The sequence below is a fragment of the Nannospalax galili genome, unplaced genomic scaffold, assembly GCF_000622305.1.
Source record: "Nannospalax galili isolate Female #2095 unplaced genomic scaffold, S.galili_v1.0 scaffold337, whole genome shotgun sequence".
In the NCBI taxonomy this organism is placed as follows: Eukaryota; Metazoa; Chordata; class Mammalia; order Rodentia; family Spalacidae; genus Nannospalax; species Nannospalax galili.
In genome coordinates, this window is record NW_008340932.1 from 2,493,542 (window position 1) to 2,560,847 (window position 67,306).

The window sequence follows — 67,306 nt, forward strand, 5'->3', positions numbered from 1 at the left end:
CTGGAACTTGTAATGCTAATTACTCTTGCCTTTACTTCTCCTTCACATCTCCTATTCATGATTCAAGGACTTTCTTCTTCCCTTTGAGACAAGAGTTATGAATTTGGGAGCCTTTTAGATAGGCCCACTGAAGGGGTACCCCAATTGCCTCACCCTGTGTCCCTGTTCAGCATGGAAGAAGCCAGAGCAGTCTGTGTCCCTATTCCCTGTTGGCAATTTGGGTAACCACTTTGGAGTATGGTGTGATAAGAATAGGAGGTAGGAATTAGTTAGGCAGTTAGGGTAAAAAGACCCCAAAGAAATGTAGCCATCTTTTTGGCTAAAAGTCAAAATATCCGTGGGCCTCTTAGCAACATACTCTGTTCCAAAGGCCAAAAATATTAAAAGTATTTGGGAGCTTGTATCTAACGCTTAAAAGATTTTAGGGTTACCTCTTCGGAGGGGGGTGTTGGAGGGGAGGGAGTGGGCATGGATTTGATCAAAACACCTTATATACATGTATGAAATTCTCAATAAAGTTTTTGTAGGAATTAAAAAGAATTGCAAAGTTACAAAAAAAGATAAATCTAGAAATGCAATCTGTTCATTAGTACCAGATACCTTTAACAATCATTGGTCATTGCCCTAGAAAAAGTCCTTGAAAGTGTCTTTATGCTTCAGTCTGCAGCACATTTCACTTTAGAAAGGTTTTTCTTTCCATTTACTATGCCTTCGCAGATCTTATTACCACAAGGACCATCAAGTTAGAAATAATGAACAGACAGGGGCATGCTAATTTACATCTGCCAGCTAAGTCTGTCAGTGAGGAAATCTACAGAAATACTTTAGTATGTTGAGTTTTACTGTTTCCAAGTCATGTATCTTGTGCTTGGTAAGTTTTCAGATAAGTGAAGGTTGACTATTACAAAACTAAAGTTTTAGAAGACCTAGTCTAATATATATATATACACACACAGATAAATGTATGTCTTTAACAATAATAATTACAGAGGAATAGATCATGAATTTGAGAGTGAGCTGGGAGAATGGGATGGTTCACAAAAAGGAGGAGTGATGGAAATGATGATTTCGTACCCATGTATGAAATTTTCAAAAATATAAAAAAGAACATTGGATATGCTGAACTGATATGCCCACTTGAGAACATCTTGATATTTTAAATATTAGTCAATAGTAATATGCTCTGATTTATTCATCAATTAGACTATTCTGATGACAGCACTGTAACTAAGCCCCTGGTTTATCAGCTGCATAGCTCCTTCAGAACATATACTCAAAGCCTAATAGAAGTAAAATGTTTTACTTGACTGAAGTTGCCTAGTAAATAAAGTAATTAAGAACCAAAAAAAAAAAAAATAAAAATTAAAGTGGTTACAATTTTTTCAATGAATTTTGTGTATTTCATATAATAGATATCAATTACATTTGGGCACCCAGACCCCTCCCCAGCACATCCACAGGATTACATGAATTCTGTCATATGTGTTAAAGCCTGTGGAATCAAGTTTATGTACCCAGATGTCCCTCATGTGTATCCTTATATTTACAGATAAATATACCAGTCACCACTCATCAGAGAAGCCTTTTTTTGTAATAAATTTTTGCTAAAATTCCTTCTGGGAGGTGCGAGCAGCATCTAGCTCCCTCCTCCCACCATCCTTACAACAAAACAAGGTATAACTTCTCCAAACTACAGTTTGGGGAACTAAAGAGTTTATAGGACTTCTATACAGATCAGTGGGTGAGGAGGTTACTTACAGAAGGACGGGCACGAGTGGGATTTCTTCTACATTGTGGCAGGGACCCGGTGACCCTCGGGCTGCTGCCCAAGATGACGAAGGCTTCCCCTGTCCCTATCCTTAGTCCCGCCCCCATGTACCACTCAGGCCAGCTGGTTGGATGGAAGGCATGACTGACTCTCTCTGCCCCTCTCCTCCTATGGAAAGTTTGTTTGTGGTGATTGAAGCAAGCAGATGAAGCCCAGCTGGAGAAGAAGGCATCTGTCCACAGTTTGTCAGCCTAGCTTTCCAGGCGGAGGACAAGTCCATACAACATAGTTGAAGACTATTATAGAATTCTACAACTAGTCACACACAGAATAAGTGTCTGTGAGATGCCCATCCCTAAGTGACACATCTACAATGGAACCTCTATATCTAAGACTCACAGAACATAATGGAACAGAGGGTAGAGAAAATACTAGTGCATCCCTCAACTCTCACCAGCAGTTTCCTAAATATTATTTTTTATTAAAATTGGATTTTTGTGATTTTCATACAATATAGTTTGATGGTATTTAGATTCTCTCCCATAGCTGTACCTCGCCCCACTGCTCCGTGCCCAATTTAATGTATGTTCATATATATACATGACCTATAGAGTCTGATTTGTGTCCCCAAATGTCTTTCAGTGTGGATCTATCTTCTGGGCTCACCAAGAGTCCCATGCCTTAAGACAACATCTTTAATTTGCGTTTCCCCGATGGTTAAGAATGTTGAACATTTAAAAACATTTATTGGCCTTTTGTGTTTCTTCTTTTGAGAGTCATCTCTTCAGTTCACTAGCCTATTTGTTGCTTGGGAGTTATGTGTTTTTGGTGTTTGACTTTTTTTTTTCAGTTCTTTTTATATTGAAGATATCAACACCCTGTTTGAGGTATAGTTGCTCAAGATCTCTCACTCCGTATGCTCTGTTGATAGTTTCCCTCACTGCACAGAGACTTAAATTTCATGTAGTCCATTTGTTGATTCTTGGAACTATTTCCTGTGCTATAAGTATTTCCTCTAAAATCTGGAACAAGATACAGCTGCACACCCCCTCCACTCTTATTAAATGTTTTAGCTAAATCAATAAGAAAAATGAGAGAAATAAAAATGAATACAAACAGGAAAGAAAGAAGTCACATTATGTCTATTTGTAGTTTTCTTAAAATCCAAACAAAAGTTCTAGCATGATGTTTAATTTTAATATCTACAAGCGTAATAATAAATATATAATATGCCAAAGTACTTGAGATGTCTCAGTCTTTCTAAAAAGTAAAAGGGCATAATAAATACTATATAATCACTGACTTCTACTCTGTTCCCTGGTGGTATTGAATGAAATATTCTAATTACTCCTGTAATGGCCAGAGTAACTCCATTTTGTATGAAGCAGCTGCCTTAGACTTTAGCAGCCAGAGAAGCAGCCAGCTCAAGGGCTGAACTTAGTTCTAGTAAGTTACTTTCCCTTAGAAGTGTGCTTTCTTTTTTTTTAAAGATCGCTGACCGCATAGGAGAGTGTCACCACCCAGATACTGTAGCTATGCTTCTGGCCTACTCAAGAGAAACTAACCAAAACAATATTCTGTTTTTCTTAACAAGTATGCTAAAATAACAATAAGCCCAAAAAGTCCCTTCCCAGAAATATTTAGCTACATAGACAAAGAATATCATGATGTGACTAACCTGATGATTCTAGCTTCTGTAACTTTCCTATTCTGCTGACTTGGGGGTGCCCTGACCTTGCTCAGGACCACCTTGTTATCACTCATGTGTGCAGAAATTCCTGTGGTTTTTGCTTTTAAAAGATTGTTTTTCCTTCCCAGTTGGGTGGCAGTCTCCCTTTTCTGGCCTCTGGAGACTGTCAGCCAGCTGCAATTTTAATAATAAAATTTGACTAATTAAAATCTGAATTGGGTCTGGTGGTCTTTTCCCAGTGGTCTCAAACTCCGTCATACTCCATATTTTCCCTCTTTTTCCTTCACTCTGGCCCAGATTTCCACCCTGCTCTGTAAACACTCCAGGATACAAACAGTCATTTCAAAAGAGCTTAGCTTCAGGAAATGAAAACAAATAATGTCAAAATTCATCAAAAGGTAGAATTCCTCTTGCTGCCATGATTCTTTTTTTTTTTTTCAACTAAAAAACACCTTCTTCTTTTTTTTTTTTTTTTAGCATTTTCCCATGAGTTTATTTAGAAACATAGCCAGGCATCCCTTGATGATGGAGATACATTCTGAAAAGTGTGTCACTAGGTGATTTTGTCAGCTCTTGAAAGTGTACTTACATAAACACTGACTACCATGATGTGATTAACTGATAAAACCTTATGTAATCAGTATCACCCAAGCAGCTAACAGTTAAGTGGAGTGTTATTATTAGGTCCGTAACCGCACTCTTCTCCAGCAAATTTTCTATCAGATATATTGCTCCTTATTAGGCTAGTTTTCTCATTTCAGCTCTGTCATGATTCTTGGTCTGTAGTCCCTCTTGTCTTTGTAATTTATGTTAGCACCATCTGGCACCTGCATTTTAGAAACATGGCCTGAATTCTTGCTAATCATTAAAAAGTTTATCCAAGTCTTATGACTTAGAAGCGACTGAGTACATGTTGTCTTTGAGATTCCTTCTGCTGGAAGAGCTCTGGTTCTAAAATCATGAGTTAAAGTGAACAGGACAGGAGGTGAAACAAGACACAGCTGTCGGTGGGAAGCAAGGACTCTCTAGGAATCTTCTGTGCAGACCAGAGAAGGCTGATTACTGAGGAGTGAGTATGAAGATGTAAGACAAGCGGCATTCAGGGAAAACTGTACAGTTCTAGCCAAGAGATTATGGGTTTCAGAGACAGGGAAAAGATGAGAAGTGGAACAAAGAGAGGTGAATATAGAGAGCCTGGGAATCTCTCTACCTAATACATCTTAGGTGAGCTAACAACGTACTCACTGCAGAAGCAAATGAAGCCTGCTTAATTCACCTACTTCTGAGCCAATAATCAGGCTTCCTTATGAACTTCTGAGCAGACAACACAGCTGGGCTTTTGAACCCTGAGATATGACTGGAAAGCTGAAGGTTGGTATAAAGAGACTTTCTTTAAAAGTCCTCACGTCTGCGTTTCAGTCCACTGAATGACTAGTTGAGCAGAAATGAGGGTCAGGGACAATGAACAAATTCCTTCCTTGTGGGAGCTGCTGCTGAGTGTCCACTCATCTGTAAATAAACCACTACCCTACGTGCTGTTAAAAAAAAATCTAAAAAAAAACCTCAAAAAAAAAAAAAAAAAAAAAGACTTAGAAGGCTTAGCACTTGCCATGCGATCCCTGAAGGTTCACTATTATTCCCTAAGATGTGTGCTGAGCAGATTAATGAGTCTCTTATGAAACGAATTCTCCCTGTAGGGCTGACTTCCCAAGAAGTCATTAAAAAATATGGTTTCTTGGGGCTGGGGGATGATACTAGACTTTAGTATTTAGACAAAAATTTCTCTATATATTACTGTTTTTACTATATTTATGCTGAGAGGGAAATTAATCATATGTATTAGAGTACTTCATAGGAATAAGATACACCTAGGTGAGACTGCAAACTGTTTCACTGACTAGTATTGTGACCTTGAACAACTTGCTTAACTCTTAACTCACTGCCTGAGTCTCCTTAAGGATGAGATAATGCCTTTCTCATAGTATCATAAGGGTTGTATAAAATAATGAAGAATGTGTAACATAATGGTTCTCTCAGAGCAGGTGTTCAATAAATGACTACCAGTGTTTGTAAAAGCAACACAGACTCTTAACTCTGTGTTTGGTCCTGAATAAGGGACCAAAGTATACTCTATTTTTGCTTCTAGTTGTGAAATCTCAGGCAAAATACATAACATTTTTAAGTCTTTCTTTTTTCCATTTTAAACATTTTATTGAATTTTTGTGCATTTCATATAATACATCTTAATTAAATTTAGACTCCCATTCCCCAGAGCCCACCCGACTCCCCACCCCACCAGATTCCAGGTACTCTATCATATATGTTAAGTCTTATCCAGTCAAGCATTTCTCTCCAGATGTCCCTCGGTGCAAGTTCATTCACTGGAGTCTAGTCAGCCTATCTAAGTCACTCCCTCAAAGAAGATCTACTCTACTCTCCTTCATCCCACAGTAATCATTTGCCAATAGTTCCTCCTCTAGGGTTTGGGTCTGCTGCCCATTTCTCATGTTCTATGCTGGGTTTTTGTCTGATTGAGTCAGGATGGCTTTGTGCATGTTGTCAACCTTGCTTCAAATTCATATGATCATTTGAACAGCTTTGACCTGAAAGCCTGTTTCCTTATGTTCACACACCATCCCTGGCTCTTACAATCTTTCTGCCCTCTTTTCTGCAATGGTCCCTGAGCCGTGGGTGGGGGAGTCTTATCCAGGGACACATACTCTGAAGTCTCTTATTCTCTAAAACTTAGCCGGTTGTGACTTTCTGTATACATCACTCTGCGTTGTATGAGGAAGCTTCACTGATGACAGTTGAGGGATGTATTAATATTCTCTCTACCCCTCTATGTCCAATGAACCTTAGGTGTAGAGATTCTATTGTAGATGTGTCACTTAGATGCTGGGCAGCTCTCAGACATATAGTCTCTGTGTGTGAACAGCTGTGTAACTCTGTAATAGCCTCCATCTGCTGCAAAAAGAAGCTTCTTTGATTAGTGGTGTATAGTACATTTGTCTGTAAATATGAGGATCCATATGTAGCATATGGTAAGAAATTTCATTTGTCTAGAGATATGACAGAGAAAGGGTTTTCTCTAGGCTCTATGACCTCTCCCGCCATGTGTATTTGGATATATTTACAGTGCCATCCGTGAGCTCCCTCCCATTGAGAGGACTTTAAGTTCAATTAGATGGCTGTTGGTTATCCCCTAGATAACAGTGCCACTACTGTATCAATAGAGGCACTTTGCCGTGCCAGTCATTGTGGTTGTTAGACTTTAGAGCTGTATTTTAGAGACTAACCATTGACTGATTTTTCTCCCTTAGTAGTTTTTGTAGTATCCTCTAGAACTATGAGAATTAGTCTTCAGGAAGAAGGTTTTCAGGTCAGTTCCAGCTCCATTGGTCCAAGTTCTATGTTCAAAGTGTGTCCTGTCTTCAGTAGTAGGGTCTTAACCTTCAAGTTCTGGGAGGTAATCAAGGCAGTGGCAATAGCCTGGGTTATTTTGGGAGTCTCTTGGACTACTCTAACAACTCAAAGGAAAGTTTTTCCTGTTGGGCATGGTGCTTTTTGTTATGTAGCCTTCAGTAGACACATGTACTCATGTTCCGATATTGTATGTGTATTTTTCAGGGAGTTTTTGAGATAATACATTTCCCTCTGGCATTTTACTTCACCCAAGCTTTATTTATCCTCTCTCTCTCTCTCTCTCTCTCTCTCTCTCTCTCTCTCCATCTAACCGCCCTCCTCCCTCTGCAATTTAAGTGCCCCCATTTTCCCCTTGATAATACCTGTCTCCTGTTATCACCCCTGAGTTCCTTCTTCCCCCTTATCCTCAAGGTTAATCTGTAAAATAAAGATAATATTCCTATCTCATCATGGTATTGTCAAGTTGAAAAGTTGAATAGAAGTGATGCTTTTAAGTGTTTAGTTTTTATTTAATGTTGTGAGATATATCTGATTCCAGTAAAGTGGGGAGAGTTAATATTGTTGAACTCCTTCAATGCTTTTTAAGAGAATCAGCTTTTGGAAAAGAATGGTTGCATGTTAAAGTAAGTACAAGGTTTGGATGCCATCTCTTTTCTGTAAGGTTCTTCTTAGATAGGACATCTCTACATCCTCAGAGATCTCATACTTCTCTGTTGCGTATTATAATCAAAATGCATTATAGACGATAATGTCAACCTGTGAGAGTTCTAGCTTTCATAAAATGTTCACTAGTCATAAACCTACTATTTCTTTCTCTTCAATTTTTTATTTTAATTTTTATTGAATTCTTGTGATTTTCATATAATATAGTTTGATAGTATTTAGATCCCCTCCCCTATCTGCACCTTCTCCCACTGACCCGGTCCAATTTAATGTACTCTCTTATACATACATAATATGGCCTAGAGAGTCTGATCTGTGTCCCCAAATGTCCTTCAATGTGGTCTATCCATTGGGCCCATCTAGAGTCCCATCTCTGTAAGACGCAGCCACCAATTGCCAAAAGTTCTTTAGGTTGGGTTGGGATTTTTCAGTGTGTGTCTGGTGTGGATATGTGTACATGAGTATAGGTACCCATGGAGACCAGAGATATTGGATCTTCTTGAGTCACAGATGGCTGTGAGCTCTGATTGATGTTAGTACTGGGAACTGAACTTGGGTCCTCTGCAAGAGCAGTATGTTCTTAACCACCATGTCCTCTCTCACCATGTCCTCTTTCTTCCTCTTTAAAGAGGCCATTGATTCCCTCTACTCTGGACTCAATTCCAAGGCATTGGTGGCCCAACCTTCTTAAGTAACATCATATAGGTCTCAGAAGCCCAGTCCTGAAAATTTTTCTTCCATAAACTATTTTGGAAACTGTTCTGTGAATTAAGCAAACCATGCTAGGTAAAAACTAAAAAAATTATTATTCTCATTTGATTCTTGGGAAAATGGAGGTTCTTATTTGCTAAGTAATTTCTATAAAACTCACCATAGAAAGATATGGTCCAACTAAGTCTGTGTTAACTAATAAGCAGGACAGAAGAAAGAAGAAAAGTACCCTACAAAGTCTAAAATCAACCTTAATCTTCTCCTACAGAAGCTATTAAGATCCTAGAGAGGTACTTTCATTTTTTAAAAATTTGGACTCGGGTATGCAGAAAACTCCATTCTAAAGAGAGAAATGTGATGTTATAGAAAGAGTACAGGTACAGCAGGTTGGGCAAGTTCCTTAACCTCTCGAGGCTTCTCTTTGTTCATCCATAAAACAGTCCTGTCTAGTCCTAGCTTGCAACAGTGCAGGAAGTGGAAGAGTTGATAGACACAGAGCTGGTACGTGTTTCATACAGTCCTGTATCGCTTCATCTGCACTCAACCAACTACCACTTAGAGTCTGTCATGGAACTTCGAACAGTGTTCTAAGGGGTTCACAGGAATTCCAGGAATCAGTGATGAGACAGAAAATGGACTTTGGAAATGCCACAGTTAGATGCTGAGACAGGTGCTGAAATTAGCCAGGTTCTTTCATGGTTTAGAAGTAAGAAACTTATGACTAACTGCAAGGAGATTGCTTTACTTCTGTAAATCATAGAATCATAAAGATAGGTAGAGATAAAGCTGGGGAGAGAGAGAGAGAGAGAGAGAGAGAGAGAGAGAGAGAGAGAGGAGAGAGAGAGAGGGAGAGAGAGAGAATAGCATTTACCATCAACCTACTTACCTCTACTGGATAATCTTAGACACATTAATCTCACAGAAGTTTAAAAATAGGTAACTGTTTAAAGGGCTATTTATAAGCCTCATAAAGTAATATATGAAAGGTATTAAACATTTTTAGCAGAACTAATAAGTTAACATGCTATAAGCATACCAAGGAAGACTACAATAAAACCAGAAATAACATATTTTCCTGCATTACACAGACAAAAAATGTAATTGTTTTAGGAAATTAAATAAAATGGTAATTATATCACAATATCATGTATGTAGGTATAAAGATATATTCAAACAATCACACTTTTTTCTTCTTCAGATATTTAATTGAATGTTTTTGATTTTCATACAAAATAATTTGATAGTATTTAGATCACCTTTCCTATTCACATTTTCCCTTATTACTCCATGCTCAATTTAAGGAATTCTAATTATCTAATCTATCTATCTATCTATCTATCTATCTATCTATCTATCTATCTTTACTTCTAGTATACATGTATGTGTTCCTAAACAGCATACAATCTTGCTATATCTCACAATCCAATATGAATGGCCCGGTACCATATTTAGTCTTTGAACCTATTTTTCCTTGTAACATTTATGTTTATTTATTATCTATCTATCTATCTATCTATCTATCTATCTATCTATCTATCTATAAATAAGGCATATAGAGTCTAATTTGTGTCTCCAAGTGTCCTTCAGTGTGGGTCCATCCACTGGAGCCTGGTTAACTTATCAAGAGTTCCATGTTTGAAAGAGACCACAGTTGCCCCTTCCAAACATCCATCTGTTGCTACAATTTCCTTTATACATATTTCTAAATAAATATGAAGGGAACATACATAGAAAGATGAATAGTTTGAATATACTTTAGTGATACTCATGAGGGTAGAGACAGGATGGGCAAGGGTGGGAGGACTAGGATCAAACAGTAAAATAAAGATCCTACTTTGATCAGCGATGACTGTTATCAGGATTATGAGTCATTCAATTTTGTATATAAGTTCTCATACTATGTTTAAATCACTATAAATCTTTGAGATAGTGCCTTTATGCTTTTTACACTCAATAACTATGAGCTATAGTGTGCCAATTTCCAATAGTATAGAATTTTGGAAAAACCCTTTCAAGAGTTCCAGTTAGCCTACATTCCAAGCCATAAATCATGGGTTGTGGGACTTTACTGATTGCACAATCTACCTTTGTTCTTTTCCAAAGTGGAAAGTGAAGTTCAAGGAAGGGAAGTAAAGTTTTGAAGTTTACTTGATTACTTAGTGCCTGCTGTAGAGATGGCAACCATGAAGCCTAAACAAGACTAAGAGAACCCTCCAAAGAAGCTGACTGATCGCTGGTCCCCGTTATTGAAGTAGAGGGAATTGGCCAGAATGTCATGCTTTCTGTTGTGTCAGTGTCTTCCTCTCACTAACTCGAGGAGGCTCTGAATTCAGGAAGAACTTCCATGAGCCTTTCCTTGAAAGTGTTTATTGCTTGCATCTCAATCTTTGTGGTCAATAAAGCCACCATGATTTTATGCATGTCCAGTTTTTGCTGGGGCTGCATGTCCAGTTCAGAGCCTGTTGCTCATCTGAATGTGAAATGAGGAAACAAAAATGGATTATCTTGAAGCCACAGGACCTGCTGCTCTACTGAGGTCTGCAAACAACTAGCTCTTTGACTTTTGAATTACCTTTAATCTTTTTGTGTGTCAAAAACTATTATAAAGTAATAGTTGTATCATCCATGTATCCTTCACAGGGGTGTGGAGGCAAACACAGATGTTTATGGATATAAAAAGATGCATGAAGGGGATAAAGGCATTATTGTGATGAATGTAAATCATTTTTATTACCATGGGTTTTTAAAAAATATTTATTTGTTATTTTTATTTTGTGTGTATGCATGTATTGCCTGCATGTAGGTAAGTGCACTTGTGTCTTGTAATGCCTGTGGAGGACAGAAGAGGCTGTCAGACACCCTGGAACTGGAGGTATGGGCAGTTGTTAGCTGCCATGTGGGTGCTGGAATTTGAACCTGGGTCCATCTCTCCAGCCCCTACCATGGGTTTAAAAAATAAAATATGGCCATTCTTTGTTGTTAGTTGCACTAATTGAAAACAATCTTTCAACGATCTGATCTGTTGTAATTTCAAGGACTTCCAATCAGCAAGTTCCAACATGAAATGGTTAAGGATATGGTATTAGGATACTGGGGATATAGTTCAAGAGCAGCAGTGTAGGGTAATGGAGCCAGGGGTCTTGAAGTGGACCCTGAATCCTCTACATGTGAAGTCAACAGGCAAGTTTCATGTCTGGTCTCAGGTTCTCATTCATAAATGAGAATGATATCGTCTCTTCAGTGGCAATAAAGCCAATTTTATAAATTGGCAGCAATTTATAAAATATTAAAAGTAGAAAATTCTAAGACTAAACAAAGTACAGAACAAGAGCCGTGCATTTCACTTGATGATTGGAAGCTTCTCTTTGAAGCAACAGAAGTTAATTACCATGTCTCCCTCTCTTCCAGTTGTATTGTTTAGTCTTTAAGTATATGATATGTGTGCAAACATAATTGGGAACACAATTATTATTTTCATAAAAATCAGTAAATAAAATACGAAAGGTTTAACCAGAAGAATAAGCATTGATACATGAATGGCAAGAAAACAGCATGGAAAGAATGTGTGGTAAGGGATTTATCTTCTTTAGTTAGAGTACAAATTTAGCCCATTGTTTATTATAGCAAAGTTATAAACACACATGAATTGCTCTATCTATCATCTATCTATCTGTCTATCTATCTATCTATCTATCTATCTTCATCTATCATCTATCAATGAATCATCTATCACCTATTTCATCATCACCATCATTTATCTTTTCACATTTAATGAAGGTGATATTGATATGTACTCTCATCTGTCTACTTAGTCCCATTGTGTCTACAGTCTATCAAGTACCTATGTACGTACCTTTTCTTTCTTTCTTTCTATCTATCTATCCATCCATTAATCCATCCATCCATCCATCATCCATCTATGTATCTATCTATCACCTATCTATCTATCTATCTATCTATCTTTCTATCTATCTATCTATCTATGTATTCTGTCATCTATGTATCTATCTATCGTCTATCTATCTATATATCACCTATATCTATCATCTATCTATGTATCTATCTGTCATCTATCTATCTATCTATCTATCTATCTATCTATCTATCTATCTATCTATCATCTATCTATCATCTATCTATCTATCTATCTATCTATCTATCTATCATCTATCATTTATCTATCTTCTATCTTCTATTTCCTATCCATCTGTTATCTATTGCCAAGAAATATTTTATTCAATGGGAAACAAACAGCAATATGGCCAAATTTATATGCAGGAAATGCATTATTTTTCATCAGTGGAAATCAATACATGCGTTCTAAAATTTATAATAATATCAGCAGTCAATAATAGATAACATTATTTAGCTCCTTCTATCCTGGATGTTGCTATATTCTGTCTATAGACATTAGATTATTTAATACTCAAACTAATCCGATAATAAAAACATACTTTCTTCCATATTATGTATAAGAAATTGAAGCTCAAAGGGACCTGAAAGTTTACCCAAATCCATACAACAAAAAGATGTTGAGATTGTGACTGTGAACATATTTATAATCATAATTCTATAAACAGAGTTTAGAAACTTTAAAATGTTGATGATGATAAATAACCTCTGAACTGGAGTGGTAAAGACTGAAGTGGGGAGACAAAATGAGATTATCACTTAGAACTAACTGAATAGGCATCTCTCTTTGCTTGAATAATCATATACTAATCATGTATGAATATGTACTATAGGGTCAATATGAAGAACGGATTCCTCATCTTCCAACCTCTGTACACCTATCTGTACACCTCTGTACAGATTCTTTTTTTATTTTTAAAAGTTTCTTTCTTATTGAATTTTTGTGAATTTCATGATATATTTTCATTAAATTTAGACCCCTTCCCCATCACTTCTATCCCTTATAGCTACCCACCCCCCAGATTTCATGTATTCTGTCATATATATTGTCAAGTTTGTGTCCTCAAATGTACTTTGGTGTGTGTCCATTCACTGAAGACTGGTTAACCTATCTAGCATCACACCCCTAAGGAAAACCCACTGTCTCTCTTCCAGCAGCTATCTGTTGCCAATAGCTCCTCAGCTAAGGGTGGGGTTTCTTACCTAATTCGCCACTTCTATGCTGGAATTTTGTGTGGGTTGAACTTGCTCTGTAAATATTCTATGAGAATAAGGTATTGAATTGACTTGATTGTCAAGAAAGGCTAAAACTGAGCTCAGTGTATAGAAGGCACAGAGAAACCTTAACATATATGACAGAATGCATGTAAAACAGTGGGGGAGTATTTTGGATATGGATAGGGGAAGGGATCCAAATATGATTGACATGTATTACATGAAATGAACAAGAATTCAATAAAAATATATATTGAGAAAAAAGAAGTGAATTAATAGGTGTAACTGTTCATGGATAGAGGCTTACTGAGCAATCATATGACCACATGGTGGGTGTATGATACAGGAGATGAGGTTTGGATACATGCTGCCTTGGTCGCTTCCAAACCTGAGTGCCATGTTTCTCTTCCCTTCAGAGAAATTTTCAAGAATAAACCCAGGACTAATTGGAATCTGAAAAACAGTTCAAAGCTCAGCTCCATCAAAATCAGGAAATGCTCAAGAAGAGTCAACCAGGTTCAGAACTGCAAACTCAACTTTTACCAAAGAGGTTTTGTTCTTTTTAAAAATTCATTCTCATCTTCATCTCAACAGTCCACATTGACTCCATGGCCAAGAATAACCTCACCACAGTAACCAGGTTCATTCTCGTGGGCTTTACTGACCATCCGAGCTGGGAGATCCCCCTCTTCCTGGTGTTTCTCAGCTTCTATCTTGTCACCATTCTGGGGAACTTGGGCATGATCATTCTCATCCAGGTGGATGTCCAACTCCACACCCCAATGTACTTCTTCCTGAGCCACCTCTCTGTGTTGGATGCCTGTTATGTCTCGGTCATCACCCCTCAGATCCTGGTCACGCTGAGCACGGGCAGAACAGTCATCTCCTATGGTCAGTGTGCTGCTCAGTTCTTCTTCACCTTCTGTGCAAGTACAGAGTGTTTCCTGCTGGCTGTGATGGCCTATGATCGCTATGTTGCTATTAGCAACCCATTGCTCTACACTGTGGTCATGAGTCCTGGAAGATGCTGGAGTTTGGTGGCTGGAGCCTATGTCTGTGGGGTGTCTGGGGCCATCCTGCGAACCACATGCACCTTCTCCCTCTTCTTCTGTGAGGACAATAGAATCAACTTCTTCTTCTGTGACCTCCCACCCCTGTTGAAGCTTGCCTGCAGTGACATAGCAAACATCGAGATAATCATTCTCTTCTTTGCGAACTTTGTGATTTCAGCCAATGCCTTGGTCATCCTGATTTCCTACCTGTTCATCATCAAGGCTGTCATGGGGATGAAGTCTTCAGGTGGCAGGGCTAAAACATTCTCGACATGTGTCTCCCACCTGCTGATGTGGCTCTTTTCTTTGGGAGCCTCATTTTCATGTATATACAGAGAGGCTCAGCCAAATCTCTGGAGGAAGACAAGATTGTATCTGTCTTCTATACTGTGGTCATCCCCATGCCTAACCCTCTGATCTACAGCCTGGAAACAAGGATGTGAAGGCTGCCTGCCTTCAGAAAGGTCACTGATAGATTCCAAGTTTCCCACAGAATGTGGACTTAGATAAGCTTGTCATTACTTCCTATAGACACCAGTATTAGATGCATCCTGTGTCCATTGGAGACAAGGCAGATAAGTACCACCAGGAGAGGAGAGCTAGGAATCTGGTGAACATTTTATTTAGCAGTTTAATAATACTTTTTCCGTATCCCCATCTCATTAGAGAATATACAAGTTAATGGATTTTAAGCTTCTTCATTTGACCTCAATTCTTGGTACCTTTTTGCCATGCCTACACGACACTAAGCTGATCTCTGAGCTGAGGATGTCAGGATTGAAGAGACAATCACGCTTTTAATGTAGCAGAAGAAGCCTTTATTTCTCAGCCCCAGGTTGCTTTTATACCCTAGCCCAGAAGGCAGCTGACCCAACAGGGCGGGGGAGCCGTAGCATGACCGCAGGGTCAGTGCCAGGTCATGGTGTTCTCAGGACCTGATACAGGAAGATGAGCTGGTAAACAACTCTGAGACGGAGGAACCAGGAGGCCAAAAGGTCACTGCCGGGGAGGTGCAGATGGAGGCCAGGACAGCATGTCCCAACACCTTTTTCCTTCTGTCGTTTCTGTTATCAGTATTACTGTGTCTCATGTTTCAGACTACATCTGAGGATCCCTGTGGATTGCTTTTTACACAATCCCTTTCAATACATAAGTGACTATTCACCAGAAATTTCAGGGATTGTTGTATGACTCACACATCCCTATTCAACATTGTAGTGTCTTCTTTCTTAGGCTAGGATAAAAGAACTTGTAAATTGTCTTTATAACTTTCTTCCTTTCTAGTCCCTTATTTCTTAATATGTTGATATCTTCAAGATGAAGCAAGCTACATTACCTGTATGATGGTTTCCACAAAAAGGCCAACTCTAGCTTCAGAAGGACAGTGTATTATTACTCCTTCTTACCTCATTGCCTACATTATGGGATGTTCCCATTCAAGTATCCTGTTTCTAGGGACAGCAGTGTCAGAAAACATAGGCAAATACAGCCACTTAAACCACATATTACCTTCTCTAGTGAAGAATTCCTGCATCCTACTGTAAAACAATTCAGAGCCGTTTATTGTAAATAAAGGTATTTCAGTTTCAGGCCAGTTTGAGAAACGTGGCTTACACACACACACACACACACACACACACACACATACACACACACACACACGAGCACAGACAAGAGAGAGAGAGAGAGAGAGAAAAAAAAAAAAAAACATAGTGAAACATCCATAAAATAATTTAAATACTAAAAACTCCTTGAAGAATTTAAGAGAATGAAAAACACAGCTGAGATTTTTAGGGGGACACATAACAGGATTAGTCTCTAGAGTCTGTGAAGAATTCAGATAAAATCATGAAAAATTCCAAATAAAATACAAGTGTGACCTCTTATTTGGAGGTATAAAATTTAAAATATTAAACTTTTTCCAGGAATGTAAAAAAAAAAAAAAAAACACTCAGAGTTGAGTGTATTTCCCTAATTTCTACATTCAAATCCTACATTAGAGGCGCTTTCAGTAATTGATTACAAATATATTTGTCAATCCCTTGAGAATTCCACACATTGTATTTTGATCATATTCACCTCTACCCCAACTCCTTCTAGATCCACCTTCTTCCTTACCCACCCAACTTTGTGTCTTTAGTTTTCTTTTTGAAACCACCGACAATCAATAATTGCTTTTGGAAAAAAATTTTGGTCCCATGCATGGCCCCATTTGCATTTCATGATTCCTCTATAGGGCAAATGAGGAAGACACTGTTATGTGTGAAATTTCCGTTTTGCAATTAAGAAAACATTTCTTTAAGACTCAGAGTACTCAGCATATATAATAGTAAACAAGGCCTGGAGTGTGGTTTGAATCTCAGTCCTGCTTTGAGACTTTCGGTAAATGATTTAATTTCTCAGATCTAAAATAAGTATTGCAATTCTTAATTCAAGATATACTGTAGTAATTGAAGAAGATGATAAATAAGAAAGCTCCTAACATATATCACCTGTTACTACAGATTACTCTCTCTCTTTCCCTTTCCTTCATTGTCTGATGTCAGTCCTGATCCTCTGCTACAACTCCATAGCCACTGACAAAGTAAAAATGGATAGAAACCAATGATGGTAAAAGGCAAGGAACTGAAGAAGACGACTCAGCCATATCCATGTGCCAGGAGTTAAAGCACACCTTTTGTTTACTGGGGGAAATACTCTTATTTGCAAGTCACACAGTCAAAGGTCACTGAAGGCTGTCTTACTTAATGAACATATTATAATGAGCCCTATAGCTCACTGTCATTTTTAGGAAGTTAATCCTTCTTGTTCCTCTTTGTGAAAAACAACCATTTAATTAGAACAAGCTGCCACTTGCAGCTGATTAATTCAGGGGTAAGCACCTGGTCCATGTTAGTCTAGTAAAACTTTACTTATGTATTGTGAAGGTGAAAATGTGAAAGAGATTCAGAATAGAAAAACAGGTTGACAATTGTAACAGAGTATCCAAGTAGTTACTAAACTTACGAAGAAATGCTTAAGTTCAGTAGTACTAAGCAAATCTCACATTTAAAACCACAATATCCTGATGGAATTTACAAAAATTAGAAAAGTACCATGCCCATATATTGACAGGGCTATAAATAATAGGCACTATACATTTGTTTAACAAATTTATACAACTGTTTGGCATTTTCTTTTAAAAATTAAATATACACATGAGTAACCTGGATATCCCAGTGACCTGGCTATGCACACTATAATTCTGGAAACCCAAAATAGGACCAAGAACAGAAGTCAAAATGGTGGTAACAAATGGTTCTTTCAACAAGAACTTTAAATATTAGTGATCTCAGCTCCTCAGTCAAAAGACACAGGCTAGTTGAATGGAATAAGAAATAAAATCCATCTTTTTGTTGTCTGTAAGAAATTCATCTCATCTTCAAGGATAGGCACTACCTTAGGGTTAAAGGATGGGAAAAATTGTTCCTAGCAAATAGCACTAAGAAAAAAGTAGGTGTTGTAGTTCTAATATCTGACAAAATAAACTTCAAATTAAAACTAATCAGAAGAGATAAAGAAGGTCACTTCATTGTGATCAAAGAAACAGTTGACCAAAAAGACATTATAATCATGAATACACATGCACCAAACTCTGATGCACCCAATTTCATAAAAGCAGTACTACAGGACTTTAGGACACAACCCCAACTCAGTAATACTAAGTGACTTCAATACCCTATTATCTCCAATAGTTTGGTCAGCTGGACAAAAAAAAAAAAAAAAAAAAAAAAAAAAAAAAAGCAGAGAGACATCTTAGTTAAATGATAACACACATCAAATGAACCTAATAGACATCTACAGAATATTTCACCTAAGCGCCAAAGAATGCACTTTGTATTCAGCAGTTCATGGACGTTTCTCTAAAATAGACCACTTATTGGGGTACAAAAGAGACCTCAAAAATATAAAAATTTAAACTAATTCCATGCATTCTATCAGACCACAATGCAATAAAGCTTAAAATCAACAGCAAAAGAAGCTCTAGTAACTGCAGGAACCCATTCCTGAATAACGAATTACGTCAGTCCACTGAGCCATCTTACTGGACCAGAGGTTATGTTATTATTATCTTTGTCCTTATTGGATTGTTTAAGTTTCTATATCTTGTCTTCACGCTCAAATATTCTGTCCTCTCCTTGATACAATCTATTGGTGAGGTTTGCCAAATAGCTTTTTATTTGACTTACTATGTTTTTCATTTCCAGTGTTTCAACTTAGCATTTCTCTTTAGCACATTTCTCTTTCAGCTCTAGTGTCAACTTCATTATTTTATTCAGATATTTGTGTCCTCTTGAGATTTGTTAATTTTCTTCTTTGATATCTTTGAGTATACACCAAATTCTTTGGAATTTCACCGAATTCTCACTTACTGAAAGCTATTACTGTGGGATCAACAATTTTTGTAGTGATGTTGCCCCCCCTCTTTTTAAAAAAATATTTCTTATATTACTGCATTACGGATTACACATCTGGGATTATTATTATTATTTCAAGTGGTGAAATCTCAGTTCTCTCTCTCTGGTTTGGCTTGGTGCAGTGTGGAGGAGGGATGGATGGATCGATGGATCTTTAACCTCCTTTCAAGTAGATTTTGTTCTTCTGTGGTGCTGGATGTGGGGGAGGGGCTGTAAGTCACTGCCTGGTTGTTGCCATGGACCTCAGCTGATCTCCTAATTCTTCTTTACCTTCTGTCCCTGTGGGTATGGACTGTCTTTTAAATCTATGATGATCATGATGACAAGTAGGTATCTAATGACTCCATAAATTCATAGTATTTTTTCCTTTTATGATATTTTAAAATTAACATTATCTATTTATATATTTTCATAAATTCAGCATTTGTAACCTGTGCTCATTTTTTCTAAGGAATTTTAAATTCACATCATTGTCCATAAGTATGGATAAAGTTAATTTACTTTTCTATTAAGGTGTTTGACTTTTCTAATTCAACATTGGACACATTAAAGATTAATTCAAGATAAGCACCTGGGGCTGGAGAGATGATCAGTTGTTAAGAGCACTGACTGCTCCTGCAGAGGACCTGAATTTGGTTCCCAGCACCCATATGGTGGCTCACTACTGTCCTTAAATCCAGTTCCAGGGGATCATGCGCCCTCTTTTGGCCTCTGTGGGCATTGCAAGCACAGGTGCAGTTAACTTATGTAACACTCATACACAGAAAAGAAAAATAAGTAAATTAAAAAATAATAAAATATCTCTCCATTCATTTCATAAATGTCTATTGAGTGCCTCCTATATGTTAGAAGCTATCCTGGCCACTGGAGATACATCAGTGAATCAGGAAAATGATATTTATGCTCATTGGAGCTTCCATCCTGGGAGGCAAGCAGTCCTCTGAAGAAATCCCTGTCAGTTTCAGCCACTGACAGGTCACACTGTGTATCTCAGTCACATAACCTAGGATCACCCAACTAAATAGCTTAGCTCCTGGGAGATGAAAAGCAGTGAGTGAGGATTCTGGGAACTCTATCCAGAACATTCTTTTGATATGTGTGAAATATCTTTTTAGCATTTTATTTGTCATTTATACTATCACATAGTATTTTGACATATAAAACTTTTAATATTTTATATAGACAAATATATGTGCCTTTCTCATCACCCTGTCATTTTATGTTTAAAATATATTTCTCACCAAATAGTAAGAAAGCAATAGATTTCCTTGATCTTTATAACATTGTATATATTAGATTTTTTTGTAAGCTGTGAAGTACAGTTCAAATTTCATTCCCCAGACAGTTAACCAATCACTCTGTCATAAAATGTTCAATATATGCTTCTCCAATTCATGTGATATACCATGTATAGCATGGTCTAACTACTCCTATATACTTGGATGTGTTTTCAAGTCTTGTGATTTGCTCTATTGACAAATTGCCAAGATTTTATATCAGGTGTTTCCACTCCTTAATCCCTGCTATTTTCACTTTTCCAGTTTTTCTTGGCCGTTTTTGCCCACTTTTCCTTTCCATTGTACTATGTCCTTCTGAAATTTTTTTTCCAGAGAACATGTCATTTTCTTGCCAATTTCTACACAAAGATTATGAAAATGATACCCTTTTTCTTTCTTTAATTTTATGTGTATGACTGTCTTGCCTGTATGTTTGTAAGTGCACCATGTGCATGCAATGCCCACAGAGGCCAGAAGAGGGTATCAGATCCCCTGGAACTGGAGTTATGGACAGTTGTTAGCTGCCACGTGGGTGCTGGGAACTGAAACCAGATCCTCCACAAGAGCAGCCAGTGTTCTTAACCACTGAGCAATCTCTCCAGTTCTAATACGCTTTTTAAAATAATGCCTGGTAGTGCTCATTTTGACAGTTCAGTATATATTCTTCTGCATGTTCTATGACTATAAACAGTAAATCAGAGTGGTACTGAAATTTTTTCAGTTGAAAGAACTAGAAAACACAATAAAATTAAATCATCAGATAAGAATGAAATTCATCCACACACATAGCTAAAAACATTTGCTCTGGATGGCTTCAGGCATGATTTGCTCCAGGAATCCAAATGTTCTTATCTGTCCTCATCTCTTAATTTCCCAGCTGGTCTATTTGCAGTAACACAGTATCATCAGAAGTCCCAGATATAAATCCTCAAAGTCTATCTGGAATTTAAGCATCTAGTTACCAAATCAATCTCCATCTGCTGTGAGCACTGACTGTTAATAGTTCATAATGGCATCCTTCCCTGTAGAGCTTTCATCAGTTAAGGAATCCATTTTTCCTAGAAATGCCTACAAAGGCATACCACCAACCTGTTGGGGACAGTGTGCAGTTATTGACATGGGCCACAAAAAGCCTAATCCCTTTCCTGGAGACAGAAGGTCCATGCAATAACTCCTATTCTAGTGTTCCATAAGGATAAGACCAATGTGGACTCCAGATGAAAACACAAACTGCTTATCCATTTCCTTTCATTTTCTCCCTTGCAGGTTCTTCTGTGAGCACTCCCTCAGTGAAACACTTGCACACTAGCCCTGACCCAAGTCTTTTTTAAAGGAATTTAATCTAATGTGCAGCGATTCCTTGAAATCCAAACAGAAATTCTGGCATGATGTTTAATTTTAATAACAAGAAGTACAGTGATAATTATGTAATACACTAATGTGCATGAGATTTCCCAGTCAAAGAAGGGGGAAAGTAATATATATTACACAATCACCCATTTCAGTAAGTTCCTTTGATGATATTAAATAGCATATTCTCATCACTGTGTATTCTTTTTTCCTTTTCCTCCACCCTTACCCAGTTTCCACCCTACTTTTTATATAAGGAACATAGAAAGTAGCAGGCAAACGCTTACCACACAGTCATTTCAAAAGATATTTAATTTCAGTAAATGATAACAAATCTTGTCAAAATGCATTGAAAGGTGAAATTTCCCCTGATAACTGTCAGGAGTCCTGATCTTTAGCTACCTTTAGTTTTGTAATATATCCTTGCATCATCTGGCATCTGCAACTGCAAAGTCCTGGCTAGGTGGACTGTTTGCTTATTACCCAAAGGTTTATCCAAGCCTTGTTACTTAAAAGCATATGAGGTACATGGTGTCTTTGAGATTCCTTCTCCTGGAATATTTTGGGACTTATGATACTAAGTGAATGAAGGAAATCAGGGTAGGGGGGGGTGAGTGTACTGTGCAGGACTTAGTAGGAAACAAGAAGGACTCTAAGACCCTACTATATACCTGAAGACACGAGATTAACCACAAAGGAATAACTATGAACAATGTAAAACACTCAGAGCAAAGAATATGGTTCTATCAAAAAGGCTGAGAGCTTCAGAGAGAGGGAAGGGATGAGAACCAGAATGAAGGAAGGTGACCAGGGGAAGGCTGGGAAAGGATCTTGAAGGAATGTGAGCAAACACCTTACTCAGCGCAGAGGCAAATGATGCTTGTTTAGTCCACCTCAGACTCAGTCTCTCTTGAGTCAATAATCATGTTTCCTTATGAAATAAAATTCTGACCTGAAAATACTGTTGGGTTTCATACCAGAGATGTAACTAGACAGTGCAAGTAAGAATGAGTTCCAGTCTACTGACTGATTTGACTGACTCACTCAGTAGAATATGTGGGCCAGTGACAAAAAGAACAAGTTCATTCCTTGCAGAAGTTGCTGTTGACCTTCAAGAGTTAGAACGCTTAGGAGTTGCTATGCGACACTAGAGGTTAGGCTTTACTCTTCTAAGAGACATGGAGAGGATTAGATAATGAGCCTCTTTCTGTAAATTCAGCCTGCAGGCCTGGCTTTTCCCAGGAGTCTCAGAGCCTGTCCCAGGAGCCGATTCATGATCCAAGGAGAAACTTTTCCACTATATAGCTCCTATAGAGCGAACCCCCAAAGCACTTTTAATATCTACTGGTTTTCTAGGTAAGAAGAAATCCTAAAATGGATCAGTTATACTGAGATATCTATGTAAACTTAGTCGCTTTTTACAAATGCTTAAATGACTTATGGTACTTTGAACTCAAATTCTATGAGTTCAATTGGATTATTCCACCCCCTGGAAATCCTGAAAAGATACTGGCTCTGAAGTAATGTCTACACAAACTAGGAATGGTGAACTGGGCAGACCAACAGGCCCTGCTATTGGACCTTCTCAATGAATTGTCTCCATCCTGGGAGTTCAGGACTTATCTGAAATACACACAGGTATGTCTGAATCTTTTAATTTTTTTTTTTTTTTTTTTGCAGCTACCAGCTTTAACGTCTTTGGATTTAGACAGCACTAGGTAAATTTTAGAAAACACAGTTTCTTGGGAGAGGTTCTTACTGGGTTGTAGAGCTGAGGCTAGAGATGTCCCTGTACTTTCTGTATTCATGCTGGGAGGGAGGATAACCATCTGTATTAGAGCTCTGTTTTTAGGATGGGATAGATCTAGGTTGGACTCCAGATTTACCCACTGTCATGTAACCTTGGATAATGATTTAACTATTCAGAGTCTTAGTCTCTTCAAGGATAAAATAACAATTCTTTCATAGGGACAGAGGGTTGTACAAGATAATGTATGCAGAATGTGTCACATCAAGATTGGCCCAGAGCAGATGCTTAATGAACCACCACCAGTGTTTGGAAAAGCAACACAGCCCAGAGTTCAGAGGACCAAGGTGAAATCTAAATATTTTTTTTCCTTTTAGTAGTGAAATGCTTAATATCTGAAAGCTTCGATTTTCTTATCTGTAAAATAAAGGTAAATATTTGTGCCTCATGATGTGATTGTCAAGTTGAAAAGAATAATATAATAAAATGTTCAGCATCTACCTGACTCAAAGCAAGAACTTGGTAAGTATGTAATAATATTTTGAGATGTTAATTCTAATAAGATGAGGAAAGTTAACTTTGGAGTTCCTTCATTGACCGCCCAAGGGACTCGACCCTCATAAGAACTAGAAGGAAGGAGAGAGCAGGTTACAAGTTAAAGTAAGTACAAGGTTTAGGGTCAATCTTGGAAGTGTTCATGGTAGAGCACACATCTGTTTCCTTATACCCCAGCAATCCCAGCGATCGAACATTTTTGTTACTGTTTATTATAAACTAAGAATATTATAAATAATGACATCAACCCATTGGTATCCCCAGGTTTTTTCAAAATGTTCACTATCAGCTGTCAGGGTTCACAAGGCTGCTGCCTTCCTCTGCTCTAGGATCAGTCTAAGTTGATGGTACCCCAAACCCTTTACAAACCATATTACAAAACTGGGTAATATGGTAATTTTTCTGATGATTTTCCCTTCTGTAAAATATCTTAGAAATTGTCTTTCTGTAAAACAAACTCTTCCACATAAGATAAACTGAATTCAAATTTTCAAAAAAATCATTACTGTGTTTTCATTTGATATTTTGTGAAAATTAAGGTTCTTATTACCTAAAGATTCTTTTTTTGTTTTATTTGAGACAGGGTCTTCCTGTGGCCCTGGTTTGCCTGGAACGCATTATGTAGACCAGAGATCTGCCTGCCTCTGTCTCTGCCTCTCAAGTGCTGGGATTAAAAGCATGTGATAACAAGCCAGGCCTACCTAAACACATTTTAATATTGTATGTTGAATAGAGATAGGGTACAAATAAATGAATCTGTCTTAACCTGTACTGAAGAAAGGAGACAAAAACATAGATCACATGTTTTTGCTAAGTATTTGCTTAATGATTTCAGAAAGGTGCTTCGTTTTTAAATATTTAAGGGTTGGAAGCTCTTGGGAGACTGGATGATCCTGGGGATTTTGAGGGCAGTCTTGATTGCAGTAAGTTGTAGCCTTCTAAGGCCTACAGAGAAATATTGTATCTGTAGGAAAAGGAAAGTTTGGGACTTCATTCTGCAGAGAAGGGCTAGTCTCTTCTCCAATATGATGTGTGGAAAGTCTTGGGTTCAAGTGGGGCAAGATGATCAAGTTCCTTAACTTCTTTGGGCTTTACTTTACTGTCTAGTCCTAGCATATGGAAATGCAAGAAGGACGGGAGTTAATACGAGGCCAGCCTGGTGTGTGTGTGTGTGTGTGTGTGTGTGTGTGTGTGTGTGTGTCCCAGTGTGACTACCTGTACTCAACCAATTACTACTTAGTTTCTGCTCAGATGAGTTCATTACAGGGATCTCTCCAAACCAGCCACAAGACAGACAGAAAATGGATTTTGACAGTTTTACATTTACATGGGGAGAGAGGTGTTGAAATGAGCTAAGTTCCTTCCTGGTTTGAAAGTGTGAAGCATCTAATTAACAGCAAGGAGATTTCTTTACTTCTGTAAATCATAAAGATGCAAAGAAACATAAAGGGAGAACAAAACAAATTCAGAACAGAGAGAACAGAATATTCTACCAACCTACTTCCACCTCCATGGGATAATCTTAGACACATTAACATCCTGGAGTTTAACTTCCTCTTGGTAAAAACAGACAGTAACTGCTTAAAAGACTATTTTTAACAGCAAATAAACAATATATGCAAAGTATTGAGTTTTTTTTTTAGTAGAATATATTAGTTGAAAAGCAGATAAGCATGCCAAGGAGGGCTAATAAAATTGAAAATATCTAACCAGATTTTTCCCTCAGTACACAGTACACCACAAAAGTATAGTAGATGTGGGAAATGAAATAAAATGGGAATTACATCATAACATTGTGTAATTTAGTGATATACCCAGACTACTTAAAAAAATACATACATATTTCTATGTAATTATGAAAGGAACATGCATGGAAGGAAATGCATTTTGAATACAATAGAGTGGTTATCCACAAGGACAGGGGCAAGAGGGGGCATGGCCGAGGCAAGCAGGGAAAAGTACACAGTAACATGAAACACAGGAGTGGAGAGATGTCTCAGTGGCTAAGAGCACTAGTTGCTATTGTTGAAGACTTGGGTTCAGTTCCCAGCACCCACATGGCAGCTAACTATCTGCAATTCTAGTTTCAGTGGATCCAGTGACCTGTTCTGGCCTTTGCAGACATTGCATGACGCAAGTATGCACTTACATACATGTAGGCAAAACACTCATACACATAAAATAAAAATAATAGAATGAAGATACTGTTTTGATCAGCAGTGATTGTTATTGGGATGTGGGGAGTATGAGTCATGCAATTTTGGATGTAATGTCCAACAATATTATCTTTAGCTGTAAATCATTTGAGATGATTCCTACATACTTTATACACTCAATAATCATTAGTTGAAAATGTGCATGCTTCTGATAGTTACGAAAAGGTTAAGATGTTAATAAAACATTTTCAAAAGCCTCAGTAAGCCTGCATTCTCAGCCATACAAATCACGATTTGTGAGCAATAAAATTACTTCGATGATCATAGACTCTGCCTTTATTCTTCCACAATAGAAAAATAAAAAGTACAGCCCAAGGAAGGGAAGTCAATTTTTGGTTACTCAGTGAGTTAGAGCTCGTCATACAGACAGCAACCATGGAGCGTGAACAATACTAAAAGCACCTTCCAAAGAGGCTGACTCATTTCTGGCCCTTGCTGCTAGAGTGGGGTAGAGGGATTCACCCAGAAACTCATGTGTTGTGTGATATGGCAAGATTTCCCTCCCACTGGTCACCCCTGAGCAGAGCAGAAAGAAGTTCCTCACTCAAGAACAGCTTCCATTAGAGAGTTCCAGAAAGTCTGTGCTGATTGTGGAGTAACCGTTGTTGTAAAAAAACTGTCATGATGTTTTAGGTGCCCAGGCTTGTGAGTGGCCTCATCTCACAGATCCTAGAGGGATTAAAACTTGGTTGTAAAGTAGGGAAACACAGTAGCGTTCCCTTAGAAGATACAAGTCCTGCTGTTATTCTTTGGTCTGTAGAGAGCAGATTTTTGATTTCTCAACAAAGAAGAATCTCTCTGGGTATCAGTTTAATTATCACCAAAATAATAAGTATATAATTTGTTTTCTTTGCAGGAGTGTGTAGGCAAGTACAGATGTTCGCAGATATAAATATGTATGAAAAGTGTAAAGAGAATCCAGAACACGCATGGAAAATGGTCAACAGCAAGCATGTGGTGTGACCACATGACTCAGATATGTGCCATATGGCAATAAGAAATTTTAGGAAATACAAAATTACCATGACTCATTGAAAAGCAAATCAAAAATAATTCTTTTTAGCAATTGGGAAAGCATAGAAAAAGAGCATTCATTTCACTTGCTGTTTGAAAAAACTGCCGGCAGGAGCAGCAGAAGACTTTTAGTATATGGTACATATGCAGTCACAACATGGAAACCACTTACTATTTTCATAAGTAACCAATAGGTAAAGTACAGAAGATCATCAAAAAGCAATAATTGATGAATGAATGGATAGAAAGGCTGAAGACTTTTCAAAAGGGGAGAAAAGAGTGAGTGGGCAAGGATTTCTTATTTTATTTAGTGAAAATGGAAAATTGCTCAGTTGATTATTGTGTCAAATTACATATATTTACGAACCTATTTCTCCATATATATAAGTATATATATTTATAATTTGGGAATATACTGTTTAATGAGGCACAGAAGAATAGACAAATGTTTGCACTAGAGAAATGCATTACCTTTCAGAAAAGGAAACAATGACAGTATACAAAATTCACAATAATAATAGCAAAAATAACAATAGACAACATTATTTAGCTCTTTCTGTACTGGACACTGCTATATACCTCTTACACATATTAAATCATTTAATACTCAAAGTGACCCTATGATACAGGCATACATTTTCTATATTATGGATAAGGGGTTAGATACCTTATTCAAAGCCGTATAATAAAAAGAACAAGATGATGAGTTTAATGTATTTATAATCATAGTGTTATAAAACACCAAAACCCTATGACACAATTAAGTTAGACATGGTAGCCTCTGAATGAGACTGCGAAAGAATGAAGTAGAGAGAAACATGATTATCATTTAGGACTTCCTGAGTATTTATTTATTTAATGTTATTCATTTCTGTCTTTCTTGTCACATTATGGAATGTGCTTAAGTGCCTCTACTAGCTGAGCCATCTTGCTGGGCCCTGAGTAGGCATACTTTTTTGCTGTCTGCCTGAATAAACACACAGTAACCAGAAAAAAATATTTGAATGTTTTCATGAACAGAAGATTCATCACCTTCCAATTTCTATGGAAAATCGATGAGAGGGCATTAAATTGATTTGAGTGTAAGGAAAGGCTGAAATCAGTGTAGAAGGGACAGACAGAATCCAGCAACCATATGACCACATGGTGGGTATGTCATAAAGAAGATGAAGATGGAATTGATGTTGTCTTGGGCCCTTTCAAATCTGAGTGTATGTGTCTCTTCTCAGAATTTTCCAAATGTAAACCAGGATTAATTTGAACCAGAAATAACAATTCAAGTCTCAGTCCTATCAAATTCAGGAAATTCTCAAGAAGGATCAGCCAGGTGCAGAATTCTGAAAACAAGCTCTGTAAATAGGCTCAGAGTTAAAAACTCAATTTCTATCATAGAGAAAAAGCTTTTGTCTTTTCCCCTTCATTCTCATCTTCATCTCAACAGTCCACATTGACTCCATGGCCGAGAATAACCTCACCACAGTAACCGAGTTCATTCTCATGGGCTTTACTGACCATCCGAGCTGGGAGATCCCCCTCTTCCTGGTGTTTCTCAGCTTCTATCTTGTCACCATTCTGGGGAACTTGGGCATGATCATTCTCATCCAGGTGGATGTCCAACTCCACACCCCAATGTACTTCTTCCTGAGCCACCTCTCTGTGTTGGATGCTTGCTACTCCTCAGTCATCACCCCTCAGATCCTGGCCACACTGGCCATAGGCAGAACAGTCATTTCCTATGGTCAGTGTGCTGCTCAGTTCTTCTTCTTCACCTTATGTGCAGCTACAGAATGTTTCCTGCTGGCTGTGATGGCCTATGATCGCTATGTTGCTATTAGCAACCCATTGCTCTACACTGTGGTCATGAGTCCTGGAAGATGCTGGAGTTTGGTGGCTGGAGCCTATGTCTGTGGGGTGTCTGGGGCCATCCTGCGAACCACATGCACCTTCTCCCTCTTCTTCTGTGAGGACAATAGAATCAACTTCTTCTGTGACCTCCCACCCCTGTTGAAGCTTGCCTGCAGTGACATAGCAAACATCGAGATAATCATTCTCTTCTTTGCGAACTTTGTGATTTCAGCCAATGCCTTGGTCATCCTGATTTCCTACCTGTTCATCATCAAGGCTGTCATGGGGATGAAGTCTTCAGGTGGCAGGGCTAAAACATTCTCGACATGTGTCTCCCACCTCACTGCTGTAGCCCTTTTCTTTGGGACTCTCATTTTCATGTACATATGGAGCAGCTCAGGAAAATCTCTAGAAGAAGAAAAGGTTGTGTCTGTCTTCTACACTGTGGTCATCCCCATGCTGAATCCTCTGATCTACAGCTTGAGAAACAAGGATGTGAAAGCTGCTTTCAGAAAGGTCACTGGTAGATTCCACGTGTCCTAGAGCTTACAAAATTGAATGAAGAGACCTTTATCTTAATCAATTTATATCCATTATTGATTTTTCCTAATTGAGTATCTTGTACTCTTGAAGAGAGGAAGCAAGCGCCACTAGGTAATGAGAAGTACAAATGCGGTGAAAATTGCATCCGAGAATTCCATAGCACTTTCTTCTTATCCTCATTTCTCACTCTCGGTTTACTGTTTGGCACTAGCTATCTCCTACTGTTCCTTGTCCCATCACATGCAGAATTGGAGTTCCAAGAGATTTTGAATTAATTCACTTAACAAGAATTCTGGACTCCCTCTCTCTCTTGCTTTTGTTCTCACCAACACTGCAAGTTATTTGTGTCAAATATCTTATTGTGAGATCACTATGAATTGTGATAAATTGTTTTCACTTCCTTTTAAATGTATAACTACCTGGTCAGTGCAGGTAGCAAGCGGTATACATACATACCTCCTCCTTCACTATTACAGTGTCTTCTTGCTCAGGTCAGAAGGACATTTTCTAATTCTTTCATGTTCTGCTAATATTTTCAAGATGAAGGAAGCTACCTTTCCTGTTCAGAGCCCTCCACAAGGGCAATGTGTTGTACAGTTCATGAAGGACACAGGGCATGAATTCTGTCCTTACCCCACTGCCTTCCCTATCAGAGGTTCTCACCAAGCGTCCTGTGTCAGGCACAACAATTTTAGTGAGCACAGACAGACACAGACAGGTAAACCGTATTTTATGCTCTGTGGCAAAGATTCGCTTAAAGGAGAGAGTAGTTGTAGCTTCTGTATCAAACTGTGAAACTCTTCAGAGCAGTGTATCCTTCACTCTCAGGTCTAGATCAGATGAGCTTTCAGTGTCGGCTTTGGAAAGAATTTTTCAACCCCATGCGTGTTCCCTTCTGAGTCTCATAGTAACAGTATAAGGTAGATGTAGAAGACATGGTTAAACATTTAATTTCTATTTTGCAATTAAGACAATATTTCCTTGTTCCCCAGAGTACTCAGACTATGCAGTAGTAAATAAAGCACAGGGTGTGGCTTGAATCTAAAACTTATTTTGCCTTCAATTCATTGGGTAAATGATTTAGTTTTTTGGTCTGAAAAAAGTGTACAAATTCCTAATTAAAATTATATTGCATTAATTAATATATTATATTGATACTATAAATTAAATCAGAAGATGAATAAGAATCTCATAGCACAAATCAGTTATCACTATTGATCATTATTTTTTTCCTTCCCTTAGTTTCTGATGACAATTCTTGACTTTTGCCACAATTCTCTAACAATTGACCAAAGTGAAAGTGTTTGTAAATCAATGATAGTGAAGGAGAATGAACTAATGAGGAAACAGAATTAGTCTATTATTTGCACCTAGGAGCAAAGCAAACTTGCAGAAATAACAAAACCAGCAAGATATATTTCCATTGAATATATAGTTTAAAATATATTTTATATTGAAGGTGGATAACTTTCCTACATGGGATAACTAATATATATATAGTTCATGTGTCAACCGTGTTTCAGGTTAAACACTAAGCAAATAGCTGGAAATCATAAATGAGTTATAAGAAATTTCCTGTAGATTGAGAAAGGAAATGTTGATTCTTTGTGAAGAAAATCAATGTGCTGAAGAGTTATTTTCTCTCTTAGGATTTATTGGACTGCAAGGAGTAGACAAGAAGGGAAAGGGAGTATTTAAGGGAATGAATTGGCAAGTATAGAGAAAAAAAGTTAATGCCTTCCTCTGATTAAATTCCAAGAAGGCATTTAAAGATTTATGTTTAAGAATATAGGACTGGGGCTGGAGAGATAGCTCAGCAGTTAAGAGCACTCACTGCTCTTGCAGAGGACCTGGGTTCGATTCCCAGCACCCACATGGCGGCTACGAACCATGCTTAACTCCAGTTCCCTGGGAATCCGAAGCCCTCTTCTGACCTCTGCGGTAATGCATGACACAGGTGCACTCACATACACGCAGGCAATACATATAAAAATAATAAATAGAATATCAAAAAAAGAATATAGGGATAAACCAAGTGGGTGTGACGAATGCCCTTAATTCCAGCACTGGGGAGGCAGAGACAGGCAGATCTCTGTGTGACTGAGGTTAGCAGCCTGGCCTACACAGTGAGTTCCAGGTCAGCTGGGGCAATAAGGGACACATTGTCTCAAAAAGATGAAAAGAACAGCAACAATAAACGACAGTGCTAAATGAAAGAGTTGAAGGAACTTGGACATGGAATCTCAAGTTACATGTAGGACACATATTTTTCCTTTTAAAACAAGTTAGTGGACAAAATAATGGGTTTTGCTGTTGTATTTTCATACATTATTCTATATACTCTGGTGATATTTCCACTTACATTCTCCTCTCTTGTCCTGTCTCCGTCTTCCTGTTGGTTTCCTTCCTCTTCCTGAATAGCCTCTCTTCTGTTTTCATATCTTATTTTATTTAAGTATAGATTCCACAGAGGTAAAAGCATGCAGTATTTGTCTTTTCTGAGTCTGCCTATTCACTTAACATGGTGATCTTTAGTTCCATCAATTTTCCTGCAGCTGATATGATTTTATTCTTCTTGATGGCTAAATAATACTCAATTGTGTGTATATTCCATATTTTCTAAATTCATTCATCTATTGATGGACATCAAGGCTATTTCCATATGTTGGTTATTGTGAATAATAATAAACATAAGCATGATGTACAGACATTTCTGTTGGATGCTGACTTGAATTCCTTTGGGTATACAACCAGGAGTAGGATAGTTGGATCATATAAAAGCTCTGGTTTTAGTTTTTTGAGGACTTTCTATATTGCTTTTCATATTGATTTTACCAATTTACATCCCCACCAATAAGCTGTAAAGGTTTCCCCTGTCAGCATTTGATGCTTTTTGTTGTCATTGTGATAACCATTCTGGCTGGGATACAATAGGATCTCATTGTAGTTTTGATTTTCATTTCTCTAGTGGCTAAATATACTGGAAATTTTGTCGTGTATTTATTAATTGTTTGAACTGTACTTCCTTTTTTGAAAACTCTTTAATTCATTTGCTCATTAGCTGATAGAATTACTTATTCTTTAGATGTTTCACTTTTGGTAGTCTTTATGTATTGTGGATATTAATCTGCTGCTAGATGCGTAGCTGTCAAAGACTTCCTCCAACTCATGCAGGTTGCTTTCCTATGCATAAACTTTTAATTTCAATAAATTTCACTTACCAATTCTTGCTATCCTTTCCGGAGATACTGGGGAAGGACTCCGTATACTTTCTTACTTTATAATGACAGTTCAGCTAACATTGAAAAGTGTATTCCATTTCTTCTGGAAGGGAGATGAAATTCAACTGAGAAATTTTAATAGTTGATAATAGGGAGGTTTTCTGGTTGTAAATAGGTGTTAGTACTTCCTTGCTTTTTGCTATACATTATGTTGAATTCATTTAAATAAACAATTTGTGATGGATTTTGTTCTAAAATTCCTTCTTTAGTAAAAAATATGTGGCTGGTGACAAATAATTGAAAAAAATCTCCTCTTGAATAAACTATAAGATCCAGCAATGTCACTCTGGGTATAAACAAAATTCATTGAACTCAAGATCTCACAGAGACTGCACCTCCATGTTCATTTCATTACTCAAAATAATCAAGAGTTGGAAACAACAAAAATGCCCACTTCAGATGAAGGGGTAAAGAAAACATGACATATAAACACAGAATATTATTCAGCCTTATTAGACAAGGAAATCCTATAATTTGTGACAAGATGGTTGAACCTAGAGGACATTGTGCTAAGTGATTTGGCCAGTCACAAAAAGAGAAACACTGGAAGACCACTTATATTCAGTATCTAAAATGGCCAAATGGATAGAGTAGAGCATGGTGGTTATCAAGGCTAAGATGGAAAAATGGGGCATTATTCATGGGTATAAAATTACAGCTATGCAAGATAAGCTCTAGACATCTGCTGTACAGCATGGTGCCTATATTTAACAGTTTGGTATCTCATACTTCAAAATGTGTTGAGATGAAAGATCTGATGTTAAATATTCTTCTTACCGAAAACCTAGCCAATCAAAGAAAACTGAAAAAAATCCCACAAAGAATTTTGGAGGTGATGGATTTTGTATATACCTTGATTGTGTTGATGGTATTATGACTATTTTCTTATGTCAAAACTCATTAACAAGTATACATTAAATAATTGCATTTTGTTTATCTAAACTCCCAATAAAGTTTAATAAAAATCTCCTTTTGGATACACATGCTTTGGAAAAACTTAGCCTATTCAGACCAGCAAATACCTTCTTCTGGAAGAATTTAAATGTGGAAATTAAAGGGTCATTGGAGAAGAAATACTTGACCTTGGTTTATGTTGGCTGTAGAAGACATGAATAATTTGGTATGATTCTCTAGGTGCTAAGATGCTTTATCATTTATCAAACTCCATTCCCTTTAATTCTATTTTTGACCATTCCTAGAGAAGTAAAATGTGGTACAGAGAATGCTGGATGGTAACTGGCACCAACCTACTGTGTTGCCGTCCATAAAGGAATTTCCTTGTTCTTTATTTCAGTTACCCTACCTATCTTCAAAATAGGGCAAAGGGTTGAATAAGTGCCTTCTAAGGATCCCTCTGTGGGCTGAGGTTTTTTTTTTTTTGTGTGTGTGTGTTTTACTAGAAACTGAACCCAGAGCCGTGTGCATGCTAAGGGAACACTGTCACTGAACTGTACCTCACAAGACCTCTATTTGGGGTTTAATTCTGTTGATTTTAAATTATTTCATAAGCAACTTGCCATTAAGCATTGTGAGCCCCTCTCTTCAAATGTTGACTCCACAGGCTAGCAAACAAAAAAGCCCAATGCCAGGAATAAGTCTTTTATAGTTGTTAACCAAGGAGACCCTCAAACAATACTGGCTATTGACGTTACTCTTGGTTACCATACAGAACTTGACAGTGAGATACTTCAGGGAGTGCTGAAGATACTACATACTTGAGACATAGAACAAACATGAATCAAAGTGGTACTGACTTTGAAACTTCATCTTTACTGGCTAGCTTTCATAGTATTGGAAAATGCTATGCATGCTACTGGAAAAGTGATCATCAACACTACCTAGGTCTGAACCCTAAAACTTTAATAATGACTGGCCTGTTAAGATAGGCCCACTAGTGCAATAGAGGCACAGATGTTATGGGAATAACCAGCTACACTTTGACTGGATTTAAGGCCCATTTCACAAGATGGAGCTTGTATCTGACACTGTTATCAGGCCTAGAAACCCATGGTTAGACAGGTGACAAGCTATAAGGGAGAACCTGCTTGTGCTAAATTGACAGTATTAAACTGACTCCTAACAACTTATTATTATACCCATAGATTAGCTCATCTCTCAACTCTCACCAGAGAAGCTTGCTCTTGAAGCAGATGCCAATGAACACAAAGACCCACAAGTGATCACCTGCAGAGAAAAAGACATTGTGGAGGGATCAAGCCTAAATGGGAGGCCTGTATCACATCTTCTCCTCCCAAGGCTCAGAAATCATTGCATAACAGGAGGAAAAAAGATTATAAGAGCCAGAAGTGGTGGATGAATGTAAGGAAACTGTTTGCTGGTCACAACAGGGCAGTTGTACATATGAATACACAGCACTTGTGACAGCATGCAGTAGACCTGCACACACCCAAGTCAGATAAAAACCCAGCATGGAAGGAGGTGTTGGACAAGAAGCCCCAGCCCTATCTGAGGAACTATTGACAAAAGACAGCTGCTGGCAGAGGAGAGTCATTTTCTTTAAGGATATGATGCTAATTAGGTTGACCAGGCTCCAGAAGATGGGCTCACACCCTTTGGGAAACATAAATTAGACTCAATTAGCCTTTAAAAATAACAGAAAACCTGAAATCATGGGAAGAGTAGTAATGTAGGAGTGGGGATGGGGAAGGGGCCTGAATATGATCAAAATACACTGTATGAAATTTTCAAAGAATAAAAAAATATTAAAACAAGGCTATCTCAGAGAACTCTTATAGTATAGGTTATGATGAACAATAAGCACTTTGAAAAGGGTAATTAGGTATGGGAATGGGAGTAAGGGCAGGGAAGATGGAGTGGCTAGATACAAACTTTCATGCTTTATATAAGCCCCGAGAGAGCTAACATAATGCACAAAAATCACCAAGCATCAGTGATCCTCTATATTTCTGTGAAGTTCATGAAGAGATGCTCTGATAAAACCAAGAAACCTTATAAGGAAAGCAGTGGAAGATAGTGACCTCTGGACTACACACCTCTGAGGATTTTGGGGGGTAGAGAAGACAGATAGATCTATATAGACTTTAATCAAGATAAATAAACTCATTTATCTGGTCATCTGTATTGGGGGTCTCTTCTGAATTTATGATTAATAAGTTCCCTGAGGGTAAAATATTAGTTAACTATTTTGGCCTTAAAACTTCATAGGCTGAATATCAAACAAACTGTTCCAACCACCGACAACCTTCTCATTTGGGAGTCTCTCTTTAGTTTCAACATCTTGGAGAGCCCACAAAAATTCTTCAGGTCTAGAAGACATAAAGTGAGGATGGGGAAACTACTGATGAAATAAGAGGGAACTTTGAATCAGGGTCTTTCCAACGTTCTTCCAAAGCAAATTTAGGGGCACTAGGTGTTTCATAGCCTTGAGTTGGCCTGCAATCCACCCAAGGAGGTCTACCTATGGGAGCTTGCATTCCAGTATGAAAGTTGAAGGCATAATCTCCTTATATCCCTCCAAGGGCCTCCTCCAGGTTACAGCCTATGCCCTCTTATATCCACTTACATTAGTTCAAGAAAAGAACTATTTGGAAGAAGAATGGGTTACTCCTTGTTATCAGTTCAAACAGGATCTTGTCCATGTCCACAGTTATGGCTAGGAAAGTGAAACCTCATGTGAGTAAGATGAGTTTACATCATCACCAAGGGCTGTGCTGATATGTTATAGAAAGTGCAAGGACCTGGTCAAGCATCTTAAGAATTTCCTACCACAGCCTGTTTACTCTGCAAGTCCCCTTCTGTTTAAAAACTAATGAAAAATACAAAGGCAGAATAATACTTGAAGTATTCCCAAATGTGGAGTTCAGAGTTATCTTTGTTATAGTACTCAGTATGAAAGACAGGTTAGGAGTATGTGTTCTTGAGCAAGACTTCTGGATTCAAATACAGCTCTATCTCTTATCATGGGACTGCTGGGTGATGTGGAGGGACACTTAACTTTCTATGCATAAATTCTCTAATCACCTTAAAATGAGGAAAATAATGGTATCTAAGTCCCGGTATTATTGTTGGGATTAGATGAGCTAATACATTTATTCAAACCATCTACTCTACCTCATCAGTCATCTTCCCATCTCAGTCTATCTTAGAAAAGTGAATTTGAATATATGTGCATATGTATGCGTATATCATTGGTTAAAGTTGTTATCAGCCCCTTCCTCTGTGCACATAAGTGGATATGCCAGGGTAGCCCTTGAAATTAGTTATATTTCTCTTTCAAAATTTGGTCTCAGAGAAAAATACTCTTTTTTAAAGCAAGATTTAATGTACATTTATTCTTAACATGGAGCATATAAAGATTTTATACTGAATAAATTACATTCATTAAGTCAGAGAAAAAGGAAGTATTTACATATCTCCAAAAAATACAAAACCAAAGCCAATCAAAAATAAAAAACAAAAAAAGAGGGAAATGTACAAGTTTCTGTATGTAGACTCATGCTCTGTTTTGAGAGAGTGGCTGATCCCGATTTGCTTCATGAATCAAGGTGTGGAAATGGTTGCATGTGAATTGACCTAGGAAATGGTTATCAGTACAGAAAAAAAAGAAAAAGAAAAAATTCCTACAACTAAAAGGAAGAAACACAATTTCAAAGATTTTTCAGTGACAAGAATCTATACTTGTATTTAATGATAATGTAGTTTAAAAAAAAGGAAAAAAGAGAAAGTATTCTTAAGGGAAAAAAATATCTAAACTTCTTTGATTTTGGTTATATGAATATTTGAACAACACTTTTTGAAACTTCTTTGGTTTTTTTATATAGTGACTGAATCATTTTAATAATCATTCTTAAAGTGCTTTGTAAGCATTTAAAACCATTAAAACCTTAACTCACAAATAGCAGTGTTCTGTTTTATCTACTGTTATTAATGTGTATTTAGGGGTAGAGGCACGTACTATTGCACATATGTGGAGGTCAAAGGACAACTTTGTGGAGTCAGTTCTCTTCATCTAGCTTTCTGCAAGGGTTCTGAGGATTGACTTGGGTTGCCGGGCTTGTGTAGCAAGCACCTTTGCCTGCTGAGTCATCTCACCAGGTCCAGTGTGCCTATTTATGGGACATAATGTGCTATCTTCATCTACAGTGTGCTGTGGAAAGACTCAGCCAATCTAACGAGACAGGCTAAATTCATTGAACCTAATTATATGCTTCCTGAAAGCAAGACGCCAAAGATCTTAACAACAGATTTCACCTGGGAATGGTGGTGGTAGTGAATGCAGTCAATATTGTTTATGAAGTAGAAATGTAGGGACTCGGCCATTGGGATCCACGTCATGACAACAGGGACAGTTTGTCATGGAGGGACAGGCAGTGTTTCTATAGTTCCTTAGGGATGCAGCTGGAAGGATGTTTTTTTTCCAGACTCCCTTGTAAGTATTTCCCAGAAGGAGCAATTGCTCATGGGGGGAGATAGTCTCACAGAGACTCAAAGGAGCCAGGTCCTGAGATGAATCATCAGGGGATGCTGGTTTCTTTTGGATTAATTGCTGCTTTGCTGTTTGTCATTTGGACAATTTTCTGAGCCTCTTTAGAGCTAGACTGTCTAAGGAGCATCCTTCCCCAGGAACTCTAATTTTGTGGGCTGCTAATGAAAAAGAGGTTTTATGCTTAGTACTTTTGGGAAATGGTGAGTTAAGGTTGATGTGTTTTCTTATTTATAGGACATTGTGCATGCTGCCATGCAGTATGATTTTCTATGTGAAGAATAAATAATATTAAGTGGTCTGTGGTCTCCATACTTATAAGACTAGTAGACCCATGTTCCTGAAACATCTAAGGCACCTGGGAATAAGCTAAAGTCGTCTGTCAAGATTTGGTGCATATTGTAATAATAGCGCAGTTAAAAAAATGCTGGTACCTGGCTCCTACACTCAGACATTCTAATTTAGTTTTTATACAGTAAAATATAGGCCTTGGGATTTCAACAGCTCTCCAGGGAATTCTGGTGTGCAGTGAAGTGTGAGAACTATCCTTGAGTCTCCTTGTCCTGTGCATCTTTACGGTAGGCTGAGTCAACAAGGCACCAGACTGTTTCAAGTCATGTTATATGGCCCGGAAACTTCATGATATTCTCGATACTCAGATTTTAAAAACTACTTATAAAACAGAATAACATTAAGATCACCTTATCTTGAAGCCACCATTGCCACAAGTTCACATGTGCAAGCTTCCAGTGGCCTGAAAGTGGGCAGCAGAAAGCCCTAGTCTGGGAACAGTTGGAGGCTGATTACTACTGGGTGAGGGAGAGTAGCCCTTTCTTACTTACAATCTCTAGATAGGCTGACTAGACTCGAGTGGATGAAACTGCACTGAAGGACATCTGGGTACAAATGCTTGACTGGATAGGGCTTAAAGTGCATGGCAGAATGCATTATATCCAGCGGGGGTTCAGGGAGTGGAGTGGGGAGGTGTGTGTGTGTGGGAATGATGGGGGAGGGGATCTAAATTTGATTAAGAACTGTTGAATGAAATGTTCCAAAAGTTCAATAAAGAATAAAAAAAAAACCCGTCTCAGTTTCCCCATGAGGAAGGAAGGCATAAGTGGGACTTTGGAGAAGTCATGCTCTTACATAAAGGATCAAGCAGGGCTTCTGGAAATACATCTTCAGGCATTGTGTTTATATTACCTATCTCAGCATCCCCTGGGATAACTATGAACAATATGGGCACCTCTTTCTCATGACTGGGCCAAAATCCATGGTGGTGGCTGTGTGAGTGTTCAGTCTTCAGTTCCCTGGGTAATTCTTACACATACTGAAGTCTGAGAACCAGTGATGTGGTGGATGCCATGGTCACCCTGGGACCTTTCTGTTTCCTTGGTAGAAATGGGCTCACTGCTTACTCACTCCTGACTTAGCCGTGCCTTTCGTGACTCTTCATTTTCTCCATTCTCTGTTTCTGCCAAATGACACTTTCTTTTTGTAGTAGTTCACATTAATAGCACAGATTAATGGGTTTCATAGGACATTTCCCTTTTTTCTTTTTTTGATTTAATAAGTATTTTTATTAATTCCTTGAAAATGTCATACAATGTATTTTGATCATATTGATCCTCAACTCCTCTGTCTAACCCCTCTTTGGTCCATCCCCACCTTCCTACCCCCCAGCTTTGTGTACTTGTTTTTTCCAGTTTAATAAGCCATCAACTCCGATTTGTCTCCCATCCAAGTGCTAACCAGGCCCATCACAATTTAGTTTCCAAGATCAGATGAGATCAGACACGTTCAGGGTGGCATGGCTATATGCATCAACTCCAATTTGTATTATCCATATACTTCTGGGTGTGGAGTCATCCACTGGAGAATGGTTGATCAAGAAGGAGCCATACCCTTAAAGAAAACCAACTCTTCCCTCCCCCCAAAGCCATAAACTTTCAATAGTTCCTCAGTTAGGAGTGAGCACTTATGACCAACCTCACATTGCATGCTAGAATTTGATTGGCCAATCTTATGGTTGTCTTGTGGAGGCAACCATAGTTGCTGTGGGCTCATGTGTGCAGCAATCCCATTATGTCCAGAAGACGCTGCTTTGCTCCAGTGCTCCCCATTTTGTCTATTTTCAATCTTTCTGCCCCCTTCTTCTGTGATGGTCCCCGAGACTCAGGTAAGGGGTGTGACTTTTTTGTAAATTTTTAAAATAGAATTTTTGTGTATTTCATACAGAACGGCTTTTTAAATATCATTTTTTATTTTTTTAGAAGAAGCATATCATTATAGCTTTAACATGCCCAATAACAGTTTCCAGAGCAAAGACACAGCTCCTTCAAAAGTGGCTATAAAATTTCTAGGTTCGTTGTTGAATCAATACAGTTATACAATATTGAACTCAGTATAAGCCCTGTAAGACATAAAATTGAATGAGTTTTTAACCCTCAAAAAATATCTCCATTTCATCCTAAAATATACTGTTTCTTACAGAAAGACTCATTGTTTTTGCTACTAATACAGATGTTGGCACATGTGTCTCTAATCTGTATGTATCTAATTATTACTAGATAATTGTTTGCACTTGGATCCTTGCTGCCTGTGTATGTTTATAAAGTCATCAGGTAGATTTTAATGGTAATGTTCATCACCTCTACTAATTAACATGACGTAAACTTTTATTCATACAGAACATCTTAATCATGTTTATGTCTTCTCCATTGGCATACTCCCATAGCATCCCCCCCACTGGATTTCATGCATTCTGTCATTTGTTTTAAGGCCTATTGAGTCAAGTTTGTGTCCTCAGATGTCCCTCAGTACAAGTTCATCCACTGAGGTCTAGTCTGCCTAACTGGAGTCCCTCCCTTTAAGAAGATCAGCTCTTCCTCACCCAGCAGTAATCAGCTGCCAACAGTTCTTCAACTAAGATTGGGGTTGTTGTCCATTTCCACTGTTCTATGCTGGGATTTTGTCTGCCTGAGTTTGCATGGGTCTCATGAATGCTGACACAATTGCTGTAGGTTCATATGAGCAAGGTCCCAGGAGCCTGCAAGACTCTGTTTCAATATGATCATGCACCTCCTCCCCTGGCTCTTACTATCTTTCCACTTCCACAATGGTCCCTGAGCCATGGGTGGGTGAAATTTTATATAGGAGTTTGTCCAAGGATCCATACTCTGCAGACTCTTATTCTCTACTCCTTGGACATTTGTCCTTTTGTGTTCGTGACCCTCTGTTTTATGAGGGAGCTTCATTGAGAGTTGAGAGATGCATTAGTGTTCTTTCTACTCCTTGTTCCACTATGTTCTGTGAGCTTTAGGTGTAGAGGTTCCATTGTAGATGTATCACCTAGGGTTGGGCAATTCACAGACAGTCTCTGTGTGTGACCAGTGTGGAACTCTGTTATAGTCTCTGTTTGTTGCAAAGGAAGCTTCATTGATGAGTGGTGACTGGCATACTTGTCTGTAAATATAAAGATCCATATTTAGCATTTAGTAAGAAATTACATTTGTCTAGGAATGTGAGAGCCTTGGAGTTTTCTCTAAATCTGTGAACTCTCCAATGAGGTGTATTTGGCTATGTTTACAGTACTACACATGAGTTCCTTCTCATTGAGTGGCCTTTAAGTCTAATTAGGTAGCTGTTGATTACTCCCAAGACAAAAGTGTTACTATTGAGCTGGGTGTGGTGGCACACACCTTTAATCACAGCACTTGGGAGACAGAGGCAGGTGGATCTCTATGAGTTCAAGGCCAGCCTGGTCTACATAGTGAGTTCCAAGTCAGCTGGGGCTACAGGGAGACTCTGTCTCAAAAAGACCAAAAAAAGTGTCACTACTCCCCCAATATTGTTTGATGTACAAGTCATTGTTGTGGTTATTAGGCCTTGAAGCTGGGGTCGGACCATTGATTGATGGTCTCCCTTAGTAGCTTGCATAGTATTTTCTAAACCTATGAGAGTTAGCCTTCAGGGGAGGTGGCTTCCAGGTCAATTCCAGCTCCATTGCTACAAATCCTGTGTCTGAAGTATGTCCTGTCTTCAGGAGTAGGGTCTTACCTTCAAGTTATGGGAGGCAATCAAGGGCTGTGGCAATAAGCTGTGTAATTTTGGGAGTCTCTGGGACTACCCTAGCTAACAGCTCGAAGGGAGGTTTCTTCTGTCTGGCACTTGTTCTTGTTAAATAGCCTTCAGCTACTCATGCAGATATTTTATATGTAATTTTTCAGTAGGTTTTTGAACTAATATGATTACTTCTGGTTTTAGAGTGTGTTATTTTTCACTCAAACTCTCATTTATTTCTGGTTTGCCTTAAATTTGCAACAGTCTTCCTGTTTCTGCCTCCTGAGTACTAGAATTGGAGGTATGCACCACCATATATGCCCTGACATTTTCATATATGTACAAAACATACTTTGATCATATTCCATAAACAGAGAACTTTCACAAATTCCAGCATGTCTTGTCCATAAAGAGCGAAATATTGTTCTTAAGAAACTGTATCTTTTAGTTGAGCATGTTGTGGTCAGCTAGGTAGCACTGTGTAAAGCAAAGTTCCAAAGTGAGATAGAGGAGCGCTTCAGAGAAATGCATTCCTTCTGGTGCAAAGCAGGAAGAAGGCAAGAATCAGCTCTATCATACTTTGCTGAGGGTTGGCAAGATATGTCATGGGATTTGAAAGCTCTAAATTAAAGAGAAACGTTCAAAGATATTAGATATCTTGTTAGGAAGTCACAAAATCACCTTTCCTTGGAGAGTCACCTCAGAAGCTCATTAGAGTGCAACACTTTGGCAGTGAATATAAGATGCACCACCAGAATCTTATATTCATAGACTGGAGTTAGCTCAGGGAGACATGGTGGTCCCCTAACCCTCCTAGCTTGAGATGGGTCTGAAGATATCCCAGGGAAACTAGTGTCAGGAAGTACTGCTGTAACAAGGGTTAGAGGGAAGAGAGAGACTCTTAGAAGTAAGAATAAGACACAGTAGAACTTAGTGTGACCCTCATTTCGATCCTAATGCTATGATTATGGGAATATACTGTATTTTCATCAAAAGGGAGGAAAGGAAAGGCAGTTAAGGGCAGAGAGGAAAAGTCACTTGCCCAGGGTCGCACGCATGGGTGGGTGAACTGGATCCTAGGAATCATCTGGAATGGCAAGACACAGGCAGAAGAAATATCATACCAAGGAGAAAGGTACTGGCCTAGTGGAATTCAGGTAAGGACAGCTCATATCCATCAGGTCTAATTTATTTTCTTTGTTATCAACCCTTATGGGTTAGCTCAGCAGTAGCCTGCCTGGTGATGCATCTGGTACTCAAATTATCAAAGCCATTCTTCACAGCCCTTTTTTAGAACTTTCTTAGGACCCCCAAATCCATTAACCCAGGCTTCTCCAACAGTAGTCATCAATACCAGACTGTAGGAAGGTTTCTGTTTTTTTTTTTCCTCCTTTCAAGTTTGGATGCTATTTATTATCAAACCTCTGCTTTTATTAGCGGCTTTGAGATTAACCCAAGAATGCTTATGGGGCTTTGTTAGAAAATGAAAGGAGATTATGTTTGCTCTTTTAGTTCCAAGGTTAATACAAATGTGTGTGTATATATATATATATATATATATGTATATATCTACATAGAACCTTAATTAGCCAGCCAACTTTAATTAGGATAACAGCTGTTTGTTAAGTATTCATATTGTTAAAATGAGAATAGAAATATCTCTATAAGCAGATCCCACTGATTGATAATGGACTTTTTTTGGTTTTCATGCTCTTTTGTTCACAGAATATAAATTTTTCTTTCTTAAAATGTTCATTAAAAATATAAACAGCAACTGTGTGCATGTGGAGCGGTTTTAGCTTTCCAGTACACTTCTGTATCTGTTTTAATCAACACAGTATTTTGTAAGCAGGTAGATACCATTATCTACTTTGATGTAGGAAGAAATTGAGTTTCAGAGAGGTTAAGTGCCCTGTGTAATGGAAACAGTTAATTAAGAGCAGTTGTAAATACAAGATCTGATTTGTCAGCCAGAGAATCACTTTCCATTCTTACTCTAACAAGAAGCATCTGTCACTTTTTCTCTTGTGTTAGAGTGAGCTCTATATTTGTGTCTTCCTAGACTGCAACATCTGTGGAAGTCAAGAGACTGCATGTCAGTCCATTCAGACTGCATTGCTTGAAATGACTTGCTCCTCTCTTTCCTGGATCTTGTGTTAGTCCTTAGAGGTGAACTCCTAGATGGATGGCTGGGAAGAATTACACCTTTGTGACAGAATTCTTCCTGACTGCATTCACTGAACATCCTGAGTGGGGCATCCCTCTCTTCCTGGTATTTTTGAGTTTCTACCTGTCCACTCTGCTGGGGAATACAGGAATGATCATTCTGATCCAGAAGAATCGTCGACTTCAAACCCCAATGTACTTCTTCCTCAGCCACCTTTCCTTTGTGGATATCTGCTACTCCTCTGTCATCATCCCCCAGATGCTGGCTGTGCTGTGGGAACACGGCACCACCATCTCCCAAGCCCGCTGTGCCATTCAGTTCTTCCTCTTCACATTCTTTGCTTCCATTGATTGCTACCTCTTGGCAATCATGGCTTATGACCGCTATGTGGCTGTGTGCCAACCCTTGCTTTATGTCACCATAATGACAGAGAAGGCCCGTGTGGGCTTGGTAGGTGGGGCGTATGTGGCTGGCTTTTCCAGTGGCTTTGTTCGAACTGTCATAGCCTTCACCCTTTCCTTCTGTGGAAACAATGAGATCAACTTCATTTTCTGCGACCTCCCTCCTCTGTTAAAGCTCGTGTGTGGGGACAGCTACATCCAGGAAGTGGTGATTATTGTCTTTGCCATTTTTGTCATGCCTGCCTGCATCGTGGTGATCTCGGTGTCCTACCTGTTCATCATTGTGGCCATTATGCGGATCCGCTCTGCTGGAGGCCGCGCAAAAACGTTCTCCACCTGCGCCTCCCACCTCACTGCTGTCGCCCTCTTCTTTGGCACCCTCATCTTCATGTACCTGAGAGATAATGCAGGCCAGTCCTCAGAGGGGGACCGGGTGGTGTCTGTTCTTTACACGGTGGTGACCCCATTGCTGAATCCACTCATTTATAGCCTAAGGAATAAGGAGGTAAAGGAGGCCGTCATGAAATCTCTGAGAGGATCAAAGGTCTCAGAAAGCTCCTAACTGGGCCTTAGGAAACAATGCTACAGCTCTGGTGCTCTGTTTTCTTTTTTTCTCACAAACCACCTCTACTTTCTGACTTGTTGTTCTATGTAGTACTTATCATCCAAAATGTTAGATGTTTTACGTGTTTGCTACTGTCTCATTTTCACTACTGGAAAGCAGATGGATGAGACTAAAGCATTTTCTGTACATTTAGCACATAAAAATCATTCAGGCCATATTATTCCCAGGATCAATGTCTGTCTTTAATTTCAACTTCTTCAGTCCTTAGTTTCCTAAGTGACAAGTGGGTTAACCAAATTTATAGGAGTATATTTTTGAGGATCCAATGCATGAATGGATAGGCACTATGGCTATCTCATTTACTAGTATTTCCTGGACATAGTAGATTCCCTGGCTAGGTACATGATGAATAAAAATATTTGGAAAGAAAGCATGAAGTGATCTACAAATACAGCTACTGTTTTGACTCAGAGGGGTTTTCCAAGTTCATTTTTATTTTTTAAACATATTTTATTTATTATTTTTATGTGTGTGTGTATATATATATATTTCCTGCATGTAGGTAAGTGCACCCATGTCATACAATGCCCATGGAGGACAGAAGAGGCTGTCGGATCCCCTGGAACTGGAGTTTACACAGTTGTTAGCTGCCATGTAGGTGCTGGGATTCAAACCTGGGTCTTCTGTAAGAATAGTGTTCTTAACTGCTGAGCCATCTCTCCAGCCCCCAAGTTCATTTTTAAAGATTTATTTACTTTTCTTTTATGTGTCTGCAATATGTATGCTAGTGCACTGCATGCCTGGTGTCTGTAGAGGTCAGAAGAGGGAGTTTGAGCTCTTGGAGCTGGAGTTGTAGGCAATTTTGAGTTGCAGTGTGGGTGCTGGAAACTGAACCTGGGACTGCACAAGAGTAGAAAGTGTTCTTAACTGCTGAGCCATCTCTCCAGCCACAAAGAATGTTTATCTTTTTTTTTTTTTGAGACAGGGTTTCACTATGTGGCCCTGGCTAGCTTCAAACTTGCTATGTAGACCTGACTAGCCTTGAACTCACAGCAATTCATCTGCCTTTGCCTCTTGACTGTTGGGATTAAGGGCATGTGCTACCATACCTGTTATTATAAATACTTTAGAAATATGCCTTACTGTTTTTGTGGTTTTTGAATGATAACAGTAAAACTGTAGTAATAGCAGTAAATAACAGTGAATGATTTGTTGAACATTATAACTTTCCAGGGAGTATGAAAAATTTGTTACAGGAATTGTATTGCTCAATATTCAGCTGTTATTGTGAAGCACATTCTAATATTCCTACTCTACATATGTAAGTGAATGAAGCACTTAAGATTTAGAGAAATTAAGTACTTTTCCCATGGCCAGGAAGCACATGGTAGAGTGGGGCTTTCAGCCAGCCATGGCAGGCTCTTAATTGCTGTCCCTATTGTCTCTGGCTATGATCTATTACCTCCTCTATATCACTTACCCTGGAATTTACTGTTATTGTATGTATCTTTTTCCCTTTTATCTGGTGAGAAAGGTGAAAGTCTCACCTGTGGAGGTAGGAGACAGTCAACAACACTTATTTTTATAGCCCATAAAAGCTCGTATTTTGTAATGTGACTCTCTCTCTCTCTCTCTCTCTCTCTCTCTCTCTCTCTCTCTCTCCTCTTTCGTGTGTGTGTGTGTGTGTGTGTGTGTGTATGTGTGTGGTTGTATTTGAGAATGTGAGGCATGTAGATTAAAGAAACAGCTTCTAAACCATAAGAACTTTCACATTAAGGACATGTAACAAGTACTTTAGGAGAGTTTGGTGAGCGTACTTAGGAAAGAAGTGTGGGAAAAATTGCACTTTGGGCAAAGACCGTGGAGTCTACTGGTGAGTTTTTGTTTCTGTTTTTGTAGAAATCACTTAAACTGTAGAATGGGGTGAAGTAACTTCACAAAGTGTCTCTTGGTGGTTGTTTCTTTTTACATGTCAACTGCCTGCCAACATTCCCTGACATATCAGCTTTGGTAGTGAGTGTTAGATGTGTTTGTGTTGTAGAAGTCGCAATTTGGTACCAATCTGTCCAGCTTGGTACTTGTTAGCTCCATGGCTTCAGAGTAGTGGCTACTTACAACTGACTTTTTTTTTTTGGTCTTTTTGAGACAGGGTCTCCCTGTAGCCCTAGCTATCCTGGAACTCACTATGTAGACCAGGCTGGCCTTGAACTCACAACGATCTGCCTGCCTCTGTCTCCCGAGTGCTGGGATTAAAGGTGTGCGCCACTACACCTGGCTACAACCGACTTTTTATTTGTGAAATACCTAGGCCAGATAGGTACTCATCTCTTTTAGTCACATGACAACTTGGGACACATGGAGAATGGGAAGGTGCTTAGTCAGTTCAATCACTATTAAGGCATTATTACAATGATCATTCAGGCTCTGGACCATAACAAATAGCCATGAGTGGAGGGATCCTGGAGGATCTCTTTATACCTGAACTATCTGGAACAGAGTAACTTTGTATGCAGATGCTTTCAGAAGCAGAAAGATCATTAATAATTCTTTAACTTAACTCTGAAAGCTAACGCATCCTTACCACACACAAGGTACTAAGCTAAAAGCTTTCCACGAATTTTTTATTTTAGTCCTATGGAAAACTATAATCAAACATAATTGTTATTGACTCCACTTAGAAAAAGAACCCCCAAAACAAACAAAGACAGAACTCAGATTCAGAAAGGTACACAATTTACCTAAGTGCAGCAACAGAAAAGTGGCGGATGAAGTAAATTTTGATCTCAGGTCTCGACTCTAAATGCCTACTCTTAGCTGATGTCTGGCCTTCTTCCACTCTCTGTTCTTTCTCCAAGGCCTCCTATACTTGCAATTTTCTTCAGTGATATCAGGGTTTTAGTTGCACTCCTGGTCTGGGTGCTTGGTAGAGGTTGGCTGAGGTGGGTGCCTCTTAGGGACCTGCATAACGTGAAGATCATGGACTTTGGTCTTCTTGTAGGTCAGTGAACACGATCTGGGAGATTGTTTAATTCTGAGAGCGGGGTTGGCTCTACTGTCTTCCAAAGTCCTTCCAAAATGCTTCCTAGGTTAAAGATTCCTCCATAAATAGCTAATCAGCACTGGATCACCAGGTAACCACCCATCTGGCTTGCCTTCATTTCTTTAATTTTCCTCTAGTCTTTTCTTCCTCCTGGTCTTAAATAATCTCTTAAAGAATTCAAGATTATTTTACAGATGTTGATTATTATTTTCACTAGTTTATAGCATTTTAAAACTTTGAATTGTATACATATGTCAGTCATTATTTCTGCATTATGTACCTATCTATTATCATCATATTACTTAAGGCTGTGCCTGAAATACTTTCTGACTTACTATGGTTTTAAAATTTCTTTATTGAGATTCAATTCACATGTAATCAGCTGTACATATTTAAGGTATAAAAATTTAAATTTGATGTATAAATATACTTAGAAAACTATCACCATATTCAAGAGATGAAGACACATGTATGTACATGTGCATAACTCATGCTCCTTCATGCTTCTCCCATGTTCTCTTTCCCACTTCCTCTCCACACTCCAGGGATCCAGACATCTGCTGTTTGTCATTCTGTGTTAGTTTGCATTTCTTAGAATTTAATACAACTTTTGCACAAAAGGAATAATGTATGGTTTCCTTAACAACATAATTATTTTAAGAATCATTTTTTTTGCATATCACTAGGTCGTCCATGGTTATTACTGCATTGTATGGTGATAACATAACTTATTTATCCACAAATTTGTTTATGAGCATTAGGGCTGTTTCTATTTTTGCTTTTAAATGTATTTTTATATGTTTTTAGAACATTATGCATGAGTATTGTATTTAAATCATTTCTATCCCTTCTCATGTTCTCCTCCCCACTTACTCTGGATGTTGTGACTTCTTGTTTCTAGTTTTAGGGGAGCCTTGAATAGATACATGGTTTCTGTTCTCTTATGTGAACACTTGGAGTGAAATGGTTGGACTGTAAGAGATGTATATACCTCCCATTTTAGGAAATTGCTGAATTGTTTACCAAGCTAGTTGTATTACTTTACACTCAATGCTAATCATTCATAAGAATTCCACTCACCCCAAATCCACACCAAAACTTGGCATGGCTTGATTTTGCTTTTAAAAATTGTGCTAACAATAAATAGCATGATATCATCCTAGTAATTTATTTATTATTTTTTAAAGCTTTTTTTCAAATTTAATAACCACACGATTAGAAGAAGCATTTCATTACAATTTTAACATACTCAGTAACAATTTCCAGAGCAAGGCTACATTTCTTTCAAAAGTGGCTGTAAATTTTTAGGTTCACAGTTGAATTAATACAGTTATACAGTACTGAACTCAGTATAAACCTTGTAAGGCATAAAATTGAATGAGTTTTTAACCTTTAAAGAAGATCTCCTTTTCATTTTAAAATATGCTATTTCCTACATTTAAATTTTTTAATTTTTTTAACTTATATTTTTAAACTTTAAAAAAAGTTTTATTATTTTTATGTATATGCATGTATTGACTGCATGTAGGTAAGTGCACCTGTGTTGTGCAATGCCCGTGGAGGTCAGAAGAGGCTGTTGGATCCCCTGGGACTGGAGTTACGGACAGTTGTTAGCTGCCATGGGGTGCTGGGATTCAAACCCCAGTTTTCTGCAAGAACAACCAGTGCTCTTAACCACTGAGCCATCTCCCCAGCCCATTTCCTACATTTTTAATGCTTCTAACACTTAAATATTTGCACATGTATCTGATTATTACTAGTCACAGTCGGTTACACTCAGATCCTTGGCAACTGAGTATGGATATAATGTCATCAGGAAGATTTCAGTGGTAATGTTTATCACCTCTACTAATTAACATGAAGTAAATTTTCATGCTTCCTCCTAAAATATGTCTTCTTTTTAATTTGTTGCTTTTTTGTGTGTATCTCATACAGAACATCCCACACAATCTTATTCATCTATATACCCACTTCCCAAATGGCACCCTCCCATAGCCACCCCCCACTGGAGCCCATATACTCTGTCATCCCCGTTACTGTCCACTGTGTTGTTGGTGCTCCCAGCCATGCTCCAGTGCTTGTATATCTGCTGAATCTAGTCAGCTAATCTAGAGATCCTTGTTTTAGGAAGATTAGCTGTTTCTCATCTAGCAGCAATCAGTTGTCAATATTCCTTTAGAGAAGGAGTATCTTTATATCCAATATTCCTTTAGATAAGGGGTCTGCTGTTCATTTTCCCAGTTTTATGCTGGGTTACTGTCTGTGAGTCTTTTGGGACACCCTGGCCAATAACTCAAAGGAAGGTATCTACTGTCTGGCATTGTTTCTTGTTATGTAGCCTTTAGTTATGCATATGGACTCTTAAAAATTATATTGACCTCATTAATATTTGGTTACACTTTCCTTTTGGGTGTTGAAGACCCTACAATTGGCCCAGATAAACCAATTTATTTTAACTCTTAAGGTCGTTTGAGCATCTGTTCCTCAGGGGTAACAGGGCCTTGGGAGGAGTCCCTGGCTCCACTCTTTTACCAGTTCCATCTATGTGAATATAAGTCAAATGTCCTGCTCAACCAAGACTGGCTTTGCTTGGAATCATGGAGAAAATGTTTCTTCTGTGTTGACCCTCCTCTTTGTAGACCAGACACTGGTTCAAGTCCATCTGGTGGGGTCTCCACAGCCTCCTTGTTCAAGAGGACAGGTGACTAACCACAGTTACAGGACATTTTGAGAGATGCTCATAGTCCCCTGGAGGGGGGACTAGGAGGGACCTAGGAGGGAAAGGAGCAAAAACTGTCCTTTTTGTTCCCCTGTCTAAATTAGTATAGGCCTCATAGTATGGCTGTTAAACATCCAAGAAGGTTAGTTCCACTAGTCTGGTACTTTTAATTACCATGTGCCATGTAGATAAAGCTTGGGGAAAGACCAAACACTCTCAGTTAAACTTTGCCTAGACATATATTATATTCTTAATCTGGTATGTATAATTTGTCAGTAGGTTGTTGGACTAATATGGTTCCCTCTGTTTTTTTTTTTTTAAACTAGCTAGGCATTATTTATCTCTCGCATAGGCTAACCCTTCCACCATGTTTTCCTCATTTAAGGTACACCCATTTTCCCCATTTGTCCCTTAATAATACCCTTCTTCTATGGTCCCAACTATCTTGATCTCTTTCTTTCCCTTTATCCCCCAGGTTCCTGGTATAACCTTCCCTCCCCCTCCCCTTAAAATAACCCCATTTTTATCCATATCTCCATTATTAATGCCTGTTTCCTACTGTCATTCTATTTCAGATTCTTTCTTTTCCTTTACCTCCCTGTTTCCTTTTCATTATCCTGGTTCCTGTTCCTGTAGTTATGTTTGGGTACATACTCACTTATAAGGATTTGGTGCTAGGATCCACATATGAAGGAGAGCATATGTCATTTGTTTTTCTGAGTCTGTGTTACTTCATTAAGTATGACAATTTCTAGATCCATCCATTTACCTACAAATTTCATTATTTCATTTTCTTTACTGCTGAACAGAACTCCATTGTGTAAATAGATCACATTTTTGTTAACCACTCGTCAGTTGAGGGACACTTAGGTTGCTTCCATCTCTTAGCTGTTGTGAAAAGAGCAGCAACAAATAGAAAGTGTCTCTGCAATAGAATGAGTTCTTTGGGTATATGCCAAGGAGTGGTATAACTGGGTCAAATGGTAGGTTCATTTGTAGTTTTTTAAGAGTTCTCCACACTGCTTTCCATACAGGTTGAACAAGTTTGTAGTCCCACCAGCAGTGCATGAGCATTTCCCTTTCCCCACATCCTCTCCAACATTTGGTATCATTTGTTCTCTTGATCTTAGCCAGTCTGACTGGGGTAAGATGAAATCTTAAAGTGGTTTTAATTTGCATTTCCCTAATTACTAGTGATGTTGAACACCTTTAAAGATGCTTCTTAGCCATCTTTATTTCTTCTATTGAGAACTCTCTGTTCAGTTCCTTAGTCCATCTTTTGATTGGGTTACTTCCTTTCTTGGTTCTTTGTTTTTTGAGTTCATTATATATTCTGGATGTTACACCTCTGTCAGATGTGTCGCTGGTGAAGATTTTCTCCCATTCTGTGGGTTTTTCTCTTCACTTTTTTGATTGTTTCTTTTGCTGTACAGAAGCTTTTTAGTTTAATGAGGTCCCATTTGTTGATTCTTAAGCTTGTTTCCTGGGCAGTTGATGTCTGGTTTAGAAAATCCTTTCCTACACCTATATCTTGTAGGTTATTGCCAATGTTTTCTAATAACAGTTTCAGAGTTTCAGGCTTCACATCAGGTCTTTGATCCATTTGGAATTGAATTTTGTGCAAGGTGAAAGATAGGGGTTTAGTTTCATTCTTCTACGGGTGGAGATCCAGTTTTGCCAGTACCATGTGTTGAACATGCTGTCTTTCTGCCAGTGAATGTTCTTGGCCCCTTTGTCAAACATCAGGTGGCTGAAATTGCATATACTCATATTTGGGTCTTCAATTTTGTTCCATTGATCTATGGGTCTATTTTTGTGCCAGTACCATGTTGTTTTTATGACTATAGCTCTGTAATACAGTTTAATATCTGGTATAGTAGTCCCCCCCCCAGCATTGGTCTTAGTGATCAGGGTTGCTTTGGCTACCTGAGGTCTTTTGTGCTTCCATATGTATCTTAAGATTGTTTTTTTCCAATTCTATGAAAAATGTCATGGGGATTTTGATTGGCATTGCATTGAATCTATAAATGGCTTTTGGTAGGATTGTCATTTTCACAATATTAATTCTTTCAATCCATGAGCATGGGCGGTCTTTCCATCTTCTGGTGTCTTTCTCAATCTCTTTCTTGAAATATATAAAATTTTCACTGTAGAGGTCTTTAATGTCTTTGGTCAGGTTTATTACAAGATATTTAATTTTTTGCAGCTATTGTGAAAGGGAGTGTTTTCATATACCCTTTCTCTAATTGCTTGTTATTGGTATATAGAAAGGCTACAGACTGTAGATTAATTTTGTAACCTGCCACTTTACTAAACATGTTAATAATTTCTAGGAGTTTTCTGGTGGAATTTTTGGCATCTCTTAGGTATAATATATCATCTGCAAAAAGGGATAATTTGGTCTCTTCTTTTCCTTTTATTACTCCTTTAATTTCCTTCTCTTGTCTTATTGCTCTTGCAAGAGTTTCAAGCACCATGTTAAAGAGGAATGGAAACAGTGGAAGGTCTTGTCTGGTTCCTGATTTCAATGGGAATGCTTCTAGGTTTTCTCCATTTAGAATGGTGTTAGCTTTGGGTTTGTTATATATGGCTTTAATTATGTTGAAGTATGTTCCCTCCAGTCCCATTCCCTCTAGGACTTTGAACATAAGTGCATGTTGAATTTTGTCAAAGGCCTTCTCTGCATCTATTGAGATGACCACGTGGTTCTTACCTTTGAGCCCCTTTATATGATTTATGACGTTTATTCACTTACATATATTGAACCACTCCTGCATCTCTGGAATAAAGCCAACCTGATCATGGTGGATGATCTTTTTGATGTGTGTCTGTATGCAGTTTGCAAGTATTTTGTTGAGAATTTTTGCATCTATGTTCATTAAGGATATGGGTCTATAGTTTTCTTTTTTGGTTGTATCTTTACCTGGCTTTGGTATTAGAGTGATGCTGGCTTCATACAAGGAATTTGGAAGTTCTCCCTCCATTTATGTCTTTTTGAGTAAATTAAGTAGTATTAGATGTAGATCCTCTTTAAATGTCTGGTAGAATTATGCTGTAAATCCATCTGGTCCAGGGATTTTCTTTAGTTGGGAGGTTTTTTATTACTATTTCAGTATCCTTATGTGTTATGGGTCTGTTTACGCCCATAACACATTGGTTTAGTTTTGGTGGTTCCCATGCTTTTAGACACCTGTCCATTTCTTTTAGGTTTTCAAATTTAGTAGCATATAGGTTTTTAAAGTATTCCCTTATAATGTTCTGTATCTTTCTGGTGTCTGTTGTGATGTTTCCCCTTTCATCTCTGATTTTGCTGAATTGGAGGTGCTCTTTCTTTCTTTTGGTTAACTGGGCTAGTGGTCTGTCAATCTTGTTTATCTTTTCAAAGAACCAGCTCTTGGATTCTTTGATTCTTTGTTTTGTTTTCTTTGATTCGATATCATTAATTTTTGCCTTGATTTTTGTTATTTCTTCTTGTCTGCTGGGTTTGGGTTTCATTTGTTGCTGTTTTTCAAGTGTCTTGAGTTGCTATGTTAAGTCATTTATTTGTGTTCTTTCCAACTTTTTAATGTAAGCACTTAGAGTTATAAACTTCCCTCTAAGGACTGCTTTCAATATGTCCCAGAGGTTTTGTTGTGTTGTATTGTCCTTCTCGTTTAGTTCCAGGGATACTTTTATTTCTTTCTTAATTTCTCCTTTGACCCATTTTTCATTCAGGAGTGTGTTGTTTAAGCTCCATGTTTTCATGTGGTTACTGGGGTTTCGTTACTAGGGTTTCTTCTGGTGTTGATTTTAATGTTTATTTCATTGTGGTCTGATAGAATGCATGGAGTTATTTCAATCTTTTTGTACTTGTTGAAGTTTCTTTTGTGCCCCAGTATATGATCGATTTTGGAGAAGGTTCCATAGGGTGATGAATAGAAAGTATATTCTTTGGTGCTTGGGTGAAATATTCGGTAGATGTCTGTTATGGTATTGTTTAATTCATATGTCTCTTTTTTAATTCTCTGTCCTGTTGACCTATCTAATCGCGACAGTGGGGTATTGATGTCCCCTACTATTAATGAGTTGGGATTCATCTGGGTTTTAAAGTACTGTAGTACTGTTTTTATGAAGTTGGGTTTGGTAAATATATGTTCATGATTGTAATATCTTCTTGGTTTATTTTTCCTTTGATCAGAATGAAGTGGCCCTCTTTATCTCTTCTGATTAGTTTTAGTTTAAAGTTTATTTTATCAGATATTAGAATTGCAATGCATGCTTTTTTCTTAGTACCATTCACTTGGTATATATATTTTTTCATCCTTTCACCTTAAGGTAGTGCCTGTTCTTGAAAGTGAGATGAGTTCCTTGCATAAAACAAAAAAGGTGAGTTTTGTTTCTTAATCGATTCAACTAGTCTGCATCTTTTGACTGGGGAGTTCAGTCCATTGATATTTAAAGTTATTAATGAAAGATGTGTATTGAATCCTGTCATTTTTTATTTCTGTTCACATACTTGATATAGCTGTGCATTTCCACAGTTATACCTTCATTGAATTTCTTGCCATAACCCCTTGCATATAGTCGTTCCTTTCTTCAGCTCTTCTTATTGCTTCAAGAACTCTCTGAAGGGCTGGTTTTGTGGACATGAATTCTTTCAGCCTATTTTTGTCACAGAAGATTATTCTTTCCCCTTCAACTATGATAGACATTTTGGCTGGGTATAGTAATTTGGGTTGGCATCTGTGGTCATTTAGAACTGGTAATACTTTGGTCCTGGCTCTTCTAACTTTCATAGTTTGCACTGAAAAGTCAGCTGCAATCCTGATGGGTTTTCCTTTATATGTGACTTGTTTTTTCTGTTGCAGTTTTCAGTATTGTCTCTTTGTTCTGAACGTTTAGTGTTTTTACTGTGATGTGCTGTGGAGAGTTTCTTTTCTGGTCCTATTTGGTGTTCTATATGCTTCCTTTATTTGTATGGACATGTCTTTCTTTAAATTTGGGAAATTTTCTTCTATAATCCTGTTGAAGATCTGTTCCATACCATTATCTTGATATTCTTCTCCTTCCTGTTTGCCTATGATTTGTAAGTTTTTTTTTTATGGTGTCACACAATTCTTGCATATTCCATTCTTGTGTTTTCTTAAAGTGTTTATAATCTTTGCTTGAGTGGTCTAATTAGTCCACTTTATCTTCCACTTTTGATATTCTGTTTTCCATTTCATTCATCCTATTGGTGAGGCTTTCTCCTGTCATTTCTAATTGGCTTACTGAGTGTTTCACTTCCTTTTTCATTTCAGCCTGAGTATTCTTCAATATTTTTAACTCTTTTCTGAATTCATTCAGAAGTTTATCCCTACCTTCCTTCAGATCTTTGATTTCTTTGTGTGTTTTTTTTAATTCACTGAATTCTTTTATCATGTTTATAATTGTTCTTTTGAGTTCCATGTCCTGTGTTATCTCTAGGGAGTTCTCATTGTACTCCTCTGGAGGACTATTGGTACTTGGTGGGGACATTCTATTTTGGTTTTTCATGTTATTATTTTTTCTCTATGACTTTGACATGTGAATTTCTTTTGTAGCTTCTCATTCTTGTGTGAGACGCAAGCCTTCCTTTTTTGAGTTTATATCTTCTTCTTTTTGTAAACTTTATGTGCCTTTGTGGTTTACTTGTTGGGCATGAAAACCTGGTTGGTTTAGGCTTCAGGTTCTCTCTTTTGATTTTATTTTAGCGTGGCCTAATTGCTTTTGTCTTCAGGAGTTCCTACAGAGGCCCAAGTCAGATGAGGCTCAGATGCTCTCAGGCTTTCTCCTAAGGTCTGGTTCCCTCCAGGAAAGATACTGCCCTCAGGAATTTAGGGGCTGGGCTGGCATAGGAGCAGGGCCCAGGAAAGATGCTGGTCTCAGGAAGCTGGTGGCTGTGCCACCCAGAAATACAAAGGGAGGTGGGGGCAGGAAGAGGCCTGTAGGGCTCCTGAGGACTACTGGGAGGAGCTAGGTTGGTCTGGATGCAAAGGATAAGGAAGCAGTGGTGGTTCTGGGCGGAAAGGTTAGCCCCGGTGTCTGGGGTGCCAATACAAGAAATGGGACAGTACCCAGGCTAGGAGGAGAGAGGTGGTGGGTGAGCTGGGAGGGTGAAAGAGGCTAGGGAGTCAAGGTGTGGTGGGTGCACTGGACTTACCCAGGAAAGGTGCTGGCACCAGGACACTTGAGGCTGTGCAGTCAGGGAAATAAAGGGAGGTGAAGGCAAGTCTAGGCCCATAGGCCTCCTGCTGACCACAGGGAGGAACTGGTCTGGTCTAGATGCAAAGGATCAGGAAGCAGTGGTGGCTCTGGGTGGAAAGGTTAGCCCCGCTGTCTGGGGTGCCAATACAAGAAATCGGCCAGTACCCAGGCTAGGAGGAGAGCAGTGGTGGGGGAGCTGGGAGGGTGAAAGAGGCTGGGGGAGTCAAGGTACGGTTGGCACGCTGGATTTACCCAGGAAAGGTGCTGGCACCAGGACACTGGAGGCTGTGCAGCCCAGGAAGCAAAGCCTCTTAATTTATTTTTAAGCGTATGTTGCAGTATTGGTAACCATAAGCAGAATGTTGTCCAGTGTAGCTCTAGAATGTATTCATTTTGTATAATCAAAACTTTATACATGTTGGACAATTCTCTCTGTCCTGTGTATTGACCCTAGTAATCCACATTCTATGTGGTGCTTCTATGGATCTGACTGTTTTAAGCATTCATGTAAATGAAATCATGTAGCATTTGTCTCTCTGTGACTGGCTTGCTTCACTTTGCTTAATATTCCAAAGTTTTAAGCACATTGTGTATGACAGGATTTCCCTCTGTTTGAATTTAATACTGATTAGTATTCCATGCACCACATTTTCACTTTTATCCACTTATGGAAATTGGGTAGTTTTTATACCTTGTGAAGGATGTTGCAATAAGTATGAAATGTAGATGTGTTTTAAAGATATTAGTTTCAATCTTTTTTTTCCTTTGAGATAAGGTCTCAGGTAGCCTAGGGTGGCCTCAAAAATGTCATGTAGCTGAGGATAGCCTTGAACTCCTGACTCTCCTACTGCCACCTTCCAAGTACTAGGATTACTAACATACCTAGTTTTGTGTGGTGCTGGGAGTCAAACCCAGGGCTTTGTGACTGGTAGGAAAACACTCTACTCTTTGAGCTACACCTTCAGTCCTAGATTTCAGTTCTTTTGGATGTATTCTGAGGAATCAAACTTTCTGGTTGTGAGCCTGAGCCTTAAACAACTGAACCAGCTCTTTAGCCCAAAGGAGTCAAATAGTTGTGTCACATGGATAATTCTGTTTTCAGTTTTTTTGCAGAATCTCCAGACTGTCTTCCAAAATATCACCATCTTATATTTACACAAAAAATGTACGTTTCATTTTCTCCACATCCTTAAAAGCATTTGTCATCTTTTTTTCCTTTTTTTGTGTGATTTAAAAGGAAGACACTTTTTTTCAGTATATATTTTTGTGCATTTCATATAATACATCTTAATCATATTTAGGTCCCCTCTCCTATCTGCACTGCCCCTAGCCTGCCCACTGGATTTCATGCATTCTGTCATATCTGCTAAGGCCATTGAGTCAAATTTGGAGTGACACTAGATAGGCTGAACAGGCTCCACTGGATGAAGTCACACCAAGGACCATCTTTTTCTTTTCTTAAAACTATCCATCTTGGGCTGGAGAGATGGCACTGGCTGCTCTTACAGAGGATCCAGGTTTGATTCTCAGCACCCACATGGTAGCTAAAAACTGTAACTCCAGTTCCAGGGAATCTGGCATCCTCTTCTAATCTCCATGGGCATTGCACAACACAGATGCACTTATACACATGCAGGCAATATACTCATACACATAAAATAAAAATAATAAATAAAATGTTAAAAATATCCATCTTACTAGGTGTGAAAATGATATCTCTTAATAGTTTCAATTTGAATGTCCCTAGTGATGGTGATGTTAAACATCTTTTCATACACCTAGTATTGATTTGTGAATAGTCATTGAAGAAATGTGTACTTAGGTTCATTGCTTATCTAAAAACATTTTTAGTGTAAAATATTCAATTGAAAAGTAAAGACTGTAAATATTTAATGTGTACAATGTGATGATTTCCACTACATTATTCTTTCACATTTGTCGAAAATCATTTGTTCACTAGTTCACAGGTACATCTATGGACTGTATTCAGTGCTTTTCTTCAGGAACAAACATTAGCAGCGATCATTTTTATTGTAAAATTATTTAAATGTGTACACATATAAAACTGTATACATGTTAATGCTTATAGCAATTTTATCTGTAAACTATAGTTATTAAGGCACACATAATATAGTATAGTATGATATTTCAACACATGCATAAAATATGAACTTATCAAAGTAATTAAAGTTTCTATCTCTTTATCATCACTTTGGGTATGGAGACTTCAGCTCCTCTCCTCTAGTCACTCATAAAACATAAAATGGATTATTGTGAAATTTAAAAGAGGTTTTTTGAGCCAATTAAATTCTTTTGTCTAAAGGAGAATACATATTCTAATATCTGACAAAATAGATTACAAACAAAAACTAGTCAAAAGAGATCAGGAATGCCATTTTATGTTTATTAAGGGAACAATCCATCAAGACAGCATTACAATCCTAAGTACTTATGCACCAAACACAGGTACACTCAATTTCATAAAACAAAGAACAACTAGATGTAAAGACAGAAACGAACCACAGTAATTATAAAGTACTTCAATACCTTACTCTGATCAAAAGACAGGTCACCCAGACAAAAATGAAATGAGAAATATTGGAGTTACATGATATTGTAAGTGAAGTATCCTAATGGCCATCTATAGGACATTCCACTTAAACACTAAGTAATACTCATGGATCTCAGCAACCAGTGGAATGCTATCCAAAATAGACCATATATTAGGTTACAAAGCAAGTCTTAAAAAATATAGAAAGAACATATTACATTCTGTCTGAACACACTGAAGTAAAGCTAAATATCAACAGCAAGATAAACTGCACAAAGCACACAAACTCCTGAAGATTAAATAATACACCATTGAATGAGAAATAAGTCACTGAAGAAATCAATAAAGGAAAAAATTCCTAGAATTCGATGAAAATCAAGATGCAACGTACCAAAATCCATGGGACATAATGAAGGCAGTCCTAATAGGAAAATTTATAGTGCTAAATAGCTTAATGAAAAATTAGAGATTTCAAATAACTTAATAATGCACAATAAAGCATTGGAAAAATAAGAACAAATCAAACTCCAAGGTAGCATATGGGAACAGATGATTAAGATCAGGGCAGAAATGCAAGCAAGCAAATTAACACCCCCAGAACAGAGAATTAATATTAATAAAATGAAGAGATCATTCTTTGGAAATATAAACAAGACTGAAAAACTCTTAGCCAATTTAACCAAAAGAAAGAGAGAACACCCAAATCAACAAAATTACAGATTTAAAGGGAGACATAACAATAGATACAATGAAATTCAGAAAAGTATAAAGACATGCCTTAATAACCTATATTCCACTAAATTAGAAAAATTTAAAAAATGGATAATTTTCTAGATTAATATGCACTACAAAAATTAAACCAAGGTGAAATACATAAACAGACCAATAATACCATTACCAATAACACTGAAGCCATAATAAAAAGCCTTCCAATCCTCTCCCCTCCAAACAAACAAAACTATAAACTCAGGACTAGATGGGTTCACTGTAGAATTCTACAGACCTTCAAAGAAGAACTAAAACTGATAGTATTCCAATTATTACACAAAATAAAAAAGGAATACATCCCAACTCTTTTTATGAAGCCAATATTACCCTGACACTAAAAGCCAGACAAAAGCACAACAACAACAACAACAAAAAAACAAAAAAAAAAAATCACAAGCCAATCTTCGTGATAAACATAGATGCAAAAATTCTCAATAATGGCAAAAGAAGTTGACATGCTAATATGGATGGGGCACAGGGTCTCATCTCTACATGAAGAGTTACTTGCAATCAATGTATGCTGAGGGAAGATCTGTCAGTTTTCTTTAGGTACAAGCTCCCTGATAAGTTGTTTAATCCTAAGTGGTCAGCCCTAACATATGTGCACACAAGCACCACTAAATGGACTCAGTGCATTGCATATATGTATATTTATAAATGTATGAATATATATCAATAATAAAGAAGAGAATAAGAAACTGAATGGAAGTGGATGGCACCTGCAAGGAGATGGGGAGGGGTGGGAGGGATGGAAATGGTACAAATATAGTACCCATGTATGAAATTCTCAAAAAATAAAAATAAAATCTCACAGTGGTGGCGACAGCACGCCCAAGTCCTCTGCAAGCTCAAACCAGACAAACCCCAGTACAGACATGGGGAAGTGGATAAGAGATCCCAACCCAACCTAAGGAAACTTTGGCAATTGATGACTGCTGGGAGGGGGAAAGACAGTATCTTAGAGAGATGGGACTCTTGGTGGGCCCAGTGGATGAACACACACTGAAGGACATTAGGGGACACACATCAGACTCTATAGTCTGTATTTTATGTATAAGATAGAATGTTAAAATGGGCAGGGGGTGGGCAGTGGGGGGAGGTGTGGAGAAGAGAGGGTATCTAAATGCCATCAAACTATTATATAAAACCGCAAAAATTTAGAAAAAAAGAAGAAAGAATACCTAGCAAACTGAATTCAAGGTCACATAAAAGGCACTCATCATGATCAATCTGACTTTATTCCAGGAATGCAGGAATGCAGGGACACATGGATGCAGGAGTGGTTTATCACACATAAATCCATAAATGTAATTCATCAAATAAATAGACCCAAAGATACTCTATGATCATCTCAATAAACACAGAAAAGGTCTTCATCAAAAATCCAACATCCCTTCATTATAAAAAAAGGAGCATTGGTTCAGTCAGATCCCCGCGGAAGCTGCGGCTGCTCACTTCTCCAACAGCTCTCCCAGTCTCCCTTTCACTTCCGGAAAGATGGCCTCTGGTATGACTGTCTCTGATGGTGTCATTAAAGTGTTCAGAGACATGAAGGTGCACAAGCCCTCAATGCCAGAGGAAGTGGAAAAGCACAAAAAGGCGGGGCTGTTCTGCCTGAGTGAGGACAAGAACATCATCCTGGAGGAGGCCGAGAATCCTGGTAGGCGATGCTGGGCAGACTGTGGACGGGGACCCCTATACCACCTTCGTCAAGATGCTGCCTGACAAGGACTGCCGCTGCGCTCTCTATGACTCCACCTACGAGAACAAGGAGAGCAAGAAGGAGGATCTAGTGTTCATCTTCTGGGCCTCTGAGAGTGCACCCCTTAAGAGAAGAGAAAAATGATCTATGTCACTTCCAAGGATGCCAACAAGAAGCTGACAGGGATCAAGCGTGAATTACAAGCTAACTGCAGACAGGACTGCTGCACCCTGGCAGAAAAACTTGGTGGCAGCTGCTGTCATCTCCCTGGAGGGCACGTCTTTGTGAGCCTCCTCCAACCCCCTGAAATGATCTATGTCACTTCCAAGGTTGCCAACAAGAAGCTGACAGGGATCAAGCGTGAATTACAAGCTAACTGCAGACAGGACTGCTGCACCCTGGCAGAAAAACTTGGTGGCAGCTGCTGTCATCTCCCTGGAGGGCACGTCTTTGTGAGCCTCCTCCAACCCCCTGCCTGGAGCATGGAGCAGCCCCAGACCTGCTTTTTTTTTTAACCATATCCCCTATTCCCATCTGTCCCTCCCCTGCCCATGCTGCCAACTTCAAACTGCAATAGTGACTTTGTGCTTGTCTGTTTAGTTGTGTGTACATGGAATGTTGTGGAAATGACTCTCCTGGTGGCAGCTGGTTGCTCTCCCCTTTCCCTTGGTTTTGTCCAGTCATGGAAGAAGGGCAAGGGACCTTCAATTTAAAAAAAGGAAAAGAAAAAAGACAAAATAAAAAGGCCAATTAACAAAAAAAGGAGAGTTTAGGGATGGAGGGAGCGTGCCTCAGTGTAATAAGGCTATGTATGACAAACCTACAGCCAACATGCCAAATGGAGAAAAACTCCAAGTATCCTCATGAAGATCAGAAACAAGACAAAGGTACACAATCTCGCCACGCTTAATCAACACACTGCTTAAAGTTTTAGCTAGACTGGTAAGATAAGAGAAGGTAATAAGGGATACATGTAAAAAGGAGTCGAAAATCCATTTTTCAGAGATGATATGATCCTATGCATAAGAGATCTGAAAAGAATTCACCAAAAATCTCTTGTAGCTAATAATTATTTCCAGCAAAGTGGCAGGATTCAAAATGAACACACCAAAATCAACAGCCTTCCTATATATCAATGACAGACTGAAAAAGAAATAAAAAAAATCTCTCCCACAATAGTCACACACACACACACACACACACACACGCGCGCGTGCACATACACACACACACACACACACACACACACACACACGCACACACACTAAAATACATGGTAACAAACCCAATAAAGGAAATGAAAGACCTCTACAACGAAAATCTAAAGACAATGAAGAAAAATTGAGGAAGATACTGGAAGATGGAAAAATCCCCTGCCCTCATGAATTGGAAGAATCAATATTGTGAAAATGGCTATCCTACCAAAAGCAACCTACAATCAAGATCCCAGTGACATTCTCCACCTACACAGAAAAAAAATTTTTTTAAATTGATATGGAAGCACAAAAGACCAAGTATAGCCAAAACCATCCTGAATAAATCTACAATGGGAGGCATCAATATACCTGACTTCAAGTTGTTCTAGAGCCATAGTAATACAAACATCATTATAGTGGCAAAAAACAGGCACAGAGATCAATGGACTAGAACAGGGAACCCAAATATAAGCCCACACAACTATAGCTACCTGAATTTTTTTTTTTACAAAGATGCCAAAAATATACACTGGATAAAAGACAGCCTTCCCCAAACAGCACTGGGAAACTTGGTTATCAACATGAAAAAGTGAAACTGAAAGCTTATGTCTGACCTTGCACAAAACTCAACTTCATATGACTCAAAAATCTCAATATAAGACCTGATACCCTGAAATTGCTAAAGGAAAGAGGAGGGAGTATGTCTCAACATATAGGCATAGGTAGGATTTTCTGACTAGGACTCTGGCAGCATGGGAAATAAAACCAACAATAGACTTATGGAAACTACTAAGCTTCTGTACAGTAAAGAAAACAGCTGAGTGAAGAAGCAGTTGACAGAATGGGAGAAAATATTTGTCAGCTATACAGCTGATAGGTTAACATCTTGAACATACAAGGAACTAAACAACAACAACAACAACAACAACAACAACAACACAAAACTCTAAGAAAACAACCCCTTAAAAATAAGCGATAGAACTGAAAAGAGTTCTCAAAAGAAGGAATATAAATGAACAGGAAACATTTTAAAATGACCAATCTACTTAGCTGTCAGTGAAATGCTGATTAAAACTACTCCAAGATTCCATCTTATTGTGATCATAATGACTATCATCAAGGATACAAATGACAAGAAATGCTATTGTGGATATGGGGAAAGGCGAACCCTTATTCACAACTGGTGAGAATGCACAGTAGTGCAGCCACTTGGGAAATTAGTTTGGATTTTCCCTCAAAGCTAGAAATAGAACTAGCATATGACTCAGTCATAATACACCTGGGCATATGCTAAATTTATATTCTACTATAGAGACACTTGCATATTCAGATTCACTGCAGCTCTATTTACAATAGTTATGAAATAGAGTCAGCCTAGATGACCAACAGCTGATGAATGGAGAATGAAAATATGCATACATACAATGAAATCTTATTCAGTTATAAAGAAAAATGAAAATTTCAGGTGAAAGGACAGAACTGGAAAATTTATACTGAGGTAACCCAGACCCATGTGGATCTGAGCCTTGCAACTTTAGTTCTGTTTGTTTAACTCAGAGTACCTTAGGAAGCCAGGAACCTAGAAAGGTCACTGTATGTGAGGTGTCACCATAAAGGAGGGGAAGTAGTATATAAGTAAAAAGAGGCCAGAGAGGGAGAATACTGGGTGAAGAAAGAATCTAATAGGGGTGATGAAGGGACAGGGAAAAGGATTAATCAAATGAAAGGGGTATGAAAAAGCCACATGGAAACCTGCTATTTGGTAGTCCAATTAAAGAACATAAAAGAGAGTTTGAAGGCAGTTATCCAGCAAGGCTAGAAAATACTGGTCTTAGAAGCAATGGGTCATGAAACAAAAACCCCAGTGCCAATTGTGGGATGCCTCTGTGGGAGTTGTAGGTCAAGGAGGCCCCAGAGACCCCCAGACAGTACATACTCTTGCAATTCCTCTGGGGTTTCAACCGGACTAGTTGATAAGACCCTATTGCTGAAGCTATCACACATGTTGGATGCAAAGTTTAGAGAAATCAAGCTTGGACTGAGCTGGACGCTTCTTCCCTGATGGCTAGCTTTCATAGTACAAGCTGGTGCTGTGTGAGCTGCTGGGGGAGTAAAGCATCAACAATCTTACTCAGCTGTGAACTCTATGAACAGTACAAATCTTTCAGGCAAAATAGGCCCATTGTTGCAATAGTGGCATGACTGCTATGGGGGTTACCAACTGCTCCATGATTGGATTTGAGGCCCTCTCCATGAAAAGAAATCCATGCCTGGTACTGTATGACTATGACTGAGGAAGTCTTTGGTCCTAAGGGGAGCCTACTACCACTGCTTAGCTAAATTAACATAGTGTCAAACTGTCTTCTAGGATTCTATGTTTAACCCATGGATGATCAAGGCTACTCTTAGTCTTAATAAGCCAAACTTCTTTGCAGAGAATTGAGGTGAATGCAGAGATCCATGGCGGAAGAAACATTGAAAGTAAAGATAGTTGAGGGTTCAGTCCCTAAACAAGACACTCATCTCACCGTCTTTCAAAAAATATTTTATTTTTACTTTATGTGTATAAGAGCATTTCCTGCATGTATGTAAGTGCACCCTGTAAGTACACCTGTGTCATGCAATGCCTGTGGAGGTCAGAAGAGGGTTTCAAATTCCCTAGAACTGGAGTTACAGATGGTTGCTATCTGCCATGTGGGTGCTGGGAATCAAACCTGGGTCCTCTGCAAAGGCAGTCAGTGCTCTTAACTGCTGAGCAATCTGTCCAGCCCCATGAAATGCAATCTTAATGTATGACATGATATGAAAATCATGAACAGAGCATCTGCACTTACTGGCACTGAGCCTGCACATGTCAGGCTGACTCAGAAGTCAGCTATGTGGACCTATCACTTATTGTTGAATTATTGGCAACTAACAGATTCTGGGAACAGGGAGGCACAGTATCTATTCTTGCACCCACTGGTTCACCCACCTGGCTCTAATGGATGGTTCCAAACCCATGGTCACACAGAAAAAAAAAAAAAAAAAAAAAAACAAGTTAAATTCTGTGGGACACAAAATAAAAGTCATGAATATGGAAAGAAAGGAAGTGGTTAGAAATGGTGGGGCGGAAACAAAAGAGGGTGAGGGACAGTAACCAGAATGCATTATATACATGTATAATAGTGTCAAAGACCAAAGCCTGTCACTGCCCACCAGGCTAGGGGAACATTGTGGAAGAGGGGGAGGAAAGAGTTGGAGGGTTGGGAGGAGCGCTATGAAACACTGTTCTCTGCACATGAGATGGCTGTTGTACACACAAACTCACAGCAGCAGTGGTTGCCTCCATAAGACTTGTAGAAGATCTAGTCTATTAAGAATTCCAGTATAGAAGGGAGAGGGGTTCCTGAGGCCCCCATCTCCAGCTGAGGAGCTATTGTTGTGGATGGCTGCTTGGAGAGGAAACATCACTACTAGTAGGTTACCATTGCCCCAGTGAAAGATCCCACACCTATGTGAAGATGGGCAGGACTAATTGGATTCAGTGTGTGGGAGACAGGCTTGAGTATAGGGTGATATTGTAACTGTCAGGGATACATGGTTTCCAGGAATCCAGGCTCTGTAATCTGAAACCCAGTATGCTAATGTGGCATCCTACCCTCTATTCTGTGATAGAACGTTGTCTGTTATGCTAATAGGATGATGCTAATAAGGTATCCTACTTGCTGTACTGTGATAGGATGCTAAACCTGTTATGCTAATA

General features: G+C 38.4%; 2 protein-coding genes and 2 pseudogenes across 2 annotated transcripts; all 4 read left to right on the plus strand.

The window, feature by feature from the left end:
- The first annotated feature begins 13,993 nt into the window (after positions 1 to 13,993).
- LOC103736688 lies at positions 13,994 to 14,909 on the plus strand (annotated as a pseudogene).
- Positions 14,910 to 28,508: 13,599 nt separating this feature from the next.
- On the plus strand, positions 28,509 to 29,441 carry LOC103736647 (olfactory receptor 9I1). The gene has a single exon (XM_008836170.1). The coding sequence runs from the start codon at positions 28,509 to 28,511 to the stop codon at positions 29,439 to 29,441; it is 933 nt and encodes a 310-aa protein (XP_008834392.1).
- A 14,992-nt stretch (positions 29,442 to 44,433) lies between these two features.
- LOC103736689 (olfactory receptor 9Q2) lies at positions 44,434 to 45,378 on the plus strand. The gene has a single exon (XM_008836196.1). It carries the CDS (start codon positions 44,434 to 44,436, stop codon positions 45,376 to 45,378), a length of 945 nt encoding a protein of 314 aa, XP_008834418.1.
- Positions 45,379 to 62,160: 16,782 nt separating this feature from the next.
- LOC103736690 lies at positions 62,161 to 62,821 on the plus strand (annotated as a pseudogene).
- Positions 62,822 to 67,306: the final 4,485 nt, after the last annotated feature.

Excerpts from the sequence above, each read along its gene's own strand:
- LOC103736647 (XM_008836170.1), top strand. The coding sequence starts at position 28,509 with ATGGCCGAGAATAACCTCACCACAGTAACCGAGTTCATTCTCATGGGC.
- LOC103736689 (XM_008836196.1), top strand. The coding sequence starts at position 44,434 with ATGGCTGGGAAGAATTACACCTTTGTGACAGAATTCTTCCTGACTGCA.